We start from the raw sequence: 72089 nt of genomic DNA on the forward strand, positions 1-72089 counted from the left end.
GCAGCGAGGCCGCGGAAAGAGGGGAGACATGCAGTTAGCAAGATCAGAAGAGCAGTTGGCATGAAAATAGCGGTAGAAGACAGCTAGATATGCAACATTGCGGCGGTGAGAGAGGGGCTGAAGACAGTCAGTTAGAGGAGAGGAGTTGATGAGACGAAAAGCTTTTGATTCCACCCTGTCTAGAAGAGCAGTATGAGTGGAACCCCCCCAAACATGTGAAGCATACTCCATACATGGACAATTAAGGCCCTTGTACAGAGTTAGCAGCTGGGGGGGTGATAAAAACTGGCGGAGACGTCTCAGAAAACCTAACTTCATAGAAGCTGTTTTAGCTAGAGATGAGATGTGAAGTTTCCAGTTCAGATTATAAGTAAAGGACAGACCGAGGATGTTCAGTGTAGAAGAGGGGGACAGTTGAGTGTCATTGAAGAAGAAGGGATAGTTGTCTGGAAGGTTGTGTCGAGTTGATAGATGGAAGAATTGAGTTTTTGAGGCACTGAACAATAACAAGTTTGCTCTGCCCCAATCAGAAATTTTAGAAAGATCAGAAGTCAGGCGTTCTGTGGCTTCCCTGCGTGATATGTTTACCTGCTGAAGGGTTGGACGTGTAAGAAAAGACGTGGAAAAGTGCAGGGTGGTATCATTAGCATAGGAGTGGATAGGACAAGAAGTTTGGTTTAGAAGATCATTAATGAATAATAAGAAGAGAGTGGGTGACAGGACAGAACCCTGAGGAACACAACTGTTAATAGATTTAGGAGAAGAACAGTGACAGTCTACCACAGCAGCAATAGAACGGTCAGAAAGGAAACTTGAGATGAAGTTACAAAGAGAAGGATAGAAACCGTAGGAGGGTAGTTTGGAAATCAAAGCTTTGTGCCAGACTCTATCAAAGGCTTTTGATATGTCCAAGGCAACAGCAAAAGTTTCACCGAAGTCTCTAAAAGAGGATGACCAAGACTCAGTAAGGAAAGCCAGAAGATCACCAGTAGAGCGGCCTTGACGGAACCCATACTGGCGATCAGATAGAAGGTTGTGAAGTGATAGATGTTTAAGAATCTTCCTGTTGAGGATAGATTAAAAAACTTTAGATAAACAAAAAATTAAAGCAATAGGACGGTAGTTTGAGGGATTAGAGCGGTCATCCTTTTTAGGAACAGGTTGAATGTAGGCAAACTTCCAGCAAGAAGGAAAGGTAGATGTTGACAGACAGAGCTGAAAGAGTTTGACTAGGCAAGGTGCAAGCACGGAGGCACAGTTTCGGAGAACAATAGGAGGGACCCCATCAGGTCCATAAGCCTTCCGAGGGTTTAGGCCAGCGAGGGCATGGAAAACATCATTGCGAAGAATTTTAATAGGTGGAGAAGTAGTCAGAGGGTGGAGGAGAGGGAGGAACAAGCCCAGAATCGTCGAAGGTAGGGTTTTTAGCAAAGGTTTGAGCAAAGAGTTAAGCTTTAGAAATAGATGTGATAGCAATGGTGCCATCTGGTTGAAGTAGAGGAGGGAAAGAAGAAGAAGCAAAGTTATTGGAGATATTTTTGGCTAGATGCCAGAAATAACGAGGGGAGTTAGATCTTGAAAGGTTTTGGTATTTTCTGTTAATGAAGGAGTTTTTGGCTAGTTGGAGAGCAGACTTGGCATGGTTCCAGGCAGAAATATAAAGTGCATGAGATTCTGGTGATGGAAGGCTTAAGTACCTTTTGTGTGCCACCTCTCTATCATGTATAGCACGAGAACAAGCTGTATTAAACGAAGGTTTAGAAGGTTGCTGTTTCTTGCATGTATATATGTATATAAGTGTGTATGTATATATGTTGCCAGGAGGAGGCAGTAGACACCTGCCGAAACGATAATTACTCCCAGTGAGGTCTAAAGCACTGTTCAAGGGGTGCTGTGAACTTATCATTAAATCCAGCTGTGACCTCACTGAACGTTTCCCTTTGTGTCTCACAACACAAGGAGGTAGTCACAGCCTGCCCTCTAAAGACAACTCTCCTCCTCCACACAAAACTACAAGCACCTAATAACACACACACCCTTCACTCAAAAATTTTAAAATCATGGCGACTCTTACACCAGCCTCGGAGTCCCCATCTGGGGAGAGGACCATAAATGTCCCCAGGTCGGACTGCCTTTTCGTCGACGACCCTAAGTGTCTTGACACCCCCCTCAACTTTTTCTTCATTAACTTCTGCAACATTCGCGTTCTAAGATCTAATTTTCAATTTATAGAACACCACCTCTCCTCTTCTAAACCTCATCTTCTTTTCCTCACTGAAACTCAGGTGTCTGAGGCAATTGACAGTAGCCCCTTTTCTGTTCCCTCCTACTTTCTCTATCCTCATTTTCAATCCAAAGCTGGATGCTGCGTTTATATGCGCAATGACTTAACCTGCTCTCGTGCCCACGCTCTTGAATCTTCCGAGTTTTCCACCATCTGGCTACGACTACAGAGTCATTCTCATACTAAATTTATCTGTGCTGTATACCTCTCTCTTAACTCCTCTGACTATAAGAAATTCTTTGACTACTTAACTTCCGAAGTGGACCACATTCTGACCCTTTTCTCTTTTGCAGAGATCTCCATTCTTGGAGACTTCAATGTTCACCACCAGCTTTGGCTTTCCTCTCCCTTCACTGACCATCCTGGTGAACTAGCCTACAACTTTGTTATCCTCCATGACCTAGAGCAATTGGTGCAACACCCTACTCGTATTCCTGATCGTCTTGGAGATACGCCCAACATTCTTGACCTTTTCCTGACCTCTAATCCTTCTGCTTATGCTATCACCCTTTCTTCTCTGTTGGGCTCCTCCGATCACAATCTCATATCTTTATCTTGTCCTATCACTCCAATCCCTCCTCAGGATCCCCCTAAGCGAAGGTGCCTCTGGCATTTTGCCTCTGCTAGTTGGGGGGACCTGAGGAGGTATTTTGCTGATTTTCCTTGGAGTGACTACTGCTTCCGTGTCAGAGACCCGTCTTTGTGTGCTGGGCGCATAACATAGGTGATAGTGTCTGGCATGGAGGCGTACATTCCTCACTCTTTTTCTCGTCCTAAACCTTCTAAACCTTGGTTTCACACAGCTTCTTCTCGTGCTATACATGGTAGGGAGGTGGCCCACAAAAGGTACTTAAGCCTTCCATCACCAGACTCTCATGCACTTTATATTTCTGCCCGGAACCATGCAAAGTCTGCTCTCCAACTAGCCAAAACTCCTTCATTAACAAAAAATGTCAAAACCTTTCAAGATCTAACTCCCCTCGTGATTTCTGGCATCTAGCCAAAAATATCTAAAATAACTTTGCTTCTCCTTCTTTCCCTCCTCTACTTCAACCAGATGGCACCACTGCTATCACATCTATTTCTAAAGCTTAACTCTTTGCTCAAACCTTTGCTAAAAACTCTACCTTGGACGATTATGGGCTTGTTCCTCCCTCTCCTCCACCCTCTAACTACTTCATGCCACGTATCAAAATTCTTCGTAATGATGTTTTCGATGCCCTCGCTGGCCTAAACCCTCGAAAGGCTTATGGACCTGATGGGGTCCCTTCTATTGTTCTCCGAAACTGCGCCTCCGTGCTTGCGCCTTGTCTATTCAATCTCTTTCAGCTCTGTCTGTCAACATCTACCTTTCCTTCTTGCTGGAAGTTTGCCTACATTCAACCTGTTCCTAAAAAGGGTGACCGCTCTAATCCCTCAAACTACCGTCCTATTGCTTTAATTTCCTGCTTATCTAAAGTTTTTGAATCTATCCTCAACAGGAAGATTCTTAAACATCTATTACTTCACAACCTTCTAACTGATCGCCAGTATGGGTTCCGTCAAGGCCGCTCTACTGGTGATCTTCTAGCTTTCCTTACTGAGTCTTGGTCATCCTCTTTTAGAGACTTTGGTGAAACTTTTGCTGTTGCCTTGGACATATCAAAAGCCTTTGATAGAGTCTGGCACAAAGCTTTGATTTCCAAACTACCCTCCTACGGTTTCTATCCTTCTCTCTGTAACTTCATCTCAAGTTTCCTTTCTTACCGTTCTATTGCTACTGTGGTAGACGGTCACTGTTCTTCTCCTAAATCTATTAACAGTTGTGTTCCTCAGGGTTCTGTCCTGTCACCCACTCTTTTTTTATTATTCATTAATTATCTTCTAAACCAAACTTCTTGTCCTATCCACTCCTATGCTGATGATACCACCCTGCACTTTTCCACTTCTTTTCATAGACGTCCAACCCTTCAGGAGGTAAAGATATCACGCAGGGAAGCCACAGAACGCCTGACTTCTGATCTTTCTAAAATTTCTTATTGGGGCAGAGCAAACTTGGTATTGTTCAATGCCTCAACAACTCAATTCCTCCATCTATCAACTCGACACAACCTTCCAGACAACTATCCCCTCTTCTTCAATGACACTCAACTGTCCCCCTCTTTTACACTGAACATCCTCGGTCTGTCCTTTACTTATAATCTGAACTGGAAACTTCACATCTCATCTCTAGCTAAAACAGCTTCTATGAAGTTAGGTGTTCTGGGACGTCTCCGCCAGTTTTTCTCACCCCCCCCCCAGCTGCTAACTCTGTACAAGGGCCTTATCCGTCCATGTATGGAGTATGCTTCACATGTCTGGGGGGTTCCACTCACACTGCTCTTCTAGACAGGGTGGAATCAAAAGCTTTTTGTCTCATCAACTCCTCTCCTCTAACTGACTGTCTTCAGCCCCTCTCTCACCGCCGCAATGTTGCATATCTAGCTGTCTTCTACCGCTATTTTCATGCCAACTGCTCTTCTGATCTTGCTAACTGCATGCCTCCCCTCCTTCCGCGGCCTCGCTGCACAAGACTTTCCTCTTTCTCTCACCCCTATTCTGTCCACCTCTCTAACGCAAGAGTTAACCAGTATTCTCAATCATTCATCCCTTTCTCTGGTAAACTCTGGAACTCCCTGCCTGTTTCTGTATTTCCACCTTCCTATGACTTGAATTCCTTCAAGAGGGAAGTTTCAAGACACTTATCCACCGATTTTTGACCACTGCTTCGGCCCTTTTATGGGACTGGCATTTCAGTGGGCATTTTTTTATTAGATTTTTGTTGCCCTTGGCCAGTATCCTTTCTACATAAAAAAAAAAATGTACGTATGTGCTCAGTATTATGCCGCGAATCACTTTTATACATACCTGTGAGAGAGAGAGAGAGAGAGAGAGAGAGAGAGAGAGAGAGAGAGAGAGAGAGAGAGAGAGAGAGAGAGAGAGAGAGAGAGAGAGAGAGAGAGAGAGAGAGAGAGAGAGACTGATAGATGAACAGACACAGGACACAGAAGGGCAGAGAGATACAGAAAACTTGAGAGTACGAATGGTGTAAGGGGAATGAGGGAACATTAACGGCGAGGTGGCGGCAAGACGGAGCAACGTCTCGGTGAGAGGAGAACACGGGGAGTAGGACACGGCGGAGGAAGGGAAACACGAAGGATGGGAAGAGGGTAAGAAAGGAGGAAGGGGACAGCAACGTTGCGTAAAGGAGAGCAGTTAAGAAACACGGACGGAAGTAGGCGAGAGGGAGGAAGATATGGAAGGTAATATGTCTCAGGAATGGGAAAGATATTGGAGATAAAGAAATTAAGAAGTGCAGACAAGAGAATGTGGAGAAAGAGGAGAAGGAGGACAGAAGAAAGAAAAGCAGGACAGGTTCAGAAGAGACTTGTAAGGATACACTGCTATCCCTTCACTCTTACGTCTCCACTAGAGCAGTACTGACGAGCCTTGTTTGGCGAAATTTATTGGTGGAAAATCAGCCTTTAAGTTACCGTGTGAGGAATGTGCGAGGGTGAGTGGGGCAGCAAGGGGAGGCGCAGGGTGAGGACAACACGGTGAGGAAAGGTTAAGTGCGTTGTGGTGGTGGTAGTGATGGAGGGTCACTGTGTGTATGTGTGTGTGTGTATGTGTGTGTGTGTGTGTGTGTGTGTGTGTGTGTGTGTGTGTGTGTTGGTGGGTGGGTGGGTGTGTGTGTTGCTTCCATAATTTTTCGCCCTTGCTTAGCCTGCAGTGTAAGCTCACTCAATCTTAGCACAAGCGGTTTTTCTGCCACGTCTTACACATCATTTCTAGCAGCTTTCCCGCACACTATTGTTTAATTATTAATATTAATATCACTATACTCAGGCCGTAACATTCAATATATTAAAACTGAACCAAAACAGCACAAAGCAGCAAGGCACAAATTATCATTTTACTTCAAGAAACCATGTATACTAAAACAGTAATGCTAAAAGTGGAGCGTGAACAGCTTCACAACCTTTCTCCGCATCGCTCTTCCATAACGACGCTCGGTTATTTGTGTTTCCCTTCATTGCCGCCTCTTCCTCCCTTTCCCACACGCAACTACCCTTCACACCAGCATCGCTTCGTCTTCACACACACACAAAAAGGACAGATCCTCCCTCCTCCTTTCCTCACCGCACCCCTCTCTCCCTTCCTCCCTCCCTCCCTTCCCTCATCCACCGCACGCCCCCCCTCCTCCATCCGCCAAATGTCTCCCTGCGTGCCGTCCTCGCCGCGCCTCATTTCCGCCGCACCGCAAGACCCCTCTTTCAGCAGGACGGGGATCGCCACCACGAACAAACACCCACGCAATTCTCATTACTGGCAAGGTGTGGTGTAAAGGAGCTATTTGTGGTAGCGGGCGAGGCCCTGCTGGTGCGTCGGTCTGTGCCTCCCTGCTGCTGCTGCTGCTGCTGAGGGTGATAACTTTGCTTGACATGAGCACACAGCTATTGAAGCGTGTCTAATGGATGGAATGTATCACCGCCTCGATACCAGAGCGGCCTGATGTGCTGCTCTTGCGGGGCACGCTGACCCCTGCATGAGCCAGGCCCCAGCGCTCTCTCTCTCTCTCTCTCTCTCTCTCTCTCTCTCTCTCTCTCTCTCTCTCTCTCTCTCTCTCTCTCTCTCTCTCTCTCTCTCTCTCTCTCTCTCAGACACGAAATAATGAATATACAGTAATGTGTTTTTGATGGAGGTGCAGCAAGGGAGAGGTGGTAAATGACGCCATTGCCGGATGTGAGGACGTCGCGGCAGCAACACACGCCCCGCCCTGGGACACAGCAAACTCAAGTCGCTCACCGCGTATCCACCTCTAGCTGCTCCTGCTGCCGCCACCACGAGTGCCTTACCTTGCATCGCGGGGATAGCGGATGACAATGACAGTGGACAGAGAGGACAGTGGATGGTGAGGACAGTGGACAGAAAGGAAACTAGACAGTGGACAAGGAGGACGAGACTCAGGAACGGGAGTGGACGGAGATGACAGTAAACCGACCAAGAGGACAGTGGGAGGGTGAATCATTATATATAAGAAAGACGCGGACTAGAAGCATGGTGTTATGAAGCAGACACGGAGGAAAGTTGACGTAAAGAATATATACAGTACGTGATGCGGGAGATTAGATGGACTGGGCAATTAAACATGGAGACTAGTTTCCTTTGATCCATGGGGCAAGTGGCGGTGGTGGGGTTATAAATGACACGCTGCCTGCGACAAGGGGTCAAGCGCCAAAAGTAAACAAACAAAGAAATTGCACTTAAACGTAAGGACACTGCGTGCCTTGGTCGGTCACCATTGCCTTACTTTGCCTGTCTAGTGTGTCCTAGACAGAGTATATGCTGTTATATGTTATACCTTGTTATAGACTACATGTTCTTGGCTTTTACGTGATATATATATGATTTCATTATGTTGAATAATTAAAGGGTTTTAAAATGAGGAATAATACAGTGTGTTAAGCAGGAAATATTTTCAGATTTTGAAGGTTTTACATGGTCCAGTAAACCTTTGAACAAAAAAAAAAATCTATTGACATGTAACATCTCTTAATAATTCATTAGGGACAGATTCAGACTCCTAAGTAAAACACTCGATGACCAATTTCAGTGCTTTCCGCTGGTTCAGTTTCGCTGAAGGGTTGGGGGGGAAACGGAAATGAGAGACACTGCCAGACGTACGATACCTCCTCTACTCTTTCTTATACCTCCGGCGCTCTCTCTCTCTCTCTCTCTCTCTCTCTCTCTCTCTCTCTCTCTCTCTCTCTCTCTCTCTCTCTCTCTCTCTCTCTCTCTCTCTCTCTCTCTCTCACTTTGTAGAAATTGCAAATATAATTGAAAACGACATTATTATTATTATTATTATTATTATTATTATTATTATTATTATTATTATTATTATTATTATTACACGAAACTCACTGGTGGTATTAGAGTGTTAAAGAGACAGTGAGAGTGCAGCACACAAGATTCATCCTAATAGTCCAATTACCTCAAAGAAAGATTAATTGGACAAGTGTTAAATTTACTGAAATCAAAATAGCTTCAGTTTTATGTGAACATAACATGTCTATGAAATTCATTGTCCACCTGTCTGAGGTGTTCAAAGAGATATTTCCAGATTCGGAAATTGCTAGGATTATCAAACAGCACAGAACTAAATATATAGGAAAAATGTACTGGGGAAAAGGTAAACTGATAGTCTTAGTTCGGAGTTTAAGAATACCAAGTTTTCACTTCTTATAGATGAGGATACAGATATTGTTCACACTAAATTAATTGCCTGTGTTGTCAAATATTTTTCCCAGGTCCAAAGTGATGTAGTTACTCAGTTTATATATATATATATATATATATATATATATATATATATATATATATATATATATATATATATATATATATATATATATATATATATATATATATATATAGGAGGGACACTGGCCAAAGGCAACAAAATTCAATAAAAAAAATAAATAAATAAAAAGCCCACTGAGAAACCAGTCCCAGTAAAGGGTTCAAAGCGGTAGTAAAAAAAATGAAGGATAAGTGTCTTGAAACTTCCTTCCTAAAGGAATTCAAGTCATAGGAAGGTGGAAATACAAAAGCAGGCAGGGAGTTCCAGAACTTCTCGAAGTTGTTTCACATGATACACAAAACTGTTCTTCATTCTGTTGCAAACGTAATCAGAAAATGTTTTGAGAAAAAGACATTCCCGCAAGCAATATATTCAGAAAGGCTGCGGATAATGCTAGTACCATGGAAGTAGAGCATAACTCTGCTATAACAAAATTAAAACATTAATTTTTTTTCTAGCTGCATTATAAGGCCATCTTCTTCTTTGGACCTGCTACGCTTTGAATCGCTTCTTAGGTCTTTCTTCTTCACCTATATCCCTGCATACTTATTTCTTATTGTACAGCACTCGGTCAAAAATGCTTTCATGTGGCTCACTATTTCCCTATTTGTCTCTTTGTCTGTTGTTAGTCATTGTATTGTTGTAATTCCCCTGTCCTCTTCTTCCTTCCTTTTTTTTCCCATTCCTCTCGACCTATAACTCATGCTACTCCACCATCTAACTCCTGTCTTTGGTGCTTGTACATATCACACTCTATAATGAAATGTTCAATTGTTTCTTTTTCTTCTCTACACAGCTTTAATTGTTGCTCTATTATGTCTCTCTTCTTACAATTAAATTTTAGTGTTCCACTTTTTGCTTTAAACAATACACGGTGGCTTGCCACGCAGTATTGTGTGGGAAGTATTGAAACTCCTTTTCTTTTAGGCGCAGTTTGAAGATAGAAATATTTCATCTGAGCACATAATGCATGAATTTAACAACCCCTTCACAAAGGCACACATAGAATTCATGAGATTTGTTCTGGGGTACTTCATTTTCCTCACTGTACTCTTTCACAGCAAAAATAATTTGACTGGGGTATTACAAAAAGAAAGCCAAAGAACTGCTATAATTCTTTGGTCAAAACTTTATATAGCCAAAATATTTGTGTGATGTATCCACGACTGAGCATTTAAATTTGGATTATCTTCTCCTTATAGCTGAGATCCACATAGGAAAAAGTGTGAAGATATAGTTAAAGAAGAAAACCTTAAAGCTTGTGATGTAGTTGAGTTCAGAACCAGATGCTTGTCTTTTTATCGGTCAGCTGTTCAAGAGATAAAAAAAAAGTTACCACTAGAGAACCCTTTCTTCCATGAAGTACAATTTATTTAACCATCAGTAGCACTAAATTTGGTATTTCTTGATAAGAAGTCTGCCCCCATTCCCCCCGAACCTCCCTAACCCTTAAACAAGCCTGGGGCGCCTGTAGGGAATCGTGTTTTTTTTTTTTGGGGGGGGAGGGATGAAAAATAAATGAAATAAGGGCGTTAAAAAATCTAAGAAAATTTACTTTAACATTGCTAATTTCCCTAACCTATCCTAGCCTCTAGACCCCTCCAAACCACTTGGACGTTGACCTAACCTAGCATAACTTAACTTAGCCGGTGGGACTGTGCCCCCCCCCCCCACCGGACCTCAACCCAACCCTTCGCTAAGACATTAACCTAACCTAATCTAACCTAACCTAGCATAACCTAATCTAACTTAGCATAACTTAACTTAAAGAGGTACCTCAAAAAAAATACACCGTTATGTCTTACCAGTGTGGTGTGGAGATTCTCAGGGCAATAGAGGTGGATACAGTTTGGTGCCTTCCTTAATAAATGAATAATGAAACCTCTTCCTTATGCCTGTATATCGCATTTTAACAATTGTTGTTGCTAAATATCTCACATAGTGACTTTTTTTCCTGCTGATCACTGGCACTGTTCCTTTCAGCTCCCTCCACTGGGTAGCCATACTAAAAAATGACAGTGAACCTCTATCAGAACGTCTGACGGGTCTCTAAAACAAATGAAAAAGTGTAACTGAACCTACCGTGGAAAGACGTAATTGGTGGCCTCAGGAATGGTCTCACGAGTGGCAGCGCGTGATTGGAGGGATCAGCTGTATAGATACCATAAATCCCAGTTATAAACAAAGGAAAATCATTTCATTGTTTACTCTTGATCGGTGCAGAGCTCGCCGGACTTAGAAAATATCGAATTTCTCCACACTCTCGAGTGCTCTTGCAACCATACTGGACACGTGCCCCCACGGCAAGGTCACCGAACCTTTTGTCCTTGAGATGTGAGTTTCGAGCTTGTATGTGGCACGGACGTGATACTCAGATTAACCCTAGATTTGCAAAGCACAAGTAGACTTCCCTCTCTTAGTCTCCTTAAAAACAAAGATAGTAATTTGTTAGATCAAAACAGTGATGCTGATGAGGAATGGAGAAAATTACCCATTTATTTTAAAGATGAGGAAATTACAGAGCTAAAATAAAATAAAAAAAAACAGACACCGAGTTTTGGGTTTTCATATCTGGTGTGAAGGATGTTGATGAAGAACCAGTGTTAAAAAAATTGGTAGGTTTGGCCAAGTTCATTCTAACCCTATCCCCTACACTCTAATGCTGAAATTGAAAGAATCATTTGAATGCTAAGTGACAATAAAACGAAGAAATAATAAATAAAATGGAGCCAGAACTACTTGTAGCAAACTCAAGCATGGTACCAAAGGAAGAGGATTGTTGAAATAAGCCAATTAAACCTGAAAATACAGAATACATAATGTATCGATGTATGCATTAAAAAATGTATAAGTTATCTACCAGATAACATTATATAAATAAAAGCTACCAAGCCAGCTAGTATACTTGTTCATCCGGAGTCGTAGGGTAATGAAGGAAAATTTAGGGTAATTAAAGTGTCTGTGTAGGGAGAAGAGTCTGTATAAGTTGATATCCCTGCCCACATTGGGACCACAGCCTTCATCCACCGATTGTCTCCATATGTTCAATTATTTCCATCTCCCCTCACCTTCCACAAGGACGGCGGCGGTGCTGACTGGTCTCTGCTTCCATCTTCCTCTTTTGGGCCACGAATTAAAGATCAGAGTCAAGGAAATGGGGTGGAAATGGTGAAAATAACACAGCTGGGTAGTGACCAGGCGGGAAGCAGGCTTGTAACAACAGATGGCGTCGCTTTGTTTGTGATGTCACATGATTTTGCCTTGCACGTTTTCCTTTGTGTCTTTTGTGTCTGTTTTTATGTAAGGGATTGGATGTTAATAATTTTGAATTATATAGAAGCACAAAAATAGTGGCTATAATAAAATGTAATGGAAAATGAGGCCGATTTAAGTATTTACTGAATTTAGTAATATTCCTCATTTTCCCATTTTCTTTTTACATATTACATAATATTTCGCTTAGATGTCTTGTGACTTATGCTCGATTTCTATTTTAATTCATCTACTATTATCACGTTACCATGCTCCTTAATGTTTATCATATTATTAACGAGTATTCATTTAATATTTTCCATTCCTGCTCATTTTCCCCTTTATTTTCTTAAATTTCCGAGACAGACAGACGGACGGACAGACAGAAAGGAGATATATAGAAAATGGGTAGCTGTGAATAGATGACAGAAAGATAGACAGATAGATAAAAAGATAATTTCGATTGACAGGTAGAAAATAGACAGATAGATTGATAGGTAGATAAATAAACAGACTGATAAATATATCGATGTGTAGATGGATGACAAACAAATAAATAAAATGATATAGATAGATAGATAGATAGATAGATAGATAGATAGATAGATAGATAGATAGATAGATACAGAGCCAGACAGAGAGATAGGCAGATAGACTCATAAGACAGGTGTTCATTGATAGTTTTTTTTTTTTTTTTTTTTTTTTTTTTTTTTTTTTTTTTTTTTATGTAGGAAGGATACTGGCCAAGGGCAACAAAAATCTAATAAAAAAAAATGCCCACTGAAATCCCAGTCCCTAAAAGGGTCAAAGCAGTGGTCAAAAATTGGTGGATAAGTGTCTTGAAACCTCCCTCTTGAAGGAATTCAAGTCATAGGAAGGTGGAAATACAGAAGCAGGCAAGGAGTTCCAGAGTTTACCAGAGAAAGGGATGAATGATTGAGAATACTGGTTAACTCTTGCGTTAGAGAGGTGGACAGAATAGGAGTGAGAGAAAGAAGAAAGTCTTGTGCAGCGAGGCCGCGGAAGGAGGGGAGGCATGCAGTTAGCAAGATCAGAAGAGCAGTTAGCATGAAAATAGCGGTAGAAGACAGCAAGAGATGCAACATTGCGGCGGTGAGAGAGAGGCTGAAGACAGTCAGTTAGAGGAGAGGAGTTGATGAGACGAAAAGCTTTTGATTCCACCCTGTCTAGAACAGCAGTATGAGTGGAACCCCCCCAGACATGTGAAGCATACTCCATACATGGACGGATAAGGCCCTTGTACAGAGTTAGCAGCTGGGGGGGGTGAGAAAAACTGGCGGAGACGTCTCAGAACACCTAACTTCATAGAAGCCGTTTTAGCTAGAGATGAGATGTGAAGTTTCCAGTTCAGATTATAAGTAAAGGACAGACCGAGGATATTCAGTGTAGAAGAGGGGGACAGTTGAGTGTCATTGAAGAAGAGGGGATAGTTGTCTGGAAGATTGTGTCGAGTTGATAGATGGAGGAATTGAGTTTTTGAGGCATTGAACAATACCAAGTTTGCTCTGCCCCAATCAGAAATTTTAGAAAGATCAGAAGTCAGGCGTTCTGTGGCTTCCCTGCGTGATATGTTTACCTCCTGAAGGGTTGGACGTCTATGAAAAGACGTGGAAAAGTGCAGGGTGGTATCATCAGCATAGGAGTGGATAGGACAAGAAGTTTGGTTTAGAAGATCATTAATGAATAATAAGAAGAGAGTGGGTGACAGGACAGAACCCTGAGGAACACCACAGTTAATAGATTTAGGAGAAGAACAGTGACCGTCTACCACAGCAGCAATAGAACGGTCAGAAAGGAAACTTGAGATGAAGTTACAGAGAGAAGGATAGAAACCGTAGGAGGGTAGTTTGGAAATCAAAGCTTTGTGCCAGACTCTATCAAAGGCTTTTGATATGTCCAAGGCAACAGCAAAAGTTTCACCAAAGTCTCTAAAAGAGGATGACCAAGACTCAGTAAGGAAAGCCAGACGTCTTGGGGGAGTAAGGGGGGTAACAAGACTAATAAACTATTGACAAAACTATTACACTATTAATAACAAGTGTGTGTGTGTGTGTGTGTGTGTGTGTGTGTGTGTGTGTGTGTGTGTGTGTAACAACAACAACAACATAATAATAATAATAATGATAATAATAATAATAATAATAATAAGAAGAAGAAGAAGAAGGAGAAGAAGAAGAAGAAGAAGAAGAAGAAGAAGAAGAAGAAGAAGAAGAAGAAGAAGAAGAAGAAGAAGAAGAAGAAGAAGAAGAATTATAACAACAACAACAACAACAACAACAACAACAACAAAAACAGCAACAACAACAACAATAACAACAACAACAACAACAACAACAACAACAACAACAACAACAACAACAACAACAACAACAACAACAACAATAAAAATAATAATAATAATAACAATAATAATAATAATATTAATAATAATAATAATAATAATAATAATAATAACAATAATAATAATAATAATAATAATAGTAATAATGAAACCACCATTCTTGAATAACAATCACTTTTTATAAATATTCACCTTCAGTTTATAATACATCATCATCAGGAGTTTGTGTGTATGTGAAGGACGTTTATAAGGTTACTACGGTCGACTTTAATATTGTGAGACCTAAGGGGATTGAGGATATATGGTTGTCGGTACAAAGTTGTAAATTCCCTACAGTCATTCTAGGCTGCATGTACCGACATCCAAAATCTCTTTTACATACATATGATTATATTACTGACGTCATCAAGGCTGTAAGCTTGAAAAATGTCATTTTAAATTTTAGGTGATTTTAACGACGATCTTTTTTTTTTTCAAATAATAGTAAGTTAGGGAAAATTATTGCTAATGCAAAATTAAACCAGGATATTACAAAAGCCACTAAAATTACCCCCAGCACTTCCAAATGTTAGATATTATTGTAACAGATAGCCCTCAGTCAGTCATCCATATTGACTCTATTCCTTGCACTGTGGCTGACCACGAATTAGTTACAGTTACATTAAATTTAAGAAAACCAAAGCGCCCACCAATTTCTAAAACATTCCGTGATTTGCGTTTTTATTCCTCCGGTACGTTTTGTGGTCTGCTGAAGCAGGAGCGTAATGAGCTGAATAAGATACTCACAACTGATAATGTGGAGAATCAGGTTAATATATTCACTAGATGTTTCACAAAATGCCTAAACGAGTGTGCTCTTTTATTAACTAGAGAAATTAGGAGGCCCTCTGCCCCATGGATCAGTGCTAACCTACAAGATCTCATGCGGGAGAGGAATGACACAGATGCATCTCAAGAAAGACAAATATAATGTAAACCTGCAGGATAAATATAAGGCTTAAAAAAAAAAAAAAAAAAAAACAAGTAAAAAAGTTATTCCATAGATCGAAGTCAGATTACTTTAACCAAAACTTGAAGCCGAAAGAGGGAATATAGCCGCCACCTGGAGCACGCTGAGGCAACTCATACCCCCCACTACAAATGAAACGTGTCCATTGTTAGCAGGAGACACTGAAGAAATTAAAACCCAAGTCAACAATTTTAACTTTTTTTTTTTTTGCTAATATCGGGAAGCAAACTTTTCAGAAATTACAATGCAACTTGCCATCTTATGATAATATAGGACAACTCAGCACTGATCAAGCAAACATTCCAGCGGGCAGCACGTTCTGACCTGAGCCCACCGACAGCAGCACTATAATTCTAGTGATAAAACACTTAAGGAACACTTCCTCATATGGCTGTGATGGCATTCCACAGCTCTTTCTAAAAGATTCCTAGCCAATTATAATTACATACCTGACATGTATATTAAATACCCCAATTGTAACTGGGTCATTTCCTTCCCTGTGGAAACACGCAATAGTAGTCCCTATTTTTAAAACAGGAGATATCAACGAACCAAAAAACTATCGCCCATTATCTTTATTGCCCAAAATATCAAAGGTTCTGGAGAAAATAATAACAAGTCAACTCATTTCACACCACGAAATTAATCACCTTCTCAGTAATACTCAACACGGCTTCAGAGCCTCACTCTCCTCAGAAAGTGCTCTCTTAACATTATCCAATAAATTATATAAAAATATCGACAATAAGCACATATCCCTAATTACTTTATGTGACCTATCTAAAGCTTTTGATAGTATAAGTCATAATATATTTATGGATAAATTAAAAAAAGAGCTAAATATTAATTACTTTTGTTTCAGTAGTTACCTGGAACAAAGAACGCAGTCTGTCCGAATTGGCAAATATATGTCAAATATGCTAGAGGTATCTTTTGGGGTCCCACAGGGATCAGTACTTGGTCCAGTTCTCTTTCAAATTTACGTTAATGATCTCTCGCAATACATGTCCGACTGCCTTATTATCCAATACGCTGATGATACACAGTTCATCCACACTGGACGCATAGATAAACTACATGATCACGTACAAAGGGGAGAAGAAACCCTATCAAAAGAAAAACATTATTTTTATTCATATGGTCTACTATTAAATACAAACAAGACTCAATGTATGTTTGTTGGCAGCAAGGGACTCGTGTCACAGATTCCGCCCAACACTTCCTTACAGGTTAACGGCGCCACCATAGTTTCCAGCAGCTCTCTCAAGAATCTGGGCGTGTATTTCGATCCTTATATGACTTTCGACTCACACGTAAATAAGATAAGCCGCAAGATTTTTAGTACCATAATTTATATTAATAGAATAAAGGACAACTTTAGTAAAAGAGCAAGAGTGATAGTTATACAGTCACTTGTCCTTAGTATCATTAATTATGGAATAAAGGTGTGGGGCACTACCAACAAAACATTCATGCATCAAATACAAAAACTGAAAAACTTTCCCGCTAAAGTCGCTCTTGGTGGCGCTGGAAGGCATGAACACGTTACCCCATTCTTGAGAGAGCTTGGCTGGTTAAAGATAAAACAAAAGTATATGTATGAAATGAGAACTTTCATGTTCAATGCAACTAGGGGGAGCTCTTTTAACAATATATTTCACATGCCACTAGTCAGTGAAGTGTCCACTGCTGCCAACAAACAACGCCATAAACTATATATGCCATTACATAACACTTGTACAGGGTCGCTCTCCATGCTTGTGGCTGGGCCCACACTTTTGGAACAGCCTCCCCTGCGACATTAGAAACACACCCTCACGCTGTTCCTCCATCTTTTTAAGCATCAGTTTAGTGAGTAGCCAATGTTATTAGTTTGAAATTATGTTTTATCCCTGATTATCTTATTATTTATGTTTTATTGTAATTTTTATGATTTATATGTAGTTTTAATTATGACACAGATACATATCTTAGCTTTTTAGTCATAATTAGATTTTATCATGTATTAAAACTAATTGTTAAAACATTTTATTTCATCTTTTAAAGGCATCACTCATCTCACAATGTGTGATCTAAAAATAACCATTATATAATGGAATAAAGATTTAATTCTGATTCTGATTCTGATTCTCCCATCACCCTATCTCTCTCAGCCTCACATCACCCTATCATCCCATTCCTGCATCTGTATCACCGTGCACCATTCCTTTCTCTATCCCTCATACCGCTTCCCTGTTTTTCCTCCACTTTTCCTCCCCTCTCTCTCCTTTCCACGTGAGATGTTTTCCTTTTTCGCTGCATTCCCTTTCTCATTATTTCCCGGCCTCTTCCTCAGGCGCTCTCCATGAACCACTCTTCATTCTCACCCCTTCTATCGCCTCCCTTATTCCTGCCTCCTTCTCTCTCCTCTTTATTCTCTCTCTCCTTTATATTTTCTTGTCAGCACCATTTCTTCCCATAAATTTTCTCAATCACTCCCTTCTATCGCCTTCTATATTTCTTCTTCTTCTCTTCTATATTTCTTCTTCTCTTCTCTCTCTCTCTCTCTCTCTCTCTCTCTCTCTCTCTCTCTCTCTCTCTCTCTCTCTCTCTCTCTCTCTCTCTCTCTCTTATTTAAACAAATATTTACGGAAAGGCTTAAAATTCCACGTTGAATATGGAATTATTCATAAAGCCTCTGATAGTATTGTTTACAGCGAATAACAATATACATGATTAACATTACAATAATAATATAAAATAATGAAATATATTAAATACAAGACAATATATTATATTAAAGCGCCAGTTGGGACGGATGCGTTTTACGCCACCTGTGGGCTGCAACTTTTACCTGATGTGTGGACATGTCCTGCACTTGGGGCGTGGCCATCGTGAACATGTTCTACAGCTGCAAAGTCTTGGCTGTGTGGGTGCGGCGCTGTTGGCTAGAGCGAGATCGAGTCTAGCTCGTCGCTGATGGCCGCAGCTCTGGTGCACCTCTGCACTGTTTGTAACAAAAGCCTCAGGGGGTCAAGGTGGGGGACCCTCTGTACCTGAGTTTTGTGGCACACCACTGGCACCGACACGTCCCGGCGGTGCTCCAGTAACGTTACTGGCGCTGGGTGCTGTTGGTCATCGTCGGTGGCTACCAAACGCAGGGCTCGCTGCTGCACAACATCCAGTCTCTGCATGGGGGTGGCAGCACTCGACATCCAGGACAAGGCACCGTACTCCATACATGTGTGTCGTATAGGGTGAGGATACTCCGTGGGTCGAGGGTGTTCGCTATCCTGCGCAGGGCAGAGACTCGGAGAGAGGTCTAGCTGGTGACGACAGCGATGTGGTGATCGAAGCGTAGGCCGCGGTCCATAGACACGCCCAGGATCTTGATGTAATCCTGGAATGGCAGGCTCTCGCCTCCAAAACGCAACTCTCCTGGGACTGCGCGTGAGGCGCCAGGTGGACAACGAGATGACCATCGCCTGCGTCTTCTCCGGGGCGAAGTTAACCTTCCACATCTTTCCCAACTACTCCACCGGTCAGATCTCTCTCTCTCTCTCTCTCTCTCTCTCTCTCTCTCTCTCTCTCTCTCTCTCTCTCTCTCTCTCTCTCTCTCTCTCTCTCTCTCTTTTTATTTTTTTTTTATTTATACAAATCTACATGATATGTGTTTACAGAGTTGCTGTACATATACTTTACATATTTCATACAACAATTTAGGCTATAGAAGTCACTGTTAATGCCTTCTATCTGAAAGCCTCGCTCTGTTTGTCTGTTGCAACCACACATTCACTGCAGTCTTGAACTGCTGCCTGGTCCAGCCTTCAACACTTGGCTGCACGGTAACAAACTCGTTCCACCAGCCAATGTATGTGTTCAGAAACTGTCTTTGATGGTGCCACGTTCTGCACCTGGGCTGGTGCAGCTCCCCAGGGGAACGTGTGACAGCTCTGGTGGTGACTTCGGCATGTCGGGCAGGCTGCCGGAGAGCCTGTAGGTGCGGCACCCGTTGCTGTTGCACCTTGAACATGACGGTGAGGCCCGCCACGTCTCGTCGGTGCTGGATGGTGTGCAGTGCAGGCTGAAGGCCGAGCTCACTGTTCCTGATGAGCCTCGCCGCTCGGTCCTGCACCTTGTCCAGGAGAGCTAGGTGCTTGTTTGCCGCGCCACCCCAGGCCAGGCACGCGTACTCCAAGGAGGAGCGGACCTGCGCCTTGTAGAGTAACTCCAGTCCCTTGGCGTCAAGGAGGTAGGAGATTCTCCTCAGGGATGCCAGCTTCCCTGAGGCCTCTCTGGCGAGTCGCTCCACGTGGGTTCTGAAGGTCAACTTACGGTCGTAAGTGACCCCCAGCACCCCCACCTCATCCCGCGGCGTCAGTGTCTCCCCGTTGAAGGTGAGGCGAGGGGCTCTACTTGTCCTGTTGATAGTGAGCTGCTGGGTTTTGTGAGCGGCAAACCTTACTTGCCACTTCCTTCCCCAGGCTGCAACATGGCTCAGAGTGGCGCTGATGTCGTGGTTGGCTGCAGCTTCCTCCTCCAGTCCGTAGCTCTCTCTCTCTCTCTCTCTCTCTCTCTCTCTCTCTCTCTCTCTCTCTCTCTCTCTCTCTCTCTCTCTCTCTCTCTCTCTCTCTCTCTCTCTCTCTCTCTCTCTCTCTCTCTCTCTCTCTTAACAGTTAATGTACAAACATAACTTGGGACTAAAATAGCACTAATTTGTGGGGTACGTGGAAATACACGTTACTGGTGTTTGTGTTTAATTATCTAGAATCATTCAAGTCTGTTACATTCCATTTCGGAGCGTCCAACTTCAGTTCTCTCCAGTTCTCAAATTGCATACGAAAGACCTTGTGTTGTTCAAGGTCTCAAAAACTTGAATATCGAGTCCTACTCAGACAACAATTCTCTCTTTTTTAACTTTCAATCATCCCCCATCAGGATTTTTTTTTTTCGTCCTTCATTTGATGACTATACAGGACCTTTACCAGGTGTGTTTGGCGCACGGTTTCCCATATATGATATAAAAATAACTTTCCATCTTTATCAAGCACGATAGATTCAAAAACCTTTCGATTAACTATTTATCTCCCTTAATTCTCTTGTATCTCACTCACTGACTACAATGCAAGAGTGAATCAGTATCTTGACTTTTTGTCCCTTTAAGTGGAAAACTCCTGAATTCTCTTCCCTTGTCAAGTATGGCTCTTTTAAAATTTGTCCCTCGTATTTGGTGATTTATCCACCATTAAAAGAAAACAATAAATCACCATTTTTTTTTTATGTAAGAGCGACAAAATTCGAAAAAAAAAAAATGTCACTGATGGTCCCCATCACTAAAGAAAGCAGTATAAAAATAATTCCAAAATTACATCGTGAAGAGTCTTGAAACCTCCCACTTGAAAGAGTTTGAAGTCATAGGCAGATGGAATTATAGAAGTAGGGAGGGAGTTTTAGAATTTTCTGGTAGAAAGATTGAAAAGTGAGAATGCAGGTAAACTCTTGCATCTGTACAGAAATCAGTGAGCAAAAGTGGATTAAAAGCTAAACCCTGTCACTGCGATACGCAACAGTTCATGGCACTAGAAGCAATGTACATAATTTTTACCATCACTTGCAGGGATTGAGCAGAAAAGAAAAAAAAGTTGAATGGCGAGATTTATTATTTTTTTTTTTTTGGTGGGGGGTGCCCAGACCTTAGTGAATACAGGGGTTAGGAAAGTTGAAGAAAAAAAAATATATATATTTTCCAGGACTTAACGAGGGAAGGGGACAAGAACTTGAGATGATCATTTACTCTATTAAGAATTCAAGATACTGGATTTCCCATTTAAGCTGCAAAAGTGAAGGTAGCGGTCAATGGCTAGAGGGATTCATATGGATATGAGTGGATATTAAATAATAACACACTTAGCTTCTTACTTAGGTCGTTAGAAGGAAAACTAGCCACATTATGAGAGAAAGGAAAACATGTTGGTAGTATGAAGAGGTGAATAGCGAGACGTATTCAATTAAATATAATGCAGGAACAGACGGTTTCTTCATTAGGCTGTTTGGCTGAAGTAGAGTACTTGACAATAACTATAGTATTGGAGGAAAATTAATAGAAGAGACACATGTAGGAAGCTTGCAGCAGCAACAGCAAGGTGGTTTCATGTGGATATAAGTGAATATCAAACAACAAAAAACTTTTACCTATGTGTGTGTGTGTGTGTGTGTGTGTGCGTGTGTGTGTGAGTGTGTTTGCACGCTCATCGGTGTATAATATAAAACGATTTTCTTCACCAACTGAAAATAAATCTTGGCCCACAAACCAAATATCGTCTAAAACCTCTGATATCCCACCCTGATTTCGCTAGACGTGGCGGTGAGTAGCAGCCGCCGCCGCCTGTCACGGGGCCGCCTGCTTCCCGTAATGATCGTCCTGGTGCCGTCTGCTGCCCACAAGTCCTTGATTTCTGTTACAATGAGATCAAAATAATTTCGCCCTAAAAGGATTCATGTTTTGCATTACTTTGTGCTCTATTCTTTATTTACGAGATGCTTCAGAACTAAATGATTGCTCCCATGGCTGACTCCATTATTTTAATGTCAAACCCAGCCTGAATCAAGTGAATTATTTAATCAGCATTGATTGCTTCCTTTCCCCAATTAATTTCATGTATTATTTTTTTTCAAGGTATGGTTTACATCTTGTATGAGTTGACTTCTACGTCTTTATGCTCCTAATAATTTATTGTGTTTTTATTTTGATGTCACTGTGTTGTCGTATTTTTTTAAGTCACTTATGTATTTCTTTCTAGGAATACCACCACCACCAACACCACCACCTCCTCCTCCTCCTCCTCCTACCCTACCCTGACACTGCCACCTCATCTCCTCGTGTGCCATCCTAAGCCTCCGCTCATAATATCATGACCTGCCGCGCCTGTCTTCCTGAATTTCTTTTTATGAATACCACCGCCACCACCACCACCACCACCACAACCTCTCTTCCTCCTCCTCCTCCTACCCTGCCTTGACATTGCCACTTCATCTCCTCGTGTGCCTTCTATATATATATATATATATATATATATATATATATATATATATATATATATATATATATATATATATATATATATATATATATATATATATATATATATATATATATGTCTTCTAAAGCTGTGGGTTTGCAAGCGAAATAGAAGTGTATCATTAGCATGGTATTTTGTACTGTGATTATTATTTGTATATTTATTGTATTGGCCAGTGTTGTATTGTGATTGTATCATATATTTATTGTATTGGCCAGAGGCCTGTCACTTTTGGATAGCATTTGTTGAACGGCTGGTTGTGGTGGTGACCAGCCTGGCCAGCTGGGAGGCAGTGCAGTAGTGAGAGGCACGGCAGCAGAACCTGCGCGGTGTCGGTGGGGGGTAGCTTTGTGGTTGTGCACCGTTATCTATGGTATGTATATGAACTTCTTCTTTGTGGTGTATAACAGATTACATTATGTTATTCATATACTGTTTGTTCCCATTTTACCAGTGGCAGTCGCTTGATTTGTCGGTCAGTGTGGTGTACCTGACATCTGTTGGTGGTGGTTTTGGTGGTTAAGTGTTTAGTTGTATGTTGGGCTTGCAGAGCGGGTGCAGTGGTGATTGTGTGGTGACTGGACACTGGTGGAATGCTGAGATTCAATATGGCAACGGTAGGACCACTGAAGTGAGTGACATGTTTATGGTGTTAAGAGTTGCCAATATTTCTTGTGTGATATATTTACATTGGTTACTGCTATATTTCGTTTATTTATTTTTGTGTACGTGTATGATTTGTCTCTATTGGGTGTTGGGTTTACCAACTGTGGTGTTATTGTGGTGTATATGTTTATTGTCGATGCCATGATTTATTATTTATTGACGTGCCGGCATTGATTGATTTTTTGATTACAAGTCGAAATGCTAAGACGAATAAAGCATTGTGGCTAGTGGTTCGACTTTGATTCCGCCAGTACAAGAAGGAAAGGAAAATTAAATAAAAAAAGGACGAAAGAAACGAAAAAAAACAAGAAAAAAGAAAACGGACAGTTCTTTTTAAAGTTTGATGCTCAACTTTAGGAAGCGAATTGAAATACTGAAATAATATTGAACGAAAATCAATAAATAGATACTCGTTTTCAAAGACAGATATTCAAGTGTAAGATGCGCATTAAAATTTTGAGGATCACCAAAAAGAAAGTAAAGAAAAAAAGCCTGTTGGTCAGAGATGCAACTGTAAAAAGGAGAATGAACATTTTGTGAGTTGGGGCAGACGACGGGGAGCTCCGGTGTGGGGTCAGAGGCCGGATACTCAAAACTCTCCCTCAGCACGCCTCTAAGGGACCTTCCGCTACGATCACCTTAAGGGTGATCTCTAAGGTTGATGCTCAAAACTCCTTTTAGCGTCTCGTTAGCTTAAGAGGGCGTTATGTTGAGAGGTACAGATATCACGGAATCTAATGATATCAGAGCGTCTCGGCCAATCAAATGCAGGCATTACAGTGACGTGCAGCCAATCACATTCACGGAATTTATCAGCTGTGCTTGCAAACATGGACACGAGGAAAAGCATACCATGCCAAGCTAAAGACTTAGGAAAAGCAAGTTCAGTGAAGAAGAGTGCTATGTACTCATCAGAGAAGTACAAGATGGAAAGGCAGTCCTACTGGGAGCGCTGAGTGTTCCTGTAACTACGGAAATCAAGCACGCTTAGCACAGTGCGTGGGCAACTGTGACAGCCGCGGTGAATGCAGTGGGTGGTGAGGACAGGACACCAACAAAAATCAGGAAGAAGTATGTGGACTTTAAGAGTGTGGTGAAAAACAATGTCGCAAGGATATGACAACGTGAATCACAGACAGGTAAATCATTGTGGATACATTCTGTATTATAGCGTAAACTTAATTGTTCACCATAAATCTGCCATCACTAATGTTTAGTAATCTAGATAACATACCAGTCATGAAAAGGAACTAAGAAAAAAAAAAAAACTGAAGATAAATAAATCAAATTAATCTATTAATATAAGGCAAATCAAGAACTATTAGAGGTAAATAACAACTTTCCTAAATGAAAATTGATCAAATACATAACTTTAAGTGCATACAGCTTATGTCATGCTTATGAGCAGAAATTGGCTTATTTTACTTGATTACTCTTAATAGGGAATATTTATATTAAAAAGATGACATCAAAGAGATGTTTTCTTCCCTCGCAAAAAGAGAGGTGCCTGCTACGCTTGACTCATATATATATATATATATATATATATATATATATATATATATATATATATATATATATATATATATATATATATATATATATATATATATATAGATAGATAGATAGATAGATAAAAGATACACCTAAACATTTGCCTCATAAGAAATAACATTGGGTGGGCTCATGCCCACTACTGAAATAATGATATATATATATATATATATATATATATATATATATATATATATATATATATATATATATATATATATATATATATATATATATATATATATATATATATATATATATATATATATATATATATATATATATATATATATATATATATATATATATATATATATACGAGTATATATATATATATATATATATATATATATATATATATATATATATATATATATATATATATATATATATATATATACTCGTATATATATATATATATATATATATATATATATATATATATATATATATATATATATATATATATATATATATATATATATATATATATATATATATATATATATATATATATATATATATATATATATATATATATATATATATATATATCATTATTTCAGTAGTGGGCATGAGCCCACCCAATGTTATTTCTTATGAGGCAAATGTTTAGGTTTATCCTATCGTTTTGTACAAAAATTATATTACCATTTCTTGCTGCAATACTAGTACATATGACGTCAAATTCCCACAGGTGTTAGGACTTACTTTCTGGTATCCTCTTGTCTTTTGCTCCCAGTTTCACAATTGTTCCTAAATGTGTGATGTGTTGCATTCTTATGTGTACATTTTTACGTTTCAAGGCCAAGTGAACTTACACCTTCTGATGAGCTTGTGATGGAGGAAAGTGTAGCTGTCCACAGCCCTGATAATCCTCTCTCTTGGCGCTTCCCGTGTGCCTTCCTCTGAAGTTCCCTCGGAGACATACACAAGGGATGGTGAGACAGTTGAGGATCCTCAGCAGGAACCTCTATCACCACCAAGGTAAGACAGAGTGTTCAAATGAGATAGCAGAGGTATAATAGAGAGGGGGGTAGCATTGCAGATGTTGCAAATGCAAAGAGACATCAGAATTTTTTTATGAAAAGCACAATTCTTTGGACCGGTTGAACAACACTTGACTGCTTTACCAACACACTTAATAGTTTTGTTAGGATATGGCAGGCTAAGAAAAAAAAATAACATTTAAATAAGTTTCTTGTAGCCTTTTTATGCATATTTATAGATTAGTAGCTAAAATCAAGAGGTATTAATAATAAGCATTTACTTTACTATAATTAGCATTAACTTTAGCTTTAAGAAATAGCCATTATTTATTTAAATATTTAATCGTAAGGCATAATCATATTTTATGATCTGATTTTGCAATTTTAGTTATAATGTGATTGATATATACCATTATTTACAGCTGTTAAAGCTTTGTGATGTACAATATGATGTGTGATGGCCTTCAAATAATTCGTTGACTTGTCTGCAAGAATAACTAATTAACTACCTCTGCTCAGATTTAAAGAGTGATAAAATAGTGATAAAATATAGTCATTATCCCTATCATTATAAAGAGGTGATGATGGTGAGAAAAATATTCGTTTAAAGATTATGTAGAATATTGTGTTATCTTACGTATATTTTTCTATGCTGATAAAACAGAAGTGACGTGAACTACAAATGTTTTGAAATATTACTATATGACCTCACAGATTGTAATATGAGTTTTGGATGAAGCATAAATCTCCGTTACAAGTATCCTAAGAAACCTTTTTTTTTTTTTTTATTACCATTGTATTCTGTACTTCTAGCTTGAATTCCATGCAGATATCTTACTTATCTAGGGCAAAATAAAGACTGCAGTTTTTTAGGATGCAAACGATAGATTTTTTTTGTAAAATAAATGTCAGTTGATCATATTTTATCATCCTCATCAGTAAATGCTACCAGTTTAAAAGTAATACTGCGTTTGACTTATTATTTTTGGGGGGAGGTTTTTCACCACTACATAAGGTATTAGAACAATTTTTTTTTTTTCATTATAATAATTAATCCTAACCGTTCATCAATACATTGTTATTGTTTTATGTACCTAACTGATTAACTGTTATATATTTTAAGTTTTCTTTCTATATAAACACTATGACACAGTATGTTTTTTTTTTTTTTTTTTCACAGGGGCATAGGTGATATTCATAAGTGGTATATTAAATTATACTTTTATCTCAAGATTATGCAGTTGTATCTTTATAGCACTCCTTAGGATTTCTGCCAAACCATCCATACCTAGAAACACATTAACACTATATTTTCCATGCTCTAATTTTCTTTGGAGATTGAAGTTTGCTCAAATAAATGAGTTGTGTGTACTTCCATGGTACCTTGCAACACAGTTCATGATTAAGTGTTTAATATCACACACAACCTAACACTTAAGGGAATGGTACACTTTGCAATTAATGTAAAGATGCTCATTTTGGCTTGTTGTTTTTATATCAATATGTGTACCATCCCCAATCATTTTACAAAAAACATGCTTTCTTCACAATTTTTCCCACTACAGTTGTGCGTTCCTGTAGTCAGCTGTGCATCTTAACCTCTGTGAGTGTTTTCCTGTAGAGAACTTCAGTGACGCCAGTGATTGCTCTTGAAAGACTTGACTGGTGCACACTCGTGGCATCACCAACAACACTTTCAAAACCACCATTTGCAAAGAATCTCAGGACAATTAACACTTGTGTTGCAATGGGCAGAGTATAGGCCAAGCGAATTGGTGAAACAATATGTGGATCTAGTTCTTGGTACAGCTGTACGATTTCTAGGTAAAGCAGTTTCAACTTTCTTTCATTAAGAGGGTGTCAAAGTCTTTCAGAATCTAACTCCCTTTCTATGTACTTTCTGGCACCAAGCCAAAAATAACTCCAATAACTGTCCTTCCTTTATTTCATCCTGATGGCACCACTGCCATCTCACCAATTTCTAAAGTTGAACTTTTCACTCAAACCCTTGCTAAAATCTCTGAATAAATCAAGGCTTGTTCCTCCCTCTCCTCCACCCTCTGACTACATGCTACATATTAAAATCCTTCGCAGTAATGTTTTTCATGCCTTCGCTACCCTTAACCCTCAGAAAACTTATGAACCTGATGGGGTCCCTCCGATCGTTCTCTGAAACTGTGCCTCTGTGCTTGTCTCTTGTCAAATCAAACACTTCCGACTCTGTCTATTAACATCTACCTTTCCTTCTTGCCAGAAGTTTACTCACATTCAGCCTGTTCCTAAAAGGGGTGGCCATTCTAATCCCTCAAACTATTGTCCCATTGTTTTAATTTCCTTCCTCTCTAAAGTTTTGAATCTATTCTCAACAGGAAAATTCTTAAATACTCGTATCTTTCAATTCACAACCGCAAGAATGATCACCAGTATGGGTTCCATCAAAGCCGCTCTACTGGTGATCTAGCTTTCCTTATTGACTCTTGGTAATCCTCTTTTAGAGATTTTAGTGAAACTTTTGCTGTTGCCTCAAGAACTTTTGATAGAGTCAGGCACAAAGCTTTGATTTTCCAAACTTCCTTCCTACTTAATCTCAAGTTTCCTTTTTGACCGTTCTATTGCTGCTGTGGTGGACGGTCACTATTTTTCTCCTAAATCTAGTAACAGTGGTGTTCTTCAGGTTCTGTCCTATCACCCACTCTCTTCTTATTATTCATGAATGACCGAAACCTAACTTCTTGTCCTATGCACTCCTAGGATGATGATACCACCCTGCACACTTCCACGTCTTTTCATAGACGTCTAACCCTTCAGGAAGTAAACATTTAACGCAGGGAAGCCACAGAACGTATGACTTTTGATATTTCTAAAATTTCTGATTAAGGCAGAGTAAACTTGTTATTGTTCAATGCCTCAAAAACTCAATTCCTCCATCTATCAATTCGACACAGCCTTCCAGCCTTCTTCTCCTCTTCAGTGACACCCAACTGTTCCCCTTTTCTACAATGAACATCCTCAGTATGTATTTTACTTATAATCTAAACTGGAAACTCAACATCTTATCTCTAGCAAAAACAACTTCTATGAAGTTGGATGTTCTGGGACGTCTCCGCCAGTTTTTCTCATCCTAGCTGCTAACTCTGTACAAGGGCCTTATCCGTCCATGTATGGAGTATGCTTCACATATCTGGGAGGATTCCACTCATCCCGCTCTTCTAGATAGGGTGGAATCAAACACTTTTCGTCTCATCAATCTCTCTCCTCTAACTGACTGTCTTCAGCCTCTCTCTCATCGCCGCAATGTTGCATCTATTGCTGCCTTGTACCGCTATTTTCATGCTAACTGCTCTTCTGATCCTGCTAACTGCATGTCTTCCCTCCTCCTGCGGCCTCGCTGCACAAGACTTTCTTCTTTCTCTCACCCCTATTCTGTCCACCTCTCTAATGCAAGAGTTAACCAGTATTCTCAATCATTCAATCCTTTCTCTGGTAAACTCTGGAACTCCCTGCCTGCTTCTGTATTTCCACCTTCCTATGACTTGAATTTGTTCAAGAAGGAGGTTCAAGACACTTATCCTTCAATTTTTGACTACCGCTTTGGACCCTTTTCTGGGACTGGCATCTCAATGGGCTTTTTTTTTTTTTTTATTGGATCTTTGTTGCCCTTGTCCAGTGTCCCTCCTACGTAAAAAAAAAATAATAATAATAATTATTATTATTATAAAATACTTCCGATCAAACATGTATGTGCAAACCACTGTTGTATACGTCGTCCACATTCATGCGTTGTAATAAATCATTTACATCCAAACTTTTGTATGTACATACATACTACATATTCATCATCATCATCATCATCATCATCATCACCTTCTTCTTTTTCTTACCTTTTCTATATTTGCAAAGTCACTAGCATTTTCTGTCGTCATCTTTGAGTGCAAAATACCTGTGAAAGTAAGAATTTATACAGTAAGAAACTTTATATTCGCAAAAGTGGATAAGCAAAGGAATGCGGGGAGGGAGGAGCGAAGTGTGATATCTTCATATTCGCGGAGGAAAGAAGAAAAAAAGAAAGGAAAGTAAAATGAAAGTTTAAATGAAAGGAAATAAGTTTGGGGTGAGGAACAAAGGGCGGAAATAAAAGTTTGAGGGGATTTCAGGAAGGAATTAAATGAAGTGAAGTAAGGGAGCACCATCGGTGAGGTTGGAAGACTTTATGATTGTGTGTGTGTGTGTGTGTGTGTGTGTGCGTGTGTGTGTGTGTGTGTATGTGTGTGTGTACCCCTTGGCAATTAATTTGGTTGCTTCTGTTCAAATTCATTGTCTGACGCCATTAGTGTGTGTGTGTGTGTGTGTGTGTGTGTGTGTGTGTGTGTATGTGTGTGTGTGTGTGTGTGTGTGTGTGTGTGTGTGTGTTTAACGGCTGTGTTGGTGATGTTAAGAGCCTTTGTTGTTGTAAAGGTCAAAAAATGTCAAAATCTTTCAAGATCTACCTCCTCTGGTGACTTCTGGAATCTAGCCAAAAACATCTCAAATAACTTTGCCTCTTCATTCCTTCCTTTATTTCAACCAGGTGGCACCACTGCTCTCATATATATCACTAAAGCTCAACTCTTCGCTCATAGCTTTGTTAAAAGCTCTATCTGTTATTCATCAATGATCTTCTAAACCAAACGTCTTGTCCTAACCTCCAAACGCTGATGATACCACGTCTTTCCATGAACGTTCAACCCTTCAGGAAGTAAACAGCTCACGCAGGGAAGCCACAGAATGCCTGATTTCTGATTTCTTTAAAATTTCTGATTGGGCTAGAGCAAACTTGGTAGTGTTCATTGCCTCAAAAACTAAATTCCACCATCTACGAACTCGACACAGTCCCTAGACAACTATCCCCTCGTCTTCAATTGCACTCAAGCGGCTCCTTCTTCTACATTGAACATCCTTGGTCTGTCTTTTACTTATAACGTAAACTGGAAACTCCACATCTTATTTTCGGCTAAAACAGCTTCTATGAAGTTAGGCATTCTGAGACGTCTTCACCAGTTTTTCTCATCCTTCCTGCTGCTAACTCTGTACAGCGGCCTTATCAGTCCATGTACGGAATATGCTTCACATGTCTAGGGGGTCCCACTCACACCGCTCTTTTGGGCAGGGTGGAATCAAAAGCTTTTTGTCTCATCAACTTCTCTCCTCAAATTGGCTGTCTTCAGCCTTTTTCTTCGCCACAATATTGCATCTCTTGCTATCTTCTACCGCTATTTTCATACTAACTACTCTTCTGATCTTCCTAACTCCATGCCTCTCCTTTTGTCGTGGCTTCGCTGCACAAGTCTTTCTTTTTTCTCTCAATTCTGTCCATCTCTCTAATGCAAGAGTTAACCAGTATTCTCAGTCATTCATCCTTTTCTCTGGTAAACTCTAGAACTCCCTACCTACCTCCTTATTTCCACCTGTTTGTGAATTGAATTTTTTTTCAAGAGGGAGGTTTGAAGACACTTATACCTTAGTTTTTTACCTCCGCTTTGGACCGTATTCGAGGACTGGCATCTCAATGGGCCTTCTTTTTTCTTTTCATTGGATTTTTTATGCCCTTTGTTGGTGTCTCTCCTACATAAAAAAAAAAAAAAAAGGAAAACGCTGCATCACCACCTGTACAATGAAAGAGGGCAACACACACACACACACACACACACACACACACATGCAATATCAATATCTGTGCATTTCATGGAACCAAACATTTAATGTGGCAGGGCATTCCTGTCGTCCTCTCCACAAAACCGCCTCTTCCCGTCCCTCTGCGAACTAATAGAATATTTGATGCCTTTGGCACCTCGTTTAAAATATTACCTTATCTCTCTCCTGTAAGACGATAAGGAGTTCACTCTTATTTAGTACAACTATCGTTTTAAGTACACTTCTGTTTAGCGTGATGTAATGTATTCCTCTGAAACATCAAAAAAAAAAAAAAAAAAACACTTCAGGATGGTCGTTAACTAAAAGTGTGTAACAACACATATACATACACACAATGGGTATGTACATGAGTGACTGGGTAGTTGGATGGCTGGGTGGGTGAATTTTTGCGTAGCTGAGTGAGTGGGTGAACTGGTGTATGGATGCGTCGGTGGATGGGTGAGTGAATGGGTAGTTGGATTGGTAACTGAGTAGTTGGATTGATGGGTGGGTGAATGGAGGCTGTCGGGTGATGGGGTGTGTGGATGAGGTGTGGATGGTGGGTTTGGAGTAGGTGAATGGATGTGTGGCTGGATTCATCCCTTTGGATGAATGAGTGTGAATGAGTGAGTAGGTTGTTGGCAGGGTCAGTGGACAATGGATGGATGGGTGGATGAGTTAGTGGGTGGTTGTTTTTTTTAATGGTTAGATTAATGTATAGTGGATGGTAGGGTGGATGGGTTGGTGAGTTTGGGTGGGATGATGGACGGGTGGGATGAAGGATGGGCGGATGGTGTATTTCCACTCTGTATCCCCCATTCTCTCAGTACCTCTCTCAGTCAGTCATATCCCTGAACATCATTGTTCGTCTCTACCAGTGGGAAGATAACCACACACCACTACCATATTCAATAAAGATTATTTATATAAGACACTTGCATTTGTAGGTTTTAACGATGAATAAATTGTGTGTGCGCGTGTGTGTGTGTGTGTCAATATATATATATATATATATATATATATATATATATATATATATATATATATATATATATATATATATATATATATATATATATATATATATATATATATATATATATATATATATATATATATATATATATATATATATATATATATATATATGATGATGATAATAATGGTAGTGGTGTGTGGCTTTCTTCCCATTGGCAGAGAAGAGCAATGACGTTCAGAGGCATGTTTGGCTGGGAGTGGTATTGAGACAACAGGGGTATACAGAGTGGAAATAAGCGGCCGGGCGAGGCTTAAAGGAAAACACGCCTTAAGCAATTATACTCCGGTGTACTCTTTTGTTATGAGGCCTCTCTGTGTACACTATGGTCTCCATTCCTATTCTCTTCTCTTTTCTCTTTCTTTCCCTCTTTTGTTTGTCTGCCTGTCTGTGTGTCGGCTGATCGATCGGTCATTCATTCATTCATCTGTCCGTCTGTCTCTCTCTGTATATGTATCTGTCTTTGCGTACATGGTACATGTTAACTATTTCAAATCGAACTTCTTACATAATACAACACTACCTAGTGACAAATAATATACTTAAAAAAAAAGAAAAAAAAACATATACTGTTATTTTATAACTATAACTGGTGTATAGACAGATAAGTTGTGTGTATATGCGTTATTATATTGAGATCCATAAATAAATAAAACATTTTATATTGAATTTTAGTTAATTATCACATTGTACTGTTTTTCTAATGATAATATTATTTAATTATGTTCCATCTGAATGTACACTTTACGTTTGAATAAGGGAGAGAGAGAGAGAGAGAGAGAGAGAGAGAGAGAGAGAGAGAGAGAGAGAGAGAGAGAGAGAGAGAGAGAGAGAGAGAGAGAGAGAGAGAGAGAGAGAGAGAGAGAGAAAGAGAGAGAAAGAGAGGGTAAAAGGGCAAGGAATGAACAAGGGAAGGGGGGAACTGTACCCCAGTCTTTTCTCCCAGGTGGAATGAAGAGAAGAATAAAGGGGTATGGAAGATAAAGGAAAGACCACAGGGAAGGAAATTATGATGTAAGGCTGTAAGATGTAATGATGTAAGAAATTGTAGGATGAGTAATAGAACCTCAAGGACATAATATGGAGATTGTCATGGCAAGTCAAGGCATGATACAGGATTGCTCAACAACAACTAAAATTTAATCCAATCATGACGATTATGTAGGTGTAATCGTATATTCCACTGGCGCTTCATGACACCTATATAGGTGTCATCTTATTGAATGGGTTAAGCATCTATAACTTCACAACTTTCTAGTTGATCGGCAGTATGGGTTCCGTCAAGGCCGCTCTATTGGTGATCTTCTGGGTTTCCTTACTGAGTCTTGGTCATCCTCTTTTAGAGATTTTGGTGAAACATTTGCTGTTCCCTCAGACATATCACAAGCTTTTTGAGAGAGTCTGGCACAAAGCTTTGATTTCCAAACTACCTTCCTACTGCTTCTATCCTTTTTTTTCTCTTCACTCCTTTGTCTCTTCATCTCCAATTTCCTTTCTAATCGTTCTATTGCTTCTGTGGTAAACGGTCACTGTTCTTCTCCTAAAACTATTAACAGTGATGTTTCTCTGGGTTTTGTCTTGTTACCCACTCTCTTGCTATTATTCATCAATGATCTTGTCCTATCCACTCCTACGATGATGATACCACCCTGCACTTATCCACGTTTTTTTTTTTTTTTCTAGACGTCCAACCCTTCATGAAACCTTCAGGGAAACTACAGAACGACTGACTTCTGATCTCTCTAAGATTTCTGAATGGGGCAAAGCAAACTTGGTATAGTATTGTGCCTAAAAAACGCAACTCATCCACCTAGCAACTCGACATAACCTTCCAAACAACTACACCCCCTTATTTATTGGCACTCAACTGTCCCCCTCTTCTACACTGAATATCCTCGGTCTGTCTTTCTCTTCAAATATAAACTGGAAACTTCACATCTCATCTCTAGCTAAAACAGCTTCTATGAAGTTAGGTGTTCTGAGACGTCTCCGCCAGTTTTTCTAACGCCCCACATCCCCAGCTGCTGACTCTGTACAGGGGTTTGTCCGTACATGTATGGAGTATGCACTCATTTCGCTCTTCTAGACAGGGTGGAATCAAAAGCTTTTCGTCTCATCAACTTTTCTAACTGACTGTCTTCAGCCTCTTTCTCATAGCCGCAATGTTGCATCTCTTGCTATCTTCTACCGCTATTTTCATGTTAACTGCTCTTCTGGTCCTGCTAAATGAAAGCCTCCCCTATTCAGTCCACCTCTCTCATGCAATAGTTAACCAGTATTCTCAATCATTTATCCTTTTCTCTGGTAAACTCTGGAACTCCCTTCCTGCTTCTGTATTTCCATCTTCCTATGACTTGAACTCCTTCAAGAGGGAGGTTTAAAAGTAACATTCTCCAATTTTTTATTACTGCTTCAGACTTTATTCGGGGATCGGCATTTCACTGGACTTTTTTTTATTGTACTTTTTTTGCCCTTGACAACTGTCCCTCCTACATGAAAAAAATAAATAAATTTTTTGGTGTATAAAGTACCAATACACTTTTTTACACCTTATTAATTGAGTGTAGAATTGCCACTTTTGAAGTACGTACCCTAATCCAGTTCAAAACCTATTTTTTTAATTAGTCATTATGAGACTTACAAGAAATTATAATTAAAAATACTATTATATATAGAATATCGATCATAAACACCTAAGAACTCAAAAATATGCCACATTAAGGCAAAGAAAAATTACAAATATGCGTATACACATATTTGTATTTGCATATACACATATACAAATGTATAACAATCCTAAGCCTGGAGATGATAGTGAATATGTTAATAATGGTGATGGTGGTGGTGATGGTGGTAGTGATGGTGGTGATGATAATGATGGTGATAGTTGTGATGCTGGTGGTGGTGATGATAATGATAAAGGTGGTTATGAAGACGATGAGAAAGCAAAGAGTAAAATGAAAAGGAGGAGGGAATCAAGGGGAAACAGAAGGAGGAGGATGAAAACAAAGGGAAAAGTGGGGAGGAGGAGGAGGAGGAAGAGGAGGAGGAGGAGGAGGAGGAGGAGAAGGAGGGGGAGGAGGGGGAGGGGAGGGTGAAGGTGAAGGAGTAAGAAAGGATGATGGCAATGATGATGACGATGATGATGATAATGATGATGATGATGAGGATGATGACAATGATGATGATGATGATGATGATGATGACGATGATGATGATGATGATGATGAGTATGATGATAATTCTGATAATCATGATGATGGTGATAATGATGATGATGATGAGAAGGAGGGTGAGATAAGCTAGTAAGATGTAAGGGAGGAGGAGAAAGATGAGAAGGAAAAGGAGGAGAAGGAAAAAGAAGAGGAAAAAAAAGAGGAGGAGGAGGAGAAGGAGGAGGAGGAAAGAGAAGGGGAAAGGTGAAGAAATAAAGAAGGAATACAAAGGAATACAAAGAAAGATCAAACAGCAACAGACCATGAAGGCCTCATTAGGCTGTTTGGGTAACTATTCTTCTCTATTAGTGAGAGAGACAGGATAGCACAGGAGGAGGAGAAGGAGGAGGAGGAAAAGGGTGAAGGCGAAGGAGAAAGGGAGGAGGACGAGGGTGAAGATTAAAGAGAAAGGGAGGAAGAGGAGAAAGAGGAGGAGGGTGAAGGTGAAGGAGAAAGGGAGGAGGAAGAGGGTGAAAGTGAAGACGAAAGGGAGGACGAGAAGGAGGAAGCTAAGGAGGAAGAGGAGATGACTCACGCGAATTAAATAGTACTGAACATGATGATACTACTACTACTACTACTACTACTACTACTACTCGTACTACTACTACTACTACTACTAATAATAATAATAATAATAATAATAATAATAATAATAATAATAGTAATAATAATAGTAATAATAATAATAATAATAATAATAATAATAATAATAATAATAATAATAATAATAATAATAATAAAGAAAAGGAACCCATGAAACTTTCATGGCAACTTAAACTTTTTTGGCAACCCTGCCAAAAAACCTTGAAGCCTTCCTTTCTTCCCCCTTCCTCCCTCCCTCACCGAGTCACTATTCACTCTCTCCCAAACAAGGGTTCCAAACCTTCCACTGTCATGCATACATGCATGCATACATATATAAGATATAAAGGAGGAGGCACATCACAAAGAAAAAAAAAGAGACCAATAACAGTGACAGTGGTGATGATAATGGTGGTGACAATGGAGGTGATAGTGGTGATAGTGGTGATGAGAGTGATGACAGAGATCTTAAAAGTGGTGGTGATAGTGATGATGTCAGTGGTGATGACAGTGGTGGTGGCAGAGATGATGGCAGTGGTGATAACAGAGACTGTGGTGGTGACAGTGGTGATGACAGTGGTGGTGATAGTGGTGGTGACAGTGGTGGTGACAGTGGTGGTGACAGTGTTGATCAACGGTGTTGATAATGGTGGTGATAGTGGTGATGAGAGTTATGGTAATATAGGTGATGACAGAGGTGGTGATAGTGGTATGTGACAGTGGTGGTGACAGTGGTGGTGACAGTGTTGGTTAATGGTGTTGATAATGGTGGTGATAGTGGTGATGACAGTTATGGTGATATAGGTGGGGACATGTGATGACATTGATGGTAACAGTGGTGATGACAGTGGTGATGACAGTAGTAATGACAGTGGTGGTGATAATGGTGATGACAGTGGTGGTGACAGATGATGACAGTGGTGATAAACAGTAGTGGTGATAATGGTAGTGACAGAGGTGATAACGGTGGTGGTGACAGTGGTGATGACAGTGGTGGTGACAGCAGTGATGACAGTGGTGGTGACAATGGTAGTGAGAGTGGTGGTGACAGTGCTGATGACAGTGGTGATGACATTGATGGTGATAATAGTCATGACAGTGACGGTGATAGTGGTGATGACAGTGGTGCTGACAGCAGTGGTGATAGTGATGATATTGCTGGTGACAGTGATGACAATAGTAGTGATGATGGTACTGACAGTAGTGATGAGAATAGTGGTGACAGTGGTGATGACGGTGGTGGTGACAGTGGTGGTGATAAGGATGGTGACAGTGGTGATGACAGTTGTGGTGATGGTTGTGGTGAAAGCAGTGATGACAGTGATGGTGATAGTGGATTGAGAGTGGTGATGAATGGTGGTGGCAATGGTGGTGACAGTGGTTGTGGTAATGGTGGTAACAGTGGTGATAATAGTTGTTGTCCCAGTAGTGGTGATAATGGTTGTGATAATGGTGATGACAGTGGTGATAACAGTGGTGGTAACTGGAGGTGACAGTGGTGATAACAGTGGTGGCGACATTGGAAGTAATAGTGGTGGTGACAATGGTGGGGATGGTGGTAACATTGGTGGTGACACTGGGGTGATAGTGGTGACAATGGCGATGACAGTGGTGGTGACGATGGTAGTGATAGTTATTATGACAATGGTGATGACAGTGGTGGTGATAGTGGTGGTGATAGTGGAGGAGGAGGACGACGTGGAGAAGGAGAAGGACAGGGAGAAGGAGGAGGAGGATGAGGACGAGGAGGAGCAGGAGCAACAGCAGCAGCAGCAGCAGCAGCAGCAGGAGCAGCAGCAGCAGAAGAAGAAGAAGAAGAAGAAGAAGAAGAAGAAGAAGAAGAAGAAGAAGAAGAAGAAAAGAAGAAGCAGCAGCAGCAGCAGAAGAAGAAGAAGAAGAAGAAGAAGAAGAAGAAGAAGAAGAAAAAGAAGAAGAAGAAGAAGAAAAAGAAGGTGGAAGAGGAGGAGGAGGAGAAAGAGGAGGATGGGGAGAAAGAAGAGGAAGGAAAGGAGGAGAAGGAAAAGGAAGGGGAGGAGGAGGAGAAGGAATACATAGGAATACATAGGAAAGGCGAGTGACAGGAGGCTTTGCGACCTATGACGAGGTCACTCGTTCACTATACTACATCTATAATGAGCTATATAGTTAGTAGCAGACAAGGATAGAACAGGAGAAGCTCCTCCCCACCCACCACTCCCTCCGGCGTTACCCGGCAAGAAATAAAACTAAAAGTTCACCCCGATTGCTGAGAGGAACAATCGGGGAAATTTATATAGGAAAGACAGGAAAAAGAAGAGATCTAGTGTAAATACTATTATCACAAAAAAAAATAATAAAAAAATATCGGAAACCATTTTCTTTATAAAACTTATTTAATTCAATTTTGAAGGTGGTCACCGTATTAACTTACGCTACAGCCGCTGGTAACTTATTCCAGCGTTCAACTACTCTTACGTTAAAAGAGTTTCTTAGCGATAAGGCCCTTGTACAGAGTTAGCAGCTGGGGAGGGGGGGGGGTTGAGAAAAACTGGCGAAGACGTCTCAGAACATCTAACTTCATAGAAACTGTTTTACCTAGAGATGAGATGTGAAGTTTCCAGTTCAAATTATAAGTAAAGGACAGACCGAGCATGTTCAGTGTAGAAGAGGGGGACAGTTGAGTGTCATTGAAGAAGAGGGGGATAGTTGTCTGGAAGGTCTGATAGATGGAGGAATTGAGTTTTTGAGGCAATGAACAATACTCTGCTCCAATCAGAAATTTTAGAAAGATCAGAAGTCAGGGGTTCTATGGCTCCCCTGCGTGAAATGTTTACTTCCTGAGGGGTTGGACATCTACGAAAAGACGTGGAAAAGTGCAGGGTGGTATCATCAGCGTAGGAGTGGATACGACAAGAAGTTTGGTTTAGAAGGTCATTGATGAATAATAAGAAGAGAGTGGGTGACAGGACAGAACCCTGAGGAACACCACTGTTAATAGATTTAGGAGAAAAACAGTGGCCGTCTACCACAGCAGCAATAGAACGGTCAGAAAGGAAACTTGAGATGAAGTTACAGAGAGAAGGATAGAAGTTATAGGAGGGTAGTTTGGAAATGAGAGCTTTGTGCCGGACTCTATCAAAAGGTTTTAATATATCCAAAGCAACAACAATAAATTTCACCAAAATCTCTAAAAGAGGATGACCAAGAGTCAGTAAGGAAAGCCAGAAGATCACCAGTAGAGCAGCCTTGACGGAACCCATACTGGCGTTCAGATAGAAAGTTCTGAAGTGATAGATGCTTAAGTATCTTCCTGTTGAGGATTGATTAAAAAAAAAATTTAGATAGCCAGGGAATTAAAACAATTTCTTGCATATAGAAGGTTTTTGAATTTATCTTCAACAGGAAAATTCTTAAACATCTATCACTTCACAACTTTCTATCAGATCGCCAGTTTGGTTTCCGTCACAGATAACTACTGGTTATCTTCTGGCTTTCCTTTTTTTTTTATCTTTTTTTTATGTAGGAAGGACACTGGCCAAGGGCAACAAAAATCTAATAAAAAAAATGCCCACTAAAATGCCAGTCCCATAAAAGGGTCAAAGCAGTGGTCAAAAATTGGTGGATAAGTGTCTTGAAACCTCTCTCTTGAAGGAATTCAAGTCATAGGAAGGTGGAAATACAGAAGCAGGCAGGGAGTTCCAGAGTTTACCAGAGAAAGGGATGAATGACTGAGAATACTGGTTAACTCTTCCGTTAGAGAGGTGGACAGAATAGGGGTGAGAGAAAGAAGTAAGTCTTGTGCAGCGAGGCCGCGGAAGGAGGGGAGGCATGCAGTTAGCAAGATCAGAAGAGCAATTAGCATAAAAATAGCGGTAGAAGACAGCTAGATATGCAACATTGCGGCGGTGAGAGAGAGGCTGATGACAGTCAGTTAGAGGAGGGAAGTTGATGAGATGAAAAGCTTTTGATTCCACCCCTGTCTAGAAGTGCAGTATGAGTGGAACCCCCCCAGACATGTGAAGCATACTCCATACATGGACGGATAAGGCCCTTGTACAGAGTTAGCAGCTGGGGGGGTGAGAAAAACTGGCGGAGACGTCTCAGAACACCTAACTTCATAGAAGCTGTTTTAGCTAGAGATGAGATGTGAAGTTTCCAGTTCAGATTATAAGTAAAGGACAGACCGAGGATGTTCAGTGTAGAAGAGGGGGACAGTTGAGTGTCATTGAAGAAGAGGGGATAGTTGTCTGGAAGGTTGTGTCGAGTTGATATATGGAGGAATTGAGTTTTTGAGGCATGGAACAATACCAAGTTTGCTCTGCCCCAATCAGAAATTTTAGAAAGATCAGAAGTCAGGCGTTCCGTGGCTTCCCTGCGTGAGTCTTGATCATCCTCTTTTAGAGATTTTGGTGAAATTTTGCTGTTGCCTTGGATATATCAAAAGCTTTTCATAGAGTCTGGCTGTAGGTATTTTTCTTTCCTAGGTAGCTGTGGTTCTGCTCTTTGAGCAGTCTTGTTTCTAGGACACTGGGGTACCAGGCTGTGTCTTTGAACAGGTGGGCCTTGGGCATAGGAGGTCGTCTAGCGATCAACCTGTGCTCAGGGCTGCTGGGTCACTGCCCATCGCAGACTCAACATGTATTCTGGACACTCTGCACATTTATACACTCCTTTTGTTACCTGGTTACGTAGTGGGGCGGCTGTAAGAGAGCGACTAATAAGAGAGAGAGAGAGAGAGAGAGAGGAGAGAGAGAGAGAGAGAGAGAGAGAGAGAGAGAGAGAGAGAGAGAGAGAGAGAGAGAGAGAGAGACAGAGAGAGAGAGAGAGAAGAGGAGAGAGAGAGAGAGAGACAAGAGAGAGAGAGAGAGAGAGAGAGAGAGAGAGAGAGAGAGAGAGAGAGAGAGAGAGAGAGAGAGAGAGAGAGAGAGAGAGAGAGAGAGAGAGAGAGAGAGAGAGAGAGCAGAGAGAGAGAGAGTAGAGAGACGAGAGAGAGAGAGAGAGAGAGAGTGAGAGAGAGAGAGAGAGAGAGAGAGAGAGAGAGAGAGAGAGAGAGAGAGAGAGAGAGAGAGAGAGAGAGAGAGAGAGAGAGAGAGAGAGAGAGAGAGAGAGAGAGAGAGAGAGAGAGAGAGAGAGAGAGAGAGAGAGAGAGAGAGAGAGAGAGAGAGAGAGAGAGAGAGAGAGAGAGAGAGAGATAGAGAGAGAGAGAGAGAGAGAGAGAGAGAGAGAGAGAGAGAGAGAGAGAGAGAGAGAGAGAGAGAGAGAGAGGGAGAGAGGGAGAGAGAGAGAGAGAGAGAGAGAGAGAGAGAGAGAGAGAGAGAGAGAGAGAGAGAGAGAGAGAGAGAGAGACGGAGAGAGAGAGAGAGAGAGAGCGGATATAAACTCATATGCAAATGTCTGTAAGAACTTCCAACACTAACACATTTGAACTTCACAGGACCATCACCTGATGATAAGGATACTCATCTAAAAATATACATATGCAAGCTACAAGCTCACATAATGAGCATCACTGAACCTGGATGTTATGAAAAAAAAAAATAATGCAACATTAACAGTAAATAACTTACCTATCATCAAGATCCCTAAAACACCCAAATCCAGTCTACTTATAAAAAAGAATTGACACATGAAGAGGAAGGAGCGAATATGATGACAGACGAGAACACGAAGCAAACACAAGAAAGTGCAAAAAGAAAATATTCAACCAAACTAGAAACAATTCCTATGAACAAAACAGTCAGCAAAACTAAAATACAAAGTAAAAATAAACAGTTACACATTTATACCTCAGAAAACTCAGCATGGCCTGAACACATGACTCCTAAGGACCTCATAAAAGGAATGAAGGAAAGTAAATTTAAATGTACTTATTCTGACCAAACCATTGAAGGAAGTGTAATATTAAACTTAATAGAAACAAATGAAATAAAACTAGACAACTCATGTAGGTGCATCGTAGAAGATAGTGTCTTCAGAAAGATACGACCAGGCCAAATATCAGACAAAACACCTCCATCAATAGATTAAAGAAGAAAGAGGAAACTCTCTAAGTAAAAAATAAAATAATAATGATAAATAGAGATAACAATAACAATAGTACTAAGAAAAAGTAAAATCTCACACAAAAATGGCTATGCACTCATTAAAAGTAATACAACACAATGTTGAACACTGGAACAATAGGTGGATTACTTTATCAAATATATATAGATAAATCGATCCTGATATAATACTAATAAACAATCACTGTATATCAATCAAGATATGAAAATACCTTGTTATAAAATATTTAAAAAGAATACCATGAATAATCCTGCGGATGGTACAACCATCGCAATAAAAAGAAATACCAAATATAAGATAATGGATAATTTTATTTATCATCTAATAGCAATGGAAATTGAAACAGCAACAGGAAACATAATACTTGCTACCTTATATCAAACCCCTGTTCGTACATTTACCCCAATTCCAGATTTTATAAGACTCTTCAGAAGACAAACACCAGTTTATATGTTTGCTGATCTTAATGCTAACCACTCATGTTTAGGTTACCAACACTCAAACACCAAAGGAAGACAAATACAGACACTCATACGTAACAGAACCTTGCAGCATATTGGTACTAGTTTCCCTACATTCTACACTCAATGAAGAGGAACAACCCCTGACATTATTCTAACAAATTATAGGACACACCATAACATACAATCAACACCTGGTCCACTCACCACCAGTGATCATATACCAATTGTCACAACCATCTCAGTTTCACCAATATTAATTCCAGCCCTCCCTAGACCTAAAATATTCCAGACAGATTGGGATGTATTTAAGGATTAAATAATGACACCCTAGATAAAAAAGATTTAGAAAATATAGACACTGCAGTAAACAATTGGCATGACACAAAATATAAAGCAATTAGGGATCATATTCCAATAACAAGTTACCGGCAGCTACCTGCAACTAAACACAGTGAGGGGACCAAGCAAATAATAGTGAGGTTCGATGCACTAAAACAACATTTTATCTGGTATGGATGAAAGATATACAACTACAGGAATTATAGGAATCTTCAAAATATCCTGGAAGAAAGAATATTTCATGAAAACAAAAGAAGCTGGCAAAATTTAATTGAAAAAAAAAAATAGCTAATTCATATAGAAACCCGGAAATATTCTGGAAAAAAAAAAATAGTAATAACTGAAAATAACCACACTACTTGTTAAATCAAAATAACATTAAAGTATATTCCACTACAGAAAAAAAAAAAACTTCATCGACATCACTGGGCTTAGATATTCAATGATAAATAAGAAGAGGAAGTAAAAAATAAGGAAGTTTTTAATTACTTAAAAAAATAATTTACAAAGAATCTCATCTTTTGATAACACTGACACTACACGCTTAGGAACAAGTTTTGTAGGTGAAAAAAAATACACAGGAGGAAGTTAAGCAAGTAATAAATAAAATATATATATATATATATATATATATATATATATATATATATATATATATATATATATATATATATATATATATATATATATATATATATATATATATATATATATATATATATATATATATATATATATATATATATATATATCTATCTATCTATCTATCTATCTATCTATCTATCTATCTATCTATCTATCTATCTATCTATCTATATATATATATATATATATATATATATATATATATATATATATATATATATATATATATATATATATATATATATATATATATATATATATATATATATATATATATATATATATATATATATATTCTTGACCGTCTTGGAGATACGGCCAACATTCTTGACCTTTTCCTAACCTCTAATCCTTCTGCTTATGCTGTCACCCTTTCTTCTCCGTTGGGCTCCTCCGATCACAATCTCATATCTGTATCTTGTCCTATCGCTCCAATCTCTCCTCAGGATCTCCCTAAGTGAAGGTGCCTCTGGCGTTTTGCCTCTGCTAGTTGGGGGGATCTGAGGAGGTATTTTGCTGATTTTCCTTGGAATGACTACTGCTTCCGTGTCAGAGACCCGTCTTTGTGTGCTGAACGCATAACAAAGGTGATAGTGTCTGGCATGGAGGCGTACATTCCTCACTCTTTTTCTCGTCCTAAACCTTCTAAACCTTGGTTTAACACAGCTTGTTCTTGTGCTATACATGATAGAGAGGTGGCCCACAAAAGGTGCTTAAGCCTTCCATCACCAGAATCTCATTCACTTTATATTTCTGCCCGGAACCATGCCAAGTCTGTTCTCCAACTAGCCAAAAACTCCTTCATTAACAGTAAATGTCAAAACCTTTCAAGATCTAACTCCCTATGTGACTTCTGCTATCTAGCCGAAAATATCTCCAATAACTTTGCTTCTTCTTCTTTCTCTCCTTTATTTCAACCAGATGATACCACTGCTATCACATCTATTTCTAAAGCTGAACTTTTTGCTCAAACCTTTGCTAAAAATTCTACCTTGGACGATTCTGTGCTTGTTCCTCCCTCTCCTCCATCCTCTGACTACTTCATGTCACCTATTAAAATTCTTCGCAATGATGTTTTCCATGTCCTTGCTGGCCTAAACCCTCGGAAGGCTTATGGACCTGATGGGGTCCTTCCTATTGTTCTCCAAAACTGTGCCTCCATGCTTGCACCTCGCCTACTCAAACTCTTTCAGCTCTGTCTGTCAACATCTACCTTTCCTTCTTGCTGGAAGTTTGCCTACATTCAGCCTGTTCCTAAAAAGGGTGACCTTTCTAATCCGTCAAACTCCCGTCCTATTGCTTTAATTTCCTGCCTATCTAAAGTTTTTGAATCTATCCTCAACAGGAAGATTCTTAAACATTTATCACTTCACAACTTCTTTCTGATCGCCAATACGGGTTCCGTCAAGGCTGCTCTACTGGTGATCTTCTGGCTTTCCTTACTGAGTCTTGGTCATCCTCTTTTAGAGATTTTGGTGAAACTTTTGTTGTTGCCTTGGACATATCAAAAACTTTTCATAGAGTCTGGCACAAAGCTTTGATTTTCAAACTACCCTCCTACGGCTTCTATCCTTCTCTCTGTAACTTCATCTCAAGTTTCCTTTTTGACCATTCTATTGCTTCTGTGGTAGACGGTCACTGTTCTTCTCCTAAATCTATTAACAGTGGTGTTCCTCAGGGTTCTGTCCTGTAAAAAACTCTCTTCTTATTATTCATTAATGATCTTCTAAACCAAACTTCTTGTCCTATCCACTCCTACGCTGATGATACCCTCCTCTACTTTTCCACGTCTTTTCATAGACGTCCAACCCTTCAGGAGGTAAACATTTCACGCAGGGAAGCCGCAGAACGCTTGACTTCTGATCTTTTTAAAATTTCTGATTGTGGCAGAGCAAACTTGGTATTGTTCAATGCCTCAAAAGCTCAATTTCTCCATCTGTCAACTCGACACAACCTTCCAGACAACTATCTCCTCTTCTTCATTGACACTCAACTGTCCCCCTCTTCTACACTGAACATCCTCGTTCTGTCCTTTACATATAAACTCAACTGGGAACTTCACATTTCATTTCTATCTAAAATGGCTTCTATGAAGTTAGGCGTTCTGAGACTTCTCCGCCAGTTTTTATCATCCCCACAGCTGCTAACTCTGTACTAGGGCCTTATCCGTCCATGTACGGAGTATGCTTCACATGTCTCAGGTCAGGGTTCCTAGTGAACGGACGTGTTTAGGTAAGGTCTTAAGGTAATTCAGGATAATTTTTTTTTTAAATAGGTAGTCGTAGAACCCACATGGGGGAATAATATTTCAGATTTAATTCTTACTAACAGGGAGGAAGCAGTCACGCAGGTGGATGTTGGAGGACAGCTAGGTAACAGTGACCATAGGGAAATTAGGTACAATTTAGAATGGGAAGAAACTGTTAGAAACAAAAACACTAGTAAAATACCTAACTTTAGGAGAACAAATTTTGAAGAATTAAAAAAAGGTATCTCCAAGGAGTGGACTGGCAAAGGATGCAGGGTGAGGTCAGGTCAGGGACGGAATTCAGAGAGATAAGGCAGGATGAGAGAGGTGAAGTGAGGTTGTAGGACAAGAGGAGGGAAGATGTGTCCGGAAGGGGAGGAGGAAAGAGGAAGGGGGAGATAGGTGTGAGTATGTTGGAATGTCAGGTCATGTTAAAATGAGAGAGGTGAGTTCGAGGCGAATAGATGAAGGAGTGGAGAGGATGGTAGGGGCCGAGATGAGGGGATTAGGTGAGGTAAATGTAGATGAATTGTATAAATATTTCGTAAAGTTCATACAGGTCAGTTAGCAGATATCCCGTATAGGACAATAAGATCACAAAAAAATGACCCTAAATGGATGACTGCTAGGTTGAAGCATTACATAGGGCGTAAGAGAAGTATATATATATATATATATATATATATATATATATATATATATATATATATATATATATATATATATATATATATATATATATATATATATATATATATATATATATATATATATATATATATATATATATAAGAGATTAAGGGCAGGTGAAGAAGTTTTAAGGACACAATATAATGAATTAGAACAATCAGGAAGTTAACGAGGAAAGCTAAGGACAATTATGAATTAAAGGTAGCCAGCCAGGCGAAGACGGACCCCAAGGGATTTTATCAGGTATACAGGACGAAGAATAAGGATACTGTAGGTCCATTAAAACCATTGGTAGAACAAGAGATTCAGAGACTTGTTGATAATGGATCGTGGGAGAAATTCACTTACTTTGATTGGGGCACCCCCATTGTCCCAGTAATGAAAAAATTATGGAGGCATTAGACTTTGCGGGGATTATAAAGTTATAGTTAACCCTCAGTTGCAAGTAGCACAACATCCTCTTCCAAAACCTGATATGTTTGCTGCCCTTGGAAGTTTAAAAGTATTTTCAAAATTTGACCTAAGACAGGCCTTGCAACAGTTAGAAATGGATGATTCTTCCAAAGAAATATGTACTCTTAGCACACACCTAGGTTTATACCGACCTAAAAGATTACCTTACGGTGTAGCCAGTAGTCAAGCATTTTGGCAACAGAAAATGGACAAATTGTTCATAGGCAAGCCAGGTACATTTTTTTTTGTCGATGACATTCTAGTAGCTGGGCAAAATGAAGCTCAACACTTGCAATGAAACTTTACGAAAGACTAAGCTGATGATCAGTAAAGACAAATGTCAATTCACCGTACCCTCGGTAGAATACTTGGGTGGATAAACATGGCATTCATAAGACCCTAGGAAAAATAAGAGCTATTAGAGATGCAAAAACACCGGAGAACGTTGATGAATTAAGATAATTTCTTGGGTTAGTTACTTTCTGCAACAGATTCATATCAGAATTAGCAACTATAGCTCACCCCCTATATAATCTGAAACGAGACACAAAATGGAACTGAACTGAAGAATGCACTAGTGCAGTTAACCCCATACAGGATGAAATTACTTCATTTAGATTTCTCACCCATTGTCAACCAAATTTGCCTGTAAAACTTGTATGCGAAGCATCGTCTCATGGCTTATGAGCAGTAATTGCCCATGTAATGCCGGATGAGTCAGAAAAACCTATTGCATTTTCTTTACGCTCACTTAACCAAGCTGAGAAAAAACTATTCACAGATAGAAAAAAAAGGACTAGCATTAGTGTACGGTGTAACTAAGTTATATGAAAAGGCAAAATTTACCTAAGTAAACACAAACCTCTTCTTGCAATACTGGTTGAAAAAGTAGGTTTACCAACATTAGTAGCCGCTAGACTGCAAAGGTGAGCAGTCACACTAGCAGCATACTCATATGATATAGAGTATCGTTCTACCAAGAAAATGGGAAATGCGGATGCCTTATCTCGTTTGCCAGTGGGATGGGCTCCTGAGAAACATGATAGAAGTGAACTCATGGTAGAATGTCATAACTTACCTATTACAGCTTAAATGGTAAGACATCACACTAAACAAGATCCAGTGTTGTCACTCATCTTACAGTTATTAGTTAATGGTTATGAAACAGTGCCAGAGCAGGCAGAATTTCAACATTATCTAAAGGTATGGTCAGAATTGTCAGCAGAACAAGGACGTATTCTGAGGGGAGCCAGAGTAGTTATCCCAGAAAGTTTAAGAATGCAAGTTTTGAGTGAAATACATGTTAACCATCATGGTATTGTAAAATAAAGGGAGATCGCAAGGGCGTATGTGTGGTGGCCGGGAATAGATGTAATGATAGTCATGTGTAAAACAGTGCCCAAACTGCTCAGGTTTTCAAAATAATCCTAAACCAGCACGCATGCATCCTAGACAGCCTTGGCAAAGATTAGATTAATACTTTGCAGGTCCTTTCCTTGGTCACTCATTCCTTGTAATTGTAGATGCTTATAGTAAACAGCCAGAAGTAATACCTATGAGTTCAACAACAGCATCAGCTACTATAAAAGCCTTAATGCCAGTCTTTGCCACTCATGGACTTCCAGCTCGCATTGTGACGGATAATGGTCCACAATTTTGCTCGAGCGTATTTTCAGAATTTCTAAAGGTTAATGAAATGGAGCATCCCAAGTTAGCACCTTACCATCCCGCCACAAATGGTGAAGCAGAACACTTTGTGCAAACCTTCAAACACAACATGAAATGTAGGAGTGTGACGTCTGCAGATGTTAATACTCATTTCAATAAATTCCTATTATCCTATAGAACTTCTGAACATAGTTACTGGACAAACTCCTTCACAGTTACTGATGGGTAGAAGAGTCAGGAATAAACTAGACTTACTTAAACCAGACTTCTGCATGCAACAAAAATAATCGTGAATGGCAACAAGTAACCAAACATCAAACTATGAATGAATTCAAACCTTCTTCACCAGTAATGGTTCGCTCATACAACACAGATGTGAAATGGGTCCCACGTCAAGTTACAAAAGACCTAGAACAAATGCACTATGAATTCAATGTTGGAGGACATGTATCTAAAACGTCATGTTGACCAACTTAAACTTTATACAGCTCCAAATCAGGAAACAAATAGAGACCAGACCAAAGCAGAGCCTGTGGCTTTGGAGAGTAGAGAGATAGATATACCTGACCAGCCTAGTGACTTCAGTGTTACTTATACTCCTCCAGAAAATATCACTAGGAGAATTCTTCCAGCTTGAGGAACAAGAGGAGTTCTCCAGAGCGCTTAGATTTGTAAATTTTCCTTTCTTTCTGATAAGGGAAGGAAAGTGTAAGTAGATTGAGAATATTAGAGTAAGAATTACTTGTATGTTTAAGTTGTACATTCATAGTTCGTTTTCTTTTTGTATGCGTCCAGCGAAAACTGAATGATAATAAGAATCCGAATGCCTTATAAGAGATTTAATATTCTTATACTTTTATATATTGCCTCGATAGGATTCCATACCATATATTGTAAGTTTTGTTAGTGACAGCTTCTAGAATACATAGGAGGTAAAGCTGAGACGTTCAAGATAAGATGTAGTCGTTTACTGTTTTCAGTCAATAAATATTAAGTGCCTCTACGCTTATCCATCCTCCTCAAGACTGACACGTCAACGAGAATAGGATATGGTGTTACTACCCTGATTACTACATGATATACGTATTACAGGTACGTAAAGTGGTGTTGTGGAGTGGTACTTGTAGATGCTGGTAGGCCACAAACGCAATACATGGGATTTAAGAAGAAGCATGTATGTTTTTTCTTTTGCTTGATATCATTATTTTATTTTGTCTTGTTTATTTTGGGGTTATATGTATGTTCGTGTCACTGGGTAACTAGAACATTTAATTGGGCGTTTGCAGTTAAAATTTGTGTTGTATACTCTGGGTTGGGCGACATGAATCCCGCAGGGAGGATGATCGAGGAAATTTACCCTTGTCACCTGAGTTGGTAAAGCTTAAGCGCCTTAGGGAAACCTATACCGCTAGAGCTCCTGCTGTGGTTCGCACACTCTACCAGCTTAGAGTGTCGGCTGAGTCGCTTAGGGAGCAGCGGTGTGGCCGAATGAAATGTCCAGGATGTCCGGATGCCGTGTTCGCTACCAGACTTGCGTGACATCACCCACTTCTAGACCGCCAGCGCCTGATTCATATTTCTGAAGTCTAGAAGAGTAGGTGCCAATCACTCTTGAACACGGTAGACTGGTTTAGGCTAGGTTAGGTTAGGATTAGGTTGGGTTAGGTTTAGAATCTCATGAATAGGTGAGTATCAAAATTCGTTTGAATTTGAATTCAATACAATGGTAAAAATAGAAAACTATATATATATATATCTATATATAAATATATATATATATATATATATATATATATATATATATATATATATATATATATATATATATATATATATATATATATATATATATATATATATATATATATATATATATATATATATATATATATATATATATATATATATATATATATATATATATATATATATATATATATATATATATATATATATATATATATATATATATATATATATATATATATATATAACAATAGCAAATAAAAAAAATATAACTAGCTACAACAAAACGCTGATGAACGTCAGCTACATCTCTTTAATATTTTCCTTATAGCATCCTAATTTTCTGTTACTTAATGATCTTGTAACACCTTAATATTCGCGATACACTATTATTAACATTGATATAACTTTTAGGATAATGTATAGCTATGAAATCGAACTTTAGATACGACATTCATCAAAGTGATCCAAAATATCATAGTTTACCGTATTGTTACGAACGGGTATATGTAGCAGCCCTACAGGCGATCACATTAGGAAGCTGTGTGTATTAGGTAGCCTCATATGAGTACATATGTAAGTATGTATGAGTACATGTGTGAGTACATGTGCGATGATCTAGCTAGTGGCGTTGTGTTGCTCGTTGTTCAGACGATATCTACAGCAATAATGGAAAGAGAGCCCGTTACTTGAGGTCTGAGGCCCTGTGGTCATAAGGGTGATCGTGTGTATGTGTGTGTGTGTGTGAGGGTTAGGTAACGATGGAATAATTGTTATACGGTACCGTTTAATTGTAGTTCTGTGAGTGTGAGTACATGCATAGTATAATTAGCAATTATTCTTACCTGTACTGATAATATTCATGACTCATAGTTATATCTTGGAAGCTAGCATAGGTGTAGTTAAGAGTCGGCTGGCAGAAGTGATGACATGGTAGGGAAGGTGTGAGGCACCCTGTAGCACTGAGTGACAGAGAAACAGAGTATCGAGACCGCGACGTGACAAGACATGCGAGTTGAGCTTGCATATGACTGACTGTGACGGTACGAGTGCCTGCCTCCCCTGTACCTGCCTGTGTGGCGTGACCGTATTGTACGGTGACTGTGTACTGTTGTATGATATACGGAAATAAAGAGAAAGGTGTTTTTCTCTCCCAGCCCTGTGTGACTGTTCTCACTGAGAGTGATTGGGTGAGTCAGAGCCCACAGTCGTTTCCAGCCGCCCAGATAAAATCCTTCACCCCGACACACACGCCACGAATTCCGCAACGGTGTGAAGCGTCTCTTTTCTGCTGGGGTACATTTCAATATTAAACAATATCGCTCGCTTAACTACTACGTCCCCCCCCTCCGACACTTTGATAGACCACCTCACCGCATCCCGCTCCACGAACAAGTGTTTGTACGATAAGATGGGCACCCGGACTCTCTAGACATTTAGACATCCTGCCACAGCGGCCTACAACTGCAACTGCGCAGAGGAATGGCACAGCCCCGCAAATAGTCGACAGTCGGAAGGAACACTGAACGGAGAGATATGCGGTCTGCTACCCTCATAACGTGACCCACCGCAGACTCCGCCGGCGCGGAGGAGGTATGATGACGACGGAGGCCAGTTGGAGGATAAGGAAAGAGTGAAGGCTCTTCTATCTACCTTATGGATACGCAGCATTAACATATATATGTAAGTTTTCAACTCTTCATCTTTATGACTTATGTATGTACTTGTATTAGTAACACGTCAGCCAGTGCTTCTTTTAGGGAGCTCTTAAAAATTAATTTAACTTATTGAGGTCAACCTGTCACACAAGGGTAAATCCTGCCCCCCCCCAAAAAAAAAAAAAAAAAAAAAAAAAAAAAAAAAAAAAAAATATATATATATATATATATATATATATATATATATATATATATATATATATATATATATATATATATATATATATATATATATATATATATATATGTTTTTTTTTATGTAGGAAGGACACTGATCAAGGGCAACAAAAATCCAATAGATAAAAAATGCCTTCTGAGGTGCCAGTCCCAGAAAAGGGTCCAAAGAAGTAGTAAGAAATTCAAGGTGTCTTGAAACTTCCCTCTTAAAGGAATTCAAGTCATTAAAAAAATACAGAAGCAGGCAGGGAATCCCAGAGTTTGCCAGAGAAAGGGATGAATGATTGGAAATACTGGCTAACTTTTGCATTAAAGAGGTGGACAGAATAGGGGAGAAAAAAATAAGTCTTGTGCAGCGAGGCCGCGGGAGGAGGGGAGGCATGCAGTTAGCAAGATCAGAAGAGCAGTTAGCATGAAAATAGCGGTAGAAGACAGCCAGAGATGCAACATTGCGGCGATGAGAGAGAGGTTGAAGATAGTCAGTAAGAGGAGAGGAGTTGATGAGACGAAAAGCTTTTGATTCCACCTTGTCTAGAAGAGTGGTATGAGTGGAACCCCCCCAGACATGTGAAGCATACTCCATACATGGACGGATAAGGCCCTTGTACATAGTTAGCAGGAGGGAGGGGTGAGAAAAACTGGCGGAGACGTCTCAGAACGCCTAACTTTATAAAAGGTGCTTTAGATAGAGATGAGATGTCAAGTTTCCAGTTCAGATTATAAGTAAAGGACATACTGAGGATGCTCAGTGTAGAAGAGGGGGGCAGTTGAGTGTCATTGAAGAAGAGGGATAGTTGTCTGGAAGGCTGTGTCGAGTTGATAGATGGAGGAGTTTAGTTTTTGAGGCATTGAACAATACCAAGTTTGCTCTGCCCAAATCAGAAATTTTAGGAAGATCAGAATTCAAGCGTTCTGTGGTTTCCCTGCGTGAAATGTTTACTTCCTTAGGGGTTGGGCGTCTATGGAAAGACGTGGTATCATCAGCGTAGGAGTGGATAGGACAAGATGTTTGGGTTAGAAGGTCATTCATGAATAATAAGAAGAGAGTTGGTGACCCTGAGGAACACAACTGTTAACAGATTTAGGAGAAGGACAATGACCGTCTACCACAGCAGCAATAGAACGGCCAGAAAGAAAACTTGATATTAAGTTACGGAGAGAAGGATAGAAGCTGTAGGAGGGTAGTTTGGAAATCTAAGCTTTGTGCAAGACTCTATCAAAAGCTTTTGATATATCTAAGGCAACAGCAAAAGTTTCACCAAAATCTCTAAAAGAGAATGACCAAGACTCAGTATGGAAAGCTAGAAGATCACCAGTAAAGTGGGCTTGACGGAACCCATACTGGCGATCAGATAGAAGGTTGTGAAGTGATAGATGTTTAAGAATCTTCCTGTTGAGGATAGATAAAAAAAAAATAGATAGGTAGGAAATTAAAGCAATGGAACGGTAGTGTGAGGGATTAGAACGGACACCCTATTTAGGAACAGGCTGAGTGTAGGCAAACATCCAGAAAGAAGGAAAGGTAGATGTTGACAGACAGAGCTGAAAGAGTTTGACTAGGCAAGGTGCAAAACGGAGTCACAGTTTCGGAGAACAATATGAGGGACCCCATCAGGTCCATAAGCCTCCCGAGGGTTTTGGCCAGCGAAGGCATGGAAAACATCATAATGAAGAATTTTAATAGGTAGCATGAAGTAGTCAGAGGGTGGAGGAGAGAGAGAAACAAGCCCAGAATCGTCCAAGGTAGAGTTTTTAGCAAAGGCTTGAACGAAGAGTTCAGCTTTAGAAATATATGTGATAGCAGTGGTGCCATCTGGTTGAAATATACGAGGAAAAGAAGAAGATGCAAAGTTATTGGAGGTATTTTTGGCTAGATGCCAGAAGTTATGCAGGGACTTAGATCTTGAAAGATTTTGACACTTTGTGTTAATGAAGGAGTTTTTGGCTGGTTGGAGAACAGACTTGGCATGGTTCCAGGCAGAAATATAAAGTGCATGAGATTCTGGTAATCGAAGGCTTAAGTACCTTTTGTGGGCCACATGTATAGCACGAGAACAAGTTGTGTTTAACCAAGGCTTGGAAGATTTAGGTCGAGAAAAAGAGTAAGGAATGTAAACCTCCATACCAGACACTAGCATCTCCGTTATGCGCTCAGCACACGGAAGCAATTTTCATTCTAAGGAAAATTAGGTCCCCCCCAACTAGCAGAGGCAAAACGCCAGAGGCACCTTCGCTTAGAGCGACCCTGAGGAGGGATTGGAGTGATAGGGCAATATACAGATATGAGATTGTGGTCAGAGGAGTCCAACGGAGAAGGGAAGGTGACAGCATAAGCAAAAGGATTAAAGGTCAGGAAAAGGTCAAGAATGTTGGGCATTCGGTCAGCTGAATGACCAAGACGGTCAGGAATACGAGTAGGGTGCTGCATCAGTTCCTCTAGGTCATGGAGGATAGCAAAGTTGAAGGCTAGTTCACCAGGATGGTCAGTAAAGGGAGAGGAAAGCCTAAGCTGGTAATGTACATTGAAGACTCCAAGAATGGAGATCTCTGCAAAAAGGAAAAGAGTCAGAATGTGCTACACTTTGAAAGTTAAGAAGTCAAAGAATTTCTTATAGTCAGAGGAGTTAGGAGAGAGATATACAGCACAGATAAATTTAGTTTAAGAGTGACTCTGTAGTCGTAGCCAGATGATGGAAAACTCGGAATATTCAAGAGCGTGGGCACGAGACCAGGTTAAATTGTTGCGCACATAAACGTAACATCCAGCTTTGGAGAAATTAGGAGGGAACAGAAAAGGGGCTACTGTCAGTTGCCTCAAACACTTGAGTTTGAAAATTGAGATTGAAAATTATATCTTAGACCATGAATGTTGCAGAAGTTAATGAAAAAAAGTTGAGGGGGGGCGTCAAGACACTTAGGTTCGTCGTCAGAAGGGCAGTCCGACCTGGGGACATTTGTGGTCCCCTCCCTAGATGGGGACTCCTTGGCTGGTGTAGGAGTCGCCATGAATTTTGAAATTTTGAGTGAAGGGTGTGTGTGTGTTATTAGGTGCTTGTAGTTTTGTGTGGAAGAAGAGAGTTGTCTTCAGAGAGCAGACTGTGACTGCCAGCTTGTTTCGTGAGACACAAAGGGAAACGTTCAGTGAGGTCACAGCTGCGTTTAATGATAATTTCATAGCCCCCCCTTGCTCCAGTGCTTTAGACCTCACTGGGAGTAATTATCGTTTCGGCAGGTGCCTACTGCCTACTTTTTCATACTGACCGTGGCCGGCCATTGCGACCTTCAATGTTGTCCTGTATACCTCCCGTCTCCCTGAAATTGTCCAGGAAGCGCTTTATTGTGAGTCTCGTTGGAGCGTTTCTCCCTGGAAAGTCCCTCCGAAATTGTTGTTGAGTTTGGACACCCGATTTCGTTGTGAAGTAGACCTTTACAATCTTGATCCTCTCCTGCACTCCTGCCTGTTCCATTTCACCTGAAAAAAACAGGATAGCGGTAATAAAATGGATACATCCTTTGCACCACCCTGTATTACTTGCACCAGTCGTTCATTTCACCGACACAGATAGCATTTACCTGTTGAGTCACCAAGAGAAGGCAGGGTCGTTGACTCACTGGGATGGTGACGACAGGAGGAAGTTCCACAGGTAACCTGGCAGGTAATGAGTGCCAGAGGTAGAACTTCAGAAGCAGCAGCGTTAGTGGTCGAGCGGTCAATGATTTATATTAGTTTTTATTTTACGGGTAAGTACACTCCAGGTGTTGTGGCTTAAGTGTATTAAATTATTAGTTTATATAGTTTATATACACAGGGTGAAGAAAGGCGAGTCACTAAATGTTCAGACACTGCCGGAAAGTCTTTCACTAGTTTAGTCACCACGAGAATCACCAGTGTCAATCACACACAATAGAGTCACGGCTCACACTTGTCAACGTCACGTCACCCAAGGGAGATCTGAGATGCCGTTTCCAGCATGTACCTCAGATTAGGTGGTTTTGCAGGTAGTGACACAGAAATTAGTTACACACTTAATTATTATGGTTACTAAGGTGTGCTAGTGATCAGATGTACTCGATTAAAGTGGTGGAAAATTATTGCCCTGTCAAGGAGGAAAATTGCATACACATGCTCACTGTATGGCAACTGAAAGAGATGCGTATCCAGTCCAACAGGACGGGTATCAAGCCTGTGTGAGACCAGACGATACTTACATAATATGTATAAAAATACAATAATAATCAAAATACAGAAATATATTTATACCTAACTAGTGTGCATAGCAATATTCCCTTGTGGAATGCAGATTGTACAGCCGCCTTTTCTCGCCTTAGACAGCATCGTGGGACACCCACTGCTTGGAAACTTTTCGACAAGCGCGTGTCCGTGCGTGTTACACCTTAAAGATTGCTCGGAGGAAGTCTTGGAAGAGTTATGTCTCCTCCATCATCATGATGGGGGCACGGTGGCAGACCCGACGACAATTGCCGACCTGTTTGCTGAACACTTTGGAAGTGTCTCTAGAAAGGATCCAGCAACACCTATTGCACTTCATCGTCGACATTTGGAAAATCCTTGGTCAGTTTTGCCAGGTGGAAAGTCTCATAATATTCCATATGCTCGATCTGAGCCAAGCATAGCTTTGTCCCAGTGCCATGATTCATTCCCAGGTCCTGATGATATGGCATATTCCTTTTTGCGCCACATCTCCGATGAAACTTTTACCTTTTTACTCGACCTCTACAACTTCATTTGTAATACCGGTGGTTTTCCATCCTCTTGGGATGTGGCTGTAATTATTCCCATTCCAAAGCCTGGAAAATATCATCAGCTAACGACCAATTATCCCTATTTCTTTAACTTCGCTCATTAGTAAGCTGCTGGAAGAAATGGTAAATATCAGGTTTATGTGATACTTGAGGAGAGGCCATTACTTGTCTCCTGTTCAGTATGAATTCCGAAAAAATGCGATCTATGAATGATGTTTTATTGTCTCTGGAATCTTCCACTTGTAAGGCATTTGCTAATACGAAACACCATGTTACAGTTTTTTTTTTTTCACTTTATTTTATTTAGAGAAAGCTTACGACACAACCTGGTGTCATGGCATTTTACTTAGTCTTTTCAGATTTGGTCTCCGTGACCGACTAGCTATTTTAAAACAACAGTTTTTACTTCGGCGTTTTTTTTTTTTTTTTTTATGGTTATGGGTTGGTGGCGATCTGTCAGGAATTGGCCCACTTGAAGATGGCGTGTTGCAAGGAAGTATGATTAGTGTCACACTTTTCGCTGTAGCTATAAACAGTGTCATTGGTGTACTTCCCGAAGGAGTGCATGGTAGCTCATATCCCGATGACTTGTCGATCTCTTTTTCTGCAGCGCGAATGCCTTTGATTGGAAGGAATTTACAATTAACAATTAATGGGATTTATCATTGGGCGGCAACTCGGGGAGTTTGCCTCAGCTTCGAAGACTGTGGTCATAAATTTTTATCGCCCTCGTGGTGTTTACCCTGACCGAGATCTATATTTATATGATCGAAGAATCTCTTGTGTGGAGAAAACTAATTTCCTGGGACTTGTATTTGACAGTCGCCTCAACTTGGGCACCACACCTTCGTTATATAAAGGCAGCATGCATGAAGGCACTGTCATTTCTAAAAGTTTTGGCTCATACATCTTGGAGCGCTAACAGACAGACCCTCCTAGCCCTGCACCGAACTCTTTTTTTTTTTTTTTTTTTTTTTTTTACGAAATTGGAGTACAATTGTGAAATCTATTCGTCTGGCACTGAGGGTCGGCTCCGTGTGTTAGAGACGGTGCATCACGATGGTATTGGCCTGTCAACTGGTGCGTTCCACTCATCCCCAATCCCCTAGTTTACTGGTGGGCGCTGGTGTCTTGCCATTGGATCTACCCCATCAGTCTCCAGTAATAAGGTGTTGGTATCGAATGCACTTCCTTCCTGAATTTGTCATAATGAACGCTCTTCCTTATGCGAAATTCACCCTAGTTTTCCCAAACCTTATGGATATCGGGTCAGGTCTGCCACGACCGAGTTTGATATACCCTCCATCTCCATTTGTTCCCATCGCCTTCCGCCAGTTTTTGCGGGTATCGATCTGCCCTCCTGTGATAAAAACTTATTACCGCAATACGAGTCTAGTGCTTTAATTTTGGAACACTCTGCCTCCGTCCCTGTCCACACAAATGGTTCAAACTCTAATGCAGGAGTGGGATACAGTATTATATTCCCTTCTTTCTGTCGAGGATGTAGCCTTCCGAGAGTTGCTTCTGTTTTCTTGCCCTAGAAATAATCTTTACCTTGCTAGTTTCAAGCTTTACTATTTTTAGTGACTCTCGCAGTGGGTTTTTTGCCCTGCAGAATTTTACTTTCTCCCTCCCTCCCCTAATTTTATCTGTTATAGAGTGGATTCACCTGCTTCAGAGAAGAGAATATCACATAACATTTTGTTTGGTGGGATTGAGAAGGCCGATAGGCTAGCTAAAGAGGCAATGACTCGGGTTGCTCCTTCCACCCCCATTCCCTTTCATGATTTATACTCCAGTATATGGGTGGCAGTTCTCGCCAGTTGGCAGACCAGGTGGGTAGATGAGGTTGCCATCACTAAGATGGGTGAGATAACTAATGTAACTTTCCGCGCATGGACGTATGTTTATGTGTTGGGGCGCCGCTCAGAGACTGCACTGGCATGTCTCCGGAAGGGTAACAAACGTCTCACTCATGGTTACCTCATAACCTGGGAAACCCAACCATTCTGTGATGACTGCTTAGTTTCCTTTACAGTGCTTCACTTTCTTGGGGGTCTTGGGGCCTGGTTCAGCGGAGTCAGTGTCTCGGGCACATAACGAACAACGCCAGATATATGGGTTAGTAGGGTCAGTGTCTTAGGTACGGAACGAAGAAAGCCAGACAGTGATCTAGTTCAGAAGGTCCAGTGCCCACTCACTTTAAATCAAATTAAGTAATAAAAAAAAAAAAAAAAACGCAATTTTATCTTTTTTTTTTCTATATATTTATTTTTTTTTATGGCGGTCTTTTAACATGTTTACAATAACTGCAATTTAGTTTTTAATACCGATATTTTAAAAATTGCAATCTTTGTCGCTTTCAGAGGTTTGTAGCGGTGAGATATGACCGCCATGTTGCGGCGCCATAACTTAAATCAATCAATTAATCCTCCCCTCCCCTCTTTTTCCCCTCCTCTTTCCTTCCCTTCCCCTCCTTCTCCCTTCTTCTCTCCCTCCCTCTCCTCCTTCCTCTCTTTCACCTCCCCTATTTCTCTCTCTCCTTTTCCCCCCTCCTCCTCTCTTCTTTTTCTATCCTGACTGAACAGATAGATGAACCGGAAGAGACCAGGTGGAATTTTATGGAAGAGTCCCGTCTCGCAGGAGGAGATACTGCCTTCCTGGAGCCTCCCTAGGGGACATCACTGCTGCCATCGAGGACGCCACTATTAACACAAATTAACACAAATTAACTATTAACAAATTAACACAAATGACGTCCAGCGGTCCCGATCAGAAGAACTTATGGCAAAATACAAGGAAATGATTCGCAAGTGTAAGACTAAATCAAATAATATTATAATTTCAGGCATTCTCCCGAGGATCAACGCGAACGCAAGGTTCTACAACATTGCGTTCAGTATAAATAACAGATTTAAGACTCTCTGGCAATAGGAAAACGGGGAGTATCTCAACATGTGGAACGATTTTTATAATGAACACAGACTCTTCCAGAGAGACGGCCTTCATCTGAACGCTGTGGGAGCAGCCAGGATGGACAGAAATCCATGAAAAAGTTGGTCTCCACAGATCAAAAAACGCGCGGGCGCCAGTAACCGAACCAGCGTCGTAAACACTAACGTAATTATTTCATCCACAGGTTTAGACAAGATCAGAGCTTGTTACTTCAATGCCAGTAGTTTACGAAATAAATCAAATGAGCTGCAAACTCTTATTTATCTTGAAAACTACGACATCATAGGCGTCACGGGGACGTGGATAAATTCATCAAGGAGAGATTACTTAGCTGAGTACTCACTCCCTGGCTACACCATTTTTAGCAGCGAGAGAACTCACCGTGCGGGAGGCGGTGTTATGTTTTACGTAAAAAGTAATCTTCGCCCTCGTCTACTCCCAACCCCAACCATTACTAATATAAACATCACTTTCATCCAGCTAGAAAATAAATCTCGTAAAATAACATTAGGTCTCGTCTATCGTCCTCCACCCCAGTCACCCGCTACAGACGAAAAACTCCACCAGCACGTCATGCATCCGACGAGAGGTAACAGTATCCTAGATATTGTTTTAACAACTGGTGAAGAGTCAGTAAAAGACGTAAAGATTGGACCAGAACTGAGTTCCAGCGATCATCGTTGCTTACTTTTCACCATAAATTTTGACAAAGCTAAAAGTAAGCGAAAGTAAAGAAAAAGTGCCAGACTATCGGTGTGCTAACTTTGAGAGACTTCACATGCAGCCTGCATCCATAGACTGGAATGAACTGCTGGGAACACCAGATATTAACAAAGTATGGGAAGTGTTTGCTAAAAAGTTAAATGAAACTGCTATTTTGTGTGTACGAAACAGACGGAAGCTAAAAAAAAAAAAAAAACGAAATGTTGGAATAATTAAATCAGATTCTGCCTTCCGGCTAAGAAAAATGCGTATCACAAATACATACTAACACAAAATAATAATGATAAATTAGAGCACGACAGATTGCGTAGAAAAACTTAGAAGATGATCAAATGCAGCAAAAAATCTATTGAAGCTAAGATCGCGAACTCATGTAAAACGAACCCAAAAGAATGTTACATCTATGTAAAAGCAAAAAGGATCTTAACATCAACGATTAGTCCACTAAAAACAGAAAATGGTAAACAAATAGAAAGCGAAACAGACATGGTGAACACCCTGAACGAGTACTTTCCAACAGCCTTCACGACTGAGGATGTTCAGGGCACTATGCCGACCCCCACGTCTCAGTCGCGAGGCACCACGCTGCCGGACTTCACCGTCACAGAAAGTGAAATCCTCTCAGTCACGAAGAGCATGAACGTAAACAAAACACCCGCGCCAGACAAGATATCACCCAGGCTTCTTAAAGAAGCAGTAAAATGAGCTCGTGAACCGCTTACAATTTCATTCAATAAAATTTTTCTAGCGGGTAAAGTTCCCCACGAATAGAAACTAGCAAATGTCACGCCAATCTTTAAAAATGGAAATAAATCTCTCCCAGTCAATTACAGGCCGATCAGTCTCACTTCATTAGTGTGCAAGCTGATGGAAAATATAATCAGAGATAAAATAATAGGAGGAGGCAGTAGACACCTGCCGAAACGATAATTACTCCCAGTGAGGTCTAAAGTACTGTTCAGGGGGTGCTGTGAACTTATTATTAAGCCCAGCTGTGACCTCACTGAACGTTTCCCTTTGTGTCTCACAACACAAGGTTGCAGTCACAGCCTGCCCTCTAAAGACAGCTCTCTTCCTCCACACAAAACTACAAGCACCTAATAACACACACACCCTTCACTAAAAAAAATTTTAAATCATCATGGCGACTCCTACACCAGCTCGGAGTCTCCATCTGGGGAGGGGACCATAAATGTCTCCAGCTCGGACTGCCTTTATGTCGACGACCCTAAGTGTCTTGACACCCCCCCTCAAATTTTTCTTCATTAACTTCTGCAACATTCGCGGTCTAAGATCTAATTTTCATTCTATAGAACACCACCTCTCCTCTTCTAAACTTCATCTTCTTTTCCTCACTGAAACTCAGCTGTCTGAGGCAACTGACAGTAGCCCCTTTTCTGTTCCCTCCTACTTTCTCTATCCTCATTTTTTATCCAAAGCTCGATGCTTCGTTTATGTGCGCAATGACTTAACCTGCTCTCGTGCCCACGCTCTTGAATCATCCGATTTTTCCACCATCTGGCTACGACTACAGAGTCATTCTCATGCTAAATTTATCTATGCTGTATACCTCTCACCTAACTCCTCTGATTATAAGAAATTCTTTGACTACTTAACTTCCAAAGTGGAGCACATTTTGACCCTCTTCCCTTTTGCAGAGATCTCCATTCTTGGAGACTTCAATGTTCACCACCAGCTTTGGCTTTCCTCTACCTTCACTGACCATCCTGGTGAACTAGCCTACAACTTTGCTATCCTCCATGACCTAGAGCAATTGGTGCAACACCCTACTCGTATTCCTGACCGTCTTGGAGATACGCCCAACATTCTTGACATTTTCCTGATCTCTAATCCTTCTGCTTATGCTGTCACCCATTCTTCTACGTTGGGCTCCTCCGATCACAATCTCATATCTTTATTTTGTCCTATCACTCCACTCCCACCTCAGGATCCCCCTAAGCGAAGGTGTCTATGGCGTTTTGCCTCTGCTAGTTAGGGGTACCTGAGGAGGCATTTTGCTCATTTTCCTTGGAATGACTACTGCTTCCGTGTCAGAGACCCGTCTTTGTGTGCTAAGCGCATAACAGAGGTGATAGTGTCTGGCATGGAGGCGTACATTCCTCACTCTTTTTCTCGTCCTAAACCTTCTAAACCTTGCTTTAACCATGCTAAGTCTGTTCTCCAATTAGCCAAAAACTCCTTCATTAACAGAAAATGTCAAAAGATCTTTCAAAATCTAACTCCCCTCGTGATTTCTGGCATCTAGCCAAAAATATCTCCAGTAACTTTGCTTCTTATTCTTTCCCTCCTCTATTTCAACCAGATGGTACCACTGCTATCACATCTATTTATAAAGCTGAACTCTTCGCTCAAACCTTTGCTAAAAATTCTACCTTGGACGATTCTGGGCTTGTTCCTCCCTCTCCTCCATCCTCTGACTACTTCATGCCACGTATTAAAATTCTTCGCAATGATGTTTTCCATGCCTTCGCTGGCCTAAACCCTCGAAAGGCTTATGATCCTGATGGGGTGCCTCCTATTGTTCTCCGAAACTGTGCCTTCGTGCTTGCACCTTGCCTAATCAAACTCTTTCAGCTCTGCCTGTCAACATCTATCTTTCCTTCTTGCTGGAAGTTTGCCTACATTCAACTTGTTTCTATAAAGGGTGACCGTTCTAATCCCTCAAACTACCGTCCTATTGCTTTAATTTCCTGCCTATCTTAATTTTTTAATCTATCCTCAACAGGAAGATTCTTAAACATCTATCACTTCACAACCTTCTATCTGATCGCCAGTATGGGTTCCGTCAAGGCCGCTCTACTGGTGATCTTCTGGCATTCCTTACTGAGTCTTGGTCATCCTCTTTTAGAGATTTTGGTGAAACATTTGTTGTTGCCTTGGACATATCAAAAGCTTTTGACAGAGTCTGGCACAAAGCTTTGATTTCCAAACTACCCTCCTACGGTTTCTATCCTTCTCTCTGTAACATCATCTCAAGTTTCCTTTCTGACCGTTCTATTGTTGCTGTGGTAGACGGTCACTGTTCTTCTCCTAAATCTATTAAAAGTGGTGTTCCTCAGGGTTCTGTCCTGTCACCCACTCTCTTCTTATTATTCATTAATGATCTTCTAAACCAAATTTCTTATTATATTCACTCCTACGCTGATGATACCACCCTGCACTTTTCCACGTGTTTTCATAGATGTCCAACCCTTCAGGAGGTAAACATATCACGCAGGGAAGCCACAGAACGCTTGACTTCTGATCTTTCTAAAATTTTTGATTGGGGCAGAGCAAACTTGGTATTGTTCAATGCCTCAAAAACTCAATTCCTGCATCTATCAACTCGACAGAACCTTCCAGACAACTATCCCTTCCTCTTCAATGCACTCAACTGTCCCCCTCTTCTACACTGAACATCCTCGGTCTTTTCTTTACTTATAATCTGAACTGGAAACTTCACATCTCATCTCTAGCTAAAACAGTTTCTATGAAGGTAGGGGTTCTGAGACGTCTCCGCCAGTTTTTCTCACCCCATGAGCTGCTAACTCTGTACAAGGGCCTTATCTGTCCATGTATAGAGTATGCTTCACATGTCTGGGGGGGTTCCACTCATACTTCTCTTCTAGACAGGGTGGAATCAAAAGCTTTTCGTCTCATCAACTTCTCTCCTCTAACTGACTGTCTTCAGCCTCTCTCTCACCGCCGCAATGTTGCATATCTAGCTGTCTTCTACCGCTATTTTCATGCTAACTGCTCTTCTGATCTTGCTAACTGCATGCCTGCCCTCCTTCTGCGGCCTCGCTTCACAAGACTTTCTTCTTTTTCTCACCCCTATTCTGTCCACCTCTCTAACGCAAGAGTTAACCAGTATTCTCAATCATTCATCCCTTTCTCTGATAAACTCTGGAACTCCCTGCCTACTTCTGTATTTCCACCTTCCTATGACTTGAATTCCTTCAAGAGGGAGGTTTCAAGACACTTATTTATCAATATTTTGACCACTGCTTTGACCCTTTTATGGAACTAGCATTTCAGTGGGCATTTTTTTTATTAGATTTTTGTTGCCCTTTCCCAGTGTCCTTCCTACATAAAAAAAAAAAAAAAAGTTAAATATTTAAAGGAAATAAAATCATAAACAATTCGCAACACGGTTTCAGAACTAAGCGTTCCTGCTTAACAAACTTGCTAGACTTTTTTTATGAAGTATTTAACTCGTATGACGAGACAAAAGCTGTTGATATTATCTACCTTGATTTCCAGAAAGCTTTCGGCACTGTTCCCCATAAGAGACTCATCAGTAAAGTAAAACCTCACGGCATTGCCGGAAACACCCTGAAATGGCTGAGAGACGCTCTCTGACAGAAAAATGCGTGTAGTGATAAATGGAAAAGAGTCAAAGTGGCAAAAGGTAAATAGCGGCGTTCCTCAAGGCTCTCTATTAGGTCCAGTACTCTTTATAATGTACATTAATGATATTGATGAAGGGATAAATTGCAAAATAAGTAAATTTGCAGACGACACCAAAATAACAAGTAGAGTAACATCTGTGTCACAATGGCAGGAACTGCAGTGTGACCTCAATAAACTAACAAGCTGGGCAGAAAAATGGCAGATGAGATTCAATATAGAAAAGTGTAAAATTCTACATATCAGAAGCAACAATGTTCAGGCGAGATATGTAATGAATAACATGCCACTGTCAAGCACCTATAAAGAAAAAGATCTTGCTGTCGTTGTGTCAAACGACCTAAAGCCGAGTCAACATTACATAGAAACGGTAAAGACGGCAAATAAATTAGTAGGGTTCATTGGAAGAACCTTTGAGTTTAAATCAGAAAAGGTTGCCTTATATAACTTGCCTTATATAACTCACTGGTGCGCCCTTATCTAGAATACTGTGTACAGTTCTGGCTACCATATTACAAAAAAAAAAAAAAAATACATTGAAAAAATAGAAGAGATACAGCGCAGAGTCACAAAGGTGATTCCAAGATTGCACAATAAGCCGTATGAGGAACGACTGGAAGAACTAAACCTATTTAGTTTAACAAAGTGCAGGATAAGAGTAGAGCTAATTGAAGTGTTCAGAATTTTCAAAGGATATAGTAACATTGATGCACATAAATATTTTACCATTGATCATTCTAACCTAATAAAAAATAATGGATTCAAACGTTTTAAATCCCACGATGCCAAAAATTTTTTTCTTTAATCGTATAGTAAATATATGGAATAAACTTCCTGCAGAAATTGTGAACAGCAATTTCCAAACAGCAATCATTCCAAAATAAAATAGACATATATTTAAAAGCAAATCCCCAACAAGCTCTCTTCTTGTCCAAATAATTACTAAATTCACTAATAAACTCTTATTTTACAGACACCAGTCTTAATATAAATTGTATTAACTTTCAGATGGGCGTATAGAGTTCACCGTAGGGTGAATAGTAGAACTTCCTTTCATCCTTTCCTATGAAAATTCCATGTCAGTTTTTCCATACTGCATGGTACTTTTCCCAACTATTTCCATGCCAGTGCAAGCTGGAGGGAATGGTGGGTGGGGAGAAGCTTTCTGCTATGCTGTCCTTCCTCTCTTCCCTGTAGCTAGTTAGAAGTAGCTATCAAACAGCCTTGCAAGGACCAAAAGGTCTGTTGCTGTTTGGCTTTCCTTTGTATTCCTTTGTATTCCTCCCCTCCTCCTCCCCGGTCCTCTCCCTTCCCTCCCCTTATCCTCTCCTCCTGTCTTCCCTGCCCTCTTCTCCTCTTTCCCTCCCCTCCCCTTCTCTCTCCCTACCCTCCCCTCCTCCTCCCCTCCTCTCTCCCTCCCGCCCCTCACTTCTTCCTTCCTTTCTCTCTCCCTTCTCTCCCCTCCTCCTCCCCTCCTCTCTCACCTCCCCCCCAATCTCTCTCTCTCTCTCTCTCTCTCTCTCTCTCTCTCTCTCTCTCTCTTCTTCCCCCTCCTCCCCTCTTCTCTCCCTTCCTTACCATCCTCCACCACTCTTCTTTTCCTCCCCTCTCCCTCCTCCTCCCCTCCTGTCTCCCTCCCCTTCCCTCCTCTTCTCTTCCTCCCCTCCCCTCCTCCTCGTCCTCCCCTTCTCTCCCTCACCTCCCCTCCTCCCATCCTCTCTCCCTCCCCTCCCCTCTTCCCCTTTTCTCTCCCTTCCCTCCCCTCCTCCTCCCCCTCCTTTCTTCTTTCCCTCCCTTTCTCCTCCACTCCTCTCTTCTTCTTCCTCCTCTCCTCCTCCCCTCCTCTCCCTAACATCCCCTCCTTCTTCCCTTTTCACTCCTTTCCCATCCTCCTTTCCTCTCTATCTCTCATCCCCTCCTCTCTCCCTCTCCTTCCCTTCTCATCTTGTCTCATCTCCTCCTTCCCTCCTCCTCTCCTCTCTCCCTCTCCTCCCCTCCTTCTCCCTTCCTCTTTTCCTCCTCTCCCCCCTCCTCCCCTCTTCTCTCCCTCCCATCCCCTCCGTCCTTCTTCTCTTCCTCCCCTCCCCTCCTCCTCCCCTCCTCTCTCCCTCCCCTTCCCTCCTCTTCCCCTACTCTTTCCCTCCCATCCCCTGCTCTCATCTTTCCCTTCCCTTTCCGCTTCCTCCCCTTTTCTCTCCTTCCCCTCCTTTTTTCCCTCTCATCCTCTCTTGCTCACTTTCCTCCTCCCACCCACACCCTCACCCTCTCATCCCATCCTCCTACTTCCCTACTCTCTCTTTCCCATCCCCTCTCCTCCTCTCCTCCCTCCTCCTATGGGAACTCAGTGCAAAATAAGTGGTTATACCCGAACTACTTAAGTGGGGAGAAGCAAATGGCGGAGGTGTAGTGAAAAGAACCCCCGAGTTCATGCTAGGTACTGGCAATTATGTTTTGAAGACGAAGAAAACAAACCAATTTTACTGAACAGACTGGACGTGATGAGATTGTTGAACACTATTGAAAAATAGTGCTTAGGATTTCATTTAGGCAGAGACTGGAAAAATATTATAAGAAATTCAAAGACCAACTTCAGTTATCGAATTGAGAAAGTAAGTCCACACAGCAGGATGCCAGACACAACCAGAGTAAAAATGCTGTGAGAAACAACGCTGATCTCACAACCCTCATCGCCCTCCCTATCGCCCGGCGCCCCATTCCCGCGCCTGGCCTGAACCTCTCGACTTCCTCACACTTGTACACTACTCATTCCCGGCACCTCTCCACTCAGCCTTACCGAGTAGCCCCGCCACGTCCTTCATGCCACACCTGTACAGATAACTTCCTCTCCTAGCACATAGCTGACATTTCCGTCTGGAGTACCCCAACATACTCTGGCACTCTGAGTGACGGGCAACAGATCAAGATGGACTGCCACACCCCAAGCATCCCCTCCGCCAGACCACACATACCTCTCGAAACACAAGACACAACTCACATAACAACAACAACTACAGATATGGTTGCTTCAAATGCGGCGAATATGACCATCGTCAAGCAAACTGTCATTTCGATCATCGGCTAAGATGTGGTATGTGCCACCAATTAAGACAAACAGAGGCTGCGCCGTAAGTACTCATACAGAGAATAAGGAAACGGCGAGGAAGGAAGAGCCAGAATAGACACATCAAAAAGGAAAAACATAAAAAAATAGATCACATAAATGCCTAGAGTATTCTAAGTAACAAAGAAGAGACAGAGCTACTAATCAAAGACACAGACACTGACGTTATATGTATAAGTGAAACTTGGTTGCCTCACGATACCCCAAATGGACACATTGCTATGCCTAACTATAATGTGTATAGGTGTGACAGAGGAAGGGGAGGTGGAGTATGTTTGTACGTTAAGGATGTATACAAGGTTACTGCTGTCGATCTTGACAATGTGAAACCTGAGGGTGTTGAAGGTTGTCGGTACAGAGCTGTAAGCTTCCTACAGTTACCTTAGGTTGCCTGTACCGACATCCGAAATCTCTTTTATGTACATATGACTATATCACTGACGTTAGCAAGTCTGTTAGCTTAAAAAAAATAAGTCACTGTATATTTTAGAAGATTTAAAAAATGATCTATTTTCAAATAATAGTTAGTAAGTCATTCATAGTGATATTATTCCTTGCCTTGTAACTGACCACGAACTAATAAGTTACAGTAAATTTACAGTAGCCAAGGCGTGTACCAATCCTAAAAACATTCCACGATTTATGTTTTTATTCATCTGATATGTTTTGCACTCTACTGAGGCAGGAGAGTTACGATCTGGATAGAATATTTGCCAAAGATCACGTGCAGACTCAGACTGATATATTCACTAACTGTTTTATGAAATGTTTGAATAAATGTGCTCCTTTAGCAATAAGAGAAGTTAGAAGGCCTCCTGCCCCGTGGTTCAACGCACTTACAAGACTTAATGAGGGATAGGGACAGTACACAGATGGGTATTAAGAAAGACAGACGTAACGCTTGCCTGCAGGGTGAATATAAATCTCTGAAAAAAAAAAAGTAGAAACATTACTTCACAAGTATAAATCGTATCATTTTAACCAAAAACTTGAGGATGACAAAGGCAACACTGCCGCCACTTGGAACACGTTGAGGCAAATACTACCCGCCACAACAAATAAAACTTGCCAACTGTTGACAGGAGACTGAGAGGAAATAAAACATAAAGTCAATGCATTTAATAATTTATTTGCAAATGTTGGGAAACAGACATTTGAGAAATCACAACTCAACTTGTCAGATCGAAATAACATAACACAAACCAACACTAACCCAGCAAACACTCCATCGGGCACCATGTTCTGATCCCAGCCCACCGACCGTAACACTATAATATTAGTAATAAAACACTTAAAGAACACTTCATCTTATGGTTCTGATGGCATTTCACTGCGTTTTCTAAAAGAGTCCCTACCTGTAATTATTACTTATGTGACATGCTTATTAAACTCATCAATTGTGACTGGTTCCTTCCCTTTCCTATGGAAACACGCCATTGTATTTCCCATTTTCAAGAATGGTGATGCCAACGAACTATTGCCCAATATCTTTGCTACCTATTATTTCAAAGGTTTTAGAAAAAAAAAAAAGTAATAGCAAGACAGCTCATCTCACACCTGGAGGGAAACAACTTGCTCAGTAACACTCAGCACGGTTTCAGAGCATCACTCTCTACAGACACTGCTCTCCTAACATTAGCAAATAAATTATACGAAAATATTGGCTCCAAACATATATCTTTAATTACACTACGTGATCTATCTAAGGCTTTTGATAGAATAATTCATAAGCTTTTACTGGGAAAAAAAAAAAAAAAAAAAAAAATGGATATTCTAAAAATATATTCCTTTTGGTTCAAGAGCTACTTACACCACAAAACACAGTCCGTCAGAATCGGAAAATATGCATCACATAAAATGAAGGTGTCATATGGTCTTCCACAGGGATCAGTTCTAGCCCCAATTTTATTTCTTATATATGTAAAGGACCTCTCACAAAACATCTCTGACTGCCGTACAATTCAATACGCTGATGATACACAGTTCATCCACACTGGACGTATTGACAGAATTGAAGATCACAGACCGGAAAAACTCTGGCAAGAGTAAAACATTATTTTAATTCAAATGGTTTATTATTGAACGCTAATAAGACACAGTGTATGTTTGTAGGCCGTCGGGAACTCATATCACAGATCCCACCCAACATCCTCTTACGGGTTGACGGTGCCACTATAGTTTCCAGTAGCTCTCTCAAAAATCTTGGCATATATTTCGATCAATATATGACTTTCGACTCACACAAACAAAATCAGTAGCACGATCTTCAGTACTAAACTTTATATTAATCAAATTAAGGGCAACTTCAGTAAAAGTGCAAGAAAACAGTAATACAATCATTAAATTATGCAATAAGTGTGTGGGGCACAAGTATAAAAAATACAAAACTTTACCGCTAAAGTCGCTTTTGGCGGCGCTACCAAACATGAACATGTCACGCCATTCTTGAGAGTACATGTTAGAAGTAGGAACAATGATGTTCAATGTAACTTAAGCAAGAAAGCTTAAGTCATTAGGATTATCAAATCATGACAAGTGCCTTCTCACTCCTACATATAGACAGTCTTTGAAAGGAACGAAACAATTTGAGAAAAAAAATATATCAATGGAACAACGAAGTGAACGAAACATTTTCGGGTAGTATACAGTATACATATTTTGAGGTTTTATTTCACAGTAATGTTTCAGTTGATAAAAAAAAATATTGATGTGCTAAAAAATCTCTTTGCACTCTTATGTTGAGATGATTGTACCTAAGAAACTTGTGAAATGCTTCATTAATTAATAAACTGTAGGTAACAAAAGATCTGAAAGAAATGCTGAGTAGGAAAAACTATATTCACAGAAATAACAACAGAGATATGTTAAAGGATATTCAAAAGTTAATTGGTAACACCATAAGTGAGTGTAAAATAAAAAAAAAAAAAAAGATAGAATACATGTTTAGACAAAATGATCCTAAAGCCGGTTGGAATAGTCTTAGACAGTTAACTGATAACGATAAGAAATCTGCCAATATTATACCCAGTAATTATTCTGATTTCCGTTATAAGTTCGACTGTTTTTATGGTAGATACGAAAAATTTACTTTGGACGATCAAATTCTGGTACACTCACTCTAAAAGAAATGACCCGGATGAGGTCATTAAAAATCTATCTGACCAAACAAAATCAATGGGAGTTTGCTGAAGTTCTGTAAAGAATCATCATCTCTCATAGTTACCCACAGTTACTCCTCCGGTCACAATCTCATATCTGTATCTTGTCCTATCGCTCCAATCCATCCTCAGGATACTCTTAAGAGAAAGTGTCTCTGGCATTTTGCCTCTGCTAGTTGGTGGGACCTGAGGAGGTATTTTGGTGATTTTCCTTGGAATGACTACTGCTTCCGTGACAGAGACATGTTTTTATGTGCTGAGCGCATACCAGAGGTGATAGTGTCTGGTATGGAGGCGTACATTCCTCACTTTTTCTCGACCTAAACCTTCCAAACCTTGGTTTAACACAGCTTGTTCTTGTGCAGTACTTGATAGAGAGGTGGCCCACAAAAGGTACTTAAGCCTTCCACCACCAAAATCTCATGCACTTTTTATTTCTGCCCGGTTCCATGCCAAGTCTGTTTTCCAACTAGCCAAAAAATCCTTCATTAACACAAAGTGTCAGAATCTTTCAAGATCTAACTCCCCTCGTGATTTCTGTTATCTAGCCAAAAATATCTCCAATAACTTTACTTTTTCTTTCCCTTCTTTATTTCAAACAAATGGCACCACTGCTATCACATTTATCTCTAAAGCTAAAATCTTCGCTCAAACCTTTGCTAAAAACTCTACTTTTGTCGATTCAGGGTTTATTCCTCCCTCT

The 72089-nt window shown here is 40.3% G+C and overlaps 2 protein-coding genes and 1 long non-coding RNA gene across 3 annotated transcripts; all 3 read right to left on the reverse strand.

Moving 5' to 3' along the window:
• Window positions 1–18593: 18593 nt before the first annotated feature.
• Window positions 18594–19765, reverse strand: LOC135110017 (uncharacterized). Its single transcript, XM_064022008.1, has 3 exons — window positions 19737–19765; window positions 19062–19692; window positions 18594–18671 (listed from the first exon to the last, which is right to left on the reverse strand). Exons 1-3 carry the CDS (start codon window positions 19763–19765, stop codon window positions 18594–18596), a joined length of 738 nt encoding a protein of 245 aa, XP_063878078.1.
• Window positions 19766–21053: 1288 nt separating this feature from the next.
• LOC135110040 (uncharacterized) lies at window positions 21054–29602 on the reverse strand. The gene is made up of 3 exons (XR_010273053.1): window positions 29441–29602; window positions 25392–25543; window positions 21054–21726 (listed from the first exon to the last, which is right to left on the reverse strand). It is a non-coding gene; the product is annotated as an uncharacterized LOC135110040 (long non-coding RNA).
• Window positions 29603–36736: 7134 nt separating this feature from the next.
• Window positions 36737–37585, reverse strand: LOC135110018 (uncharacterized). The gene has a single exon (XM_064022009.1). It carries the CDS (start codon window positions 37583–37585, stop codon window positions 36737–36739), a length of 849 nt encoding a protein of 282 aa, XP_063878079.1.
• Between the last annotated feature and the right edge of the window lie 34504 nt (window positions 37586–72089).

Source organism: Scylla paramamosain, chromosome 19 (assembly GCF_035594125.1).
Source record: "Scylla paramamosain isolate STU-SP2022 chromosome 19, ASM3559412v1, whole genome shotgun sequence".
Taxonomy (NCBI): domain Eukaryota; kingdom Metazoa; phylum Arthropoda; class Malacostraca; order Decapoda; family Portunidae; genus Scylla; species Scylla paramamosain.

Coding starts and splice junctions, on each gene's coding strand:
- LOC135110017 (XM_064022008.1), bottom strand. CDS start 19,765: ATGTTGCAGCCTGGGGAAGGAAGTGGCAA. Junction 19,693..19,736: donor CCTGGGGAAGGAAGTGGCAA/GTAAGGTTTGCC, acceptor CACTATCAACAG/GACAAGTAGAGCCCCTCGCC. Junction 18,672..19,061: donor AGTTCAAGACTGCAGTGAAT/GTGTGGTTGCAA, acceptor CTGCCATTCCAG/GATTACATCAAGATCCTGGG.
- LOC135110018 (XM_064022009.1), bottom strand. CDS start 37,585: ATGTCGCCACCACTGTTATCACCACTGTCACCTCCAGTTACCACCACT.